Raw genomic sequence first — 72,089 nt, 5'->3', positions numbered from 1 at the left:
ATTCTCCCTTGTCATTCCTTGTGTAAACATATCTACTAAATTTTCATCTGTATGTATCTTGTACAGCTTTAATTGTCCATCATCCAAAACAAACCTAATGAAATGGTACCACAACTGAATGTGTTTTGTCTTTGAATGAAGATTAGAATTCTTCACAAGATGAATGACACTCTGGCTATCTATAAACAAATAATTATCCCTCTAAAGGTGTCCCAATTATTCCAAGAAAAACTAAAGCCATATCATCTCCTTGGCTACCTTTGTAGTAGCAACATACTCCACCCAGCTCACTGTTGCTCCACCAACAATAAATACATAGCCTATAGTACTTTGCATAGTATCAATATCCCCTTCCAAATATAATTCAACATATCCTTGTAAATTAGTAGTAGAGCTCCCAAAGTGTAAAGACGTACTAGATGTTCCTCTTAGATATCTGAGAATTCATTTTAGTGCATTCCAATGCTCAATTCCTGGATGAATCATATACTTGCTAATGACTTTCACTACATGTGCAATATCTAGCCTTGTACATAGCACAACATACATTAAGCTTCCTACAACTAAATAATAAGGTACCTTATACATCTTATCCTCCTCTTCTTATGTCTGGGGACACATCTCCTTAGTTAAGTTCAAATGACCAAGTAAATGTGTGCTAACAACTTTAGCATTCTCCATAGAGAAATGTTGCAACACCTTCGTAATATAATCAACCTGAGATATATTCAATTTCCTATTCTTCTTATCTCTACAAATATTCATACCAAGGATTTGTTTTTCTGCCTCCAAATCCTTCATAGAAAATGCATGTGCTAATAGGCTTTTAAACCCCTTAATATGATCCATGTTAGACACAGCTACAAGCATATCATCAGCATATAAATAGAAAATAATGTAGTTGTCATCATCCAACCTCTTAAAGTAAATATAATGATATGAATGACGCCTACTATATCCATGCTCATGCATAAAACTATCAAATTTTCGATACCATTGTTGAGGTGCTTTCTTCAAGCCATATAAACTTTTCTTCAATCTGCACACTAAATTCCCCTTACCTTTGTCCAAGAAAATCCTTTTTGCTGAGCTATATATATATCTTCATCTATGTCACCATGAAGGAAGGATATTTTAACATCAAGCTAGTCCAAATGCTAATCTTCAGTAGACACAATACTTAAAACAATGCGAATAGAAGTCATCTTAACAATAGGAGAGAATATCTCATCAAAATTAATAAAAAATTTTATGGCATTCCTTTTACAACTAACTAGACTTTAAATCATTTCTTACCTCCATCCTCTTCTTTCAATCTGTAAAACCACTTATTATGTAAAGCCCTTTTACCTATAAGAAACTTGCATAAATCCCAAGTCTTAATTTTCAACAAAGAGTCCATTTATCCTTTCATTACAGGCTCCCACTGAATCTTTGTATCCACTTGTATAGCTTCACCATAACATTCAAGTTCACCAACATCAATAAGAAAACGAGAATACAAAGAGGGAACTTAGCCTTGTTGACCATTTAACATTCATTGGTGTGTGTGATATTTATTGTTGTGGTTGTTGCACATCATGAGGAATTGTTGGAACATCATCTTTTGGAGTATCTTCCAACATTACATAATCATCTTCTTTCTTGTCATGTTGCTGCAATAGATCTTTGTACAATGTGTTCTTATTGAATATGATATTGTTGCTTCTTACAATTTTATGGTTTTCAAAATCTCAAAGCCTATAACCAAATTCATCAATGCCATATCCAACAAATACACATTTCTTTGACTTAGCTTCCATATTGGTTCTAGTTTTAGAATATATATAAGAAAATGCTTCACAACTGAAGGTTTTAAGAAAAGAATAACTCACCTTCATACCAATCCATGCCTCCTCTGGAATACCACAACCCAAAAGAGTAGAGGGACCACTATTAATCAAATATGCAATAGTATTAACAACCTCTACTCACATGTTTAAGGGCAACTAGACATGAAATCTCATGCTCCTTGCACACTCCATTATAGTCTTGTTCATGCATTTAGCCACTTCATTTTCTTGTGGAATCCTTGGAACAATTTTATATCTACAAGTACCATTTGTGGAGAAATAATATTCAAATTCATGACTGCAATACTCACCACCATTATTAGATGTGAGATATTTTAATTTCTTACTAGTCTCATTTTCAACCAAGCATTTCTATTTTTTAGAAGTTTGAAATAAATCAAATTTTTGTCTAAGGAAATAAACCCATACTTTTCTATTTGCATCATCAATAAATGTAGCATAATAATGAGATCCACCAAGGAAAGATATCTAAGTTGGTCCACATACATCTGTATGCACAAGCTCTAATCTCTTACTTTTCTTTTCCTTCCCAATCTTCCCAATACTCACTCTCTTTTTTTTTTCATACACACAACTTTCATAGAAACCAATATTAGCACATTTTAGACGTAGTAAAAATTTCTTTAAATGAAGTACTTTTATACCTTTCTCAATCATGTGCCCAAGTCTATGGTGCCACAACATTGTACTAGAATCTAAAACAACTATTTGTTCTCCCTGCTTAATTGCAACAACCGTTTCCGAACATTCATTTTTTTTTTAAACAATCAAAGTAGAAGGAACAATATGACCTGTACAAAGATATAAGGTGCCTACTTCACACCTTTTTCTACTATAAGGGAACCTTTTGAAACCTTCCAATTTTTATCATTAAAAATATAAAACCCTCATCACTGAGTTGCCCCACTAAAATTAAATTCCTACTCAGCCTTGGAACATGCCTTACCTCATATAGTAGCCAATGATTCCCATTATGAAACTTAATCTTAACTTTTCCCTTTCCAATAATATGACATGGTTCATTATCCCTAAAATAAACAAGTTTAAAATCCCCTTGGAAAAAATCAATGAAATAACCTCTATGAGGTGTAGCATGAAATGAAGCACTAGAATCTAAAACCTATGAATCATCAACACTCTCTAAAGATAGAAGAAAAGAATCCTCTTCAAATTTGTTACTTACCACATTTTCCTCCTTGTCTCCATCTTACCTTTCCCCTTAATTTTTCTTTTGATTCCAACAATCTTTCTTCTTATGCCCTAGTTTCCCATAGTACTAGCAGTCATTTGGTCCTCTCAATTGAGACCTCTTCCCTTTTGACTTTCCTCTTGATTTCTCATAATTTTTTGAATTACTTCCTCTCTTAGGCATTCTACCTTGACTTTATGCATTCAAAGTACTTCCAAATGTACATCTAACTTAGTTTTTTCTACAAGTTTTCTCACTCAATATAACACCGATCACATCATCACATTTTAAAATATTTGATCTAGAAATGGAATTACTCATAGCCATTACCAAGCCATTCCATCTTTCAGGAAAAGAACAAAAAATCAAGGGAGCCCTAATTTCTTTATCAAAATTAATACCCACAAAAAATAACTAACTAGTAAAAATATTAAACTCATTTAAATGATCTTCCATACACCCACCTTCTACCATCTTCATATTAAATAAATTTTCATGAGAAATACCTTGTTTGAAGTAGAGGGCTTTTCATACAATCTTGTTAGGTTTCCATCAATTCTTTTGTCATATTTCTTTTGTAATATTAAATGTAACCAATGATGCTAGGCATAATCAAATGGTTCCAAGTGCCTTTCTATCTAAAAGATCTCAGTCGTCATTTGTCATAGATCCTTGATTCTTGGTTTTTCCATCCAACGACTTCCATAAATCCTTCTGATAAATATAGTCTTCCATTTGCATCTTCTATAACTAAAATTTATGCCCATTAAACTTGTCAACCATTAGTTTACCTTCATCTACCATTGCTCTCACTTAACCATGAGACTCCCACTCAATTGTAAGACTTTCTTGCAGAGGATAACTACAAAAAACCTCTCTCTGATACCACTTGTTAGGATTCAACCATAGAGAGAAATAAAAATTGCATGTAAATAAACAATATCATAAAATAATAAATCACACTAAAGAGAACACAAAACACCAAAATTTAACATGATTCAACCAAACCTTCGGCTACGTCCACCAAACAACAAGTCCAATATTATTATGATCCCATGATTACAACCTAACTATAATCTATAATCCCTCATAGCTCAATACCACCACAAGAAGCAATTTTTGAATTACACCTAATGAAAAACCCCTAACCCTAAGCTTTTTTATACAAGTATTTTTACCACTTTAGGGTTATAATTAATAATTACACATTGACCCAAAATCTTGATAAAATAAGGGCCATTCTTTTCAAGGTGATGCCCTAAGGCCCAAAGAATTATTATGTATAGTACTTCATTGATCAGTCACCACAAACTAAAACTTTCATACTAGTCTTGACTTGTTTCTTGTTTCTTCTCCATCATCATTGAGTTTGTCCCTAAAAAATCACTTTTTCCCAATGGAATTTTTGTCTTTAGGTATTGGCAGTAAAGTCCAAGTATTGTTCTTCTCAATCTGGTCAATTTTCTCATTTATTTTTCTGAATCCAATCTTCATTGTCTAAAACATCCTTTACTATTTTTGGATCAAGCTCACAAAGTAACCATGTATCATCTTTGAGTCTTTTTCTTGTCATAACACTTGATTCAATATTACCAATGATTTTTTTTAGGTTTATGATGTCTTCTCATAATTTTTATAGCATGGGTAGTTTCCTTCTTTGTTCTTTTCTCTTTCTTGTTTAGGTTCAAGTTCATGTTTTGTATGCTCATCATTTTCTATCCAATGGTCGATATTCCCTATCTGTCACTCAAAATCTTTAGTTTGTTGCTTGACACCTACTCTACTACTTGAAAATTTGCATTTGCACTTCATCATTTCCTATCTACTATGAGATTGCAACTTGATTTGCTTGTTCATTAGGAGTATTAGGAGCATAATCATCCACATAGATGAATTTATTGTAGTCTTCAAGTTCTTCTTTGCATGTAGTATCACTTCTTTATGCAAACTCATCAACTTTCAGATTTGCACTTTCCACATCTTTGTTAGTGTTAGCATTTAAATACTTATAAGATTTTCTTTTTTTAGAATATCTAGTGCCTCTCCCATTTGATTTTTGTAAGTCAATCTAATCGATGCTACCTTGATCATCTTTCTTCTTATCTGATTATGGTTAGGACCCATGAAGTGGTCTATACCCTTGCAGTGATTTGATTATATTATTTCTTTAATTGGCTATTTATGTTTTTACCTGATTGCTAAGCTTATGGTTGAGGATCATCAATGAATATTGTTTGGTTTATTGTGATGTGATAATGCTATAGACAAGTACCTTATTCATTTTAGTAATTTATTAAAATTGGGCTATTTAAATTATTATGTAAATGAAATTAATTAGATGATTTAAGTATGTGATTTTTCATAATTGTCGCTTTAGGTATTGTTATTGTACATGTACACTTGATTGTGTTTTTTTTAATTGTATAGGACTTATATCCCTAGTAGTGGTACATGGATTTAGTGATAAGACCATTCATGTTGAGCCAATATCATCCCTATATGGGCAATGTATCATTCATTATTACTTTAATCCTCCGATAATTAGTAAATCCAAATTCATAATGTACTATGTGATTAGTTCCATGAGCATATTTGTGCATTTAATATTCTACAATGATCATGGAAAAGATTAAATTATATGTTGTTTAATGGGTTAGACGGGTTTACTTATTTGATTTAATCTTTATCTTATTTCCGGCTAATTTTCCATAGTTGAATTTCGATTCAATTGGAATTGCTTGATTTAATTTGTGTTAAGGGAGCCATTAGATTATTTAATTTAAATAATCTAATTTATATGTCACTTTGAAAAAGAGTATATATTGGCTAAAAGTCAGTTTATTCTCACTTCTCACTTTGCTATATTATGGTTTTGGGAAAAATTCCTCCAAACCCTCTTGTGAGAAATTAATGTTTTTCTCATTGTAGGAATTTGGCTCTGTAGATCATTGTGAGATTAGTCTCATTGGATTTATATCAGGATTTCTCATCTATGCTAATGGTTTCATCTGATTTAATGTCCCCATTATTTTATAGTGGTATTTCTCATTTTTCCCTCTTGGCTATGAGGTAGGGCTTTTGGGTTTTATTGGTTTTACTCCATTTTAGCTTTTGATCATGTTGCTAAATGTTAGGCAGTGGAGAAATAATGTTCCCCTCCATTTTTATGCATTTATATCACCCCGTTGGATGAGGTTAAGCATTTCTATTTTGTAGGAAATTAGAAATGAAAATTTAGGCATTGTTATGCTACCATTTTTTATGTGGCTACTTGGAAGTCAAATTTTATTTGATATTCCTTAGTTTGGGACTATTCAATTAGTGGGTTTTTTATTTTGTCAATTTCCAAGATGTTTTAGTTTTGCGTGTTTTGACATTGTCTCATTTTTCATGCCATCTGGTTTTCACCCATTTATTTGTTTGGCCTATTTAGAGATTGGATCTTATATCCCTCACCTTAATGATTAGGATCATGGAATCATAATGGTTATAGGACATTCTAGAGTATTTTATCTCTCAATCGAAACTCTTATTTCTATAGTGGATTTTGTGAACTTGTGGCATTTGCTAGATTTTTTGGATTGAAAATTCAAACCTATTTGGTGAATTTTATTGACCCTTGGTCTCATGACCCTAATCTTGAATTGAGGTTTTAGTTTCATTTTATCCAAGAACTTTGAGTTTTGAGTTTTTTAGTCTTGCCTTAGTTTGTGTGCTGCCCATATTTTGATGGGATTTTGACATTGAACCCTTAGATGGTGGAAATGGATTATATTCCATATTTCCTTTCATGTTATGTTTTTATTTCATGGATACTAGGATTCATGTAGAATCCATACTCCAAAATTGAGGTCAATTAAGTGAGTTCATGATGTATGGTTTTGTTGGATCATTGGGTTTGTGTTAAGTTTGTACTCATAAATATAGGTTGGTTGAGTGATCTTGTTATAATTGGTTTTTTTATTATGTCTCATCCATCCCTTGTTGTTTATGATCTTTGTATAGTTGGTGTGACCACACATAGGCACATGAGCATGCACTTGTCAATTTCTTTTGAGACCCAAACACCTAGTTGATATTGATAGAGTTATGTTCATTGAAGATGGGTTAGGAAAAGGCATTGCCTGCAGGAACTCATTACATGATGAGCATGGTCATATAGGGTAGACAAGTGGAGGGGCTTCTCTCATAACCCCAAGTCATGTTCTTGAAAAGATTAATGTAAAAAATGTTAGGATAAACCATGGACAGAAATAAAAACTACATGCAAATATAACCAATAATAGAAAATAATAGAACACACAAAAATGAACACAAGGCACCAAGATTTAACGTGGTTCACCCAATCCCTGGGCTATGTCCACCAAACAGCAAGTTTGATCTTATTACAATCCAGTGATTACAACCTGATTACAATCCGTAATCCCTTACAGCTCCACACTGTTGTAAGAACCAATTTCGCATCACAACATAATGAAAAATACCCAACCCTAAGCCCTTTTATACAAGTATTAAACCACTTTAGGGTTATAACATATCGATCATATGTCATCCATAATATGTTAGCTACCATGTTGGCCGCGGCCCAAAAAAAATTTTGGGCCGATGCCCCGAACCCCACTATTTATGAAGTATGTACAATACTTTCTTGATCAGTCACCACAATCTAACAATCTCCCACTTGGAGACTGATCCTGTAGCAATACAACTACCACATGGGACTCCCACTAGATTAAACCACCCTAGATTTTGCTGTTATTTTATTCATGTTCAGTCTAAAAGACCAATTGAAGCTGAAGAGGAGTTTAGCTTCTCCCTTGTTACAACCTTTGTCAACATATATGTTGGATTATCATTGGTATGTATCTTCTCTAGCTTTAATTGTCCATCCTCCAAAACTGACTGAATGAAATGGTACCGCAACTGTATGTGTTTGGTCTTAGAATGCAGAGCTGAATTCTTAGCAAGATGAATGGCACTCTGACTATCTGTAAACAAATAACTATCCTTCTAAGGATGTCCCAATTCTTCCAAGAAGAACTGAAGCCATATCATCTCCTTGGTTGCCTCTGTAGAAGCAACATACTTTGCCTCTGTAGTGGATAAAGCATTAATCTTCTGTAACCTAGAAACCCAGCTCATGGCTGCCCCACTAACAGTAAAGACATAACCTGTAGTACTCTGCCCGGTATCAATATCCCCTGCCAAATCTAAGTCAACATAGCCCTATAAATCAGTAGTGAAGCCCCCGACTCATATACCTGCTAACGACTCCCACTGCATGTGCAATATCTGGCCTAGTGCATACCATAGCATACATCAAACTTCCTACAGCTGAAGCATAGGGTACCTTGGACATCTTATCCTCCTCTTCCTATGTCTTGGGACACATCTCCTTAGTCAATTTCAAATGACCAAGTAAAGGTGTGCTGACAAATTTAGCATTCTCCATACAGAAATGTTGCAACACCTTCTCAACATAATCAGCCTGAGATAGCGTCAAGAAATCTTCATACCAAGGTTTTTTTTTGCTGCCCCCAAATCCTTCATAGCAAATGCATGTGTTAACTGGTGTTTTAGCCCCTTAATATGATCCATGTTAGACCCAGCTATAAGCATATCATCAACATATAGACATAAAATAATGTAGCTATCATCATCCAACCTCTTAAAATAAACACAATAATTTGAATGACACCTGTTATATCCATGCTCATGCATAAAACTATCAAACTTTAGATACCATTGCCGAGGTGCTTGCTTCAAGCCATATAAACTTTTCTTCAATTTGCACACTAAGTTCTCCTTATCTTTGACCTCAAAACCCTGTGGTTGAGCCATATATATTTCTTCATCCAAATCACCATGAAGAAAGGCTATTTTAACATCCATCTACTCTAAATGAAAATCTTCAGTAGCCACAAGACTTAAAACAGTATGAATAGAAGTCATTTTAACAACAAGAGAAAATATCTCATCAAAATCAATTCCCTTTTTCTGTGCAAATCCTTTTGCAACTAACCTGGCCTTAAATCTTTTCTTACCTCCTTCCTCTTCTTTCAACCTGTAAACCCACTTATTCTATAAAACCTTTTTACCTATAGGAAACTTGCACAAATCCCATGTCTTATTTTTCAGCAAAGAGTCCATTTCATCTTTCATTGAAAACTCCCACTGAATCTTACTATCCACCTGCACAGCTTCATCATAACTTTCAGGTTCACCAGCATCAATAAGTAAAATAGAATACAAAGAGGGAGAAAACCTTTGTGGAGGTCTAATTTTCCTTGTTGATCGTCTAACATTTATTGGTGTGTGTGGTATTTTTTGTTGCAGTTGTTGCACATCATGAGGAATGGCTAGAACATCAGCTTTTGGAGTATCATCCAACACTACATAATCATCTTCTTTCTTCTCATGTTGCTGCAACAGATCTTTGTACAACACTTTCTCATTGAATATGACATCCCAACTTCTAACAATTTTAATATTTTCAAAATCCCAAAGCCTATAACCAAATTCATTAATGCCATATCCAACAAAGACACATTTCTTTGATTTAGCTTCTAGCTTGGTTCTATTTTCAGAGTCTATATGAGCAAAAGCTTCACAACCGAATGTCTTGAGAAAAGAATAACTCACCTTCTTACTAGTCCATGCTTCCTCTGGAATACCATAGCCTAAAGGAGTAGAGGTACCTCTATTAATCAAATATACTATAGTATTGACAGCCTCTACCCACATGTGTAAGGGCAACCCAACATGCAACCTCATGCTCCTTGCGCACTCCATTATAGTCCTGTTCATGCATTTAGCCACTCCATTTTCCTGTGGAGTCCTTGGAATAGTTTTTTGTCTACAAATACCATTAGTGGAGCAATAATCTTCAAATTCATGACTGCAATACTCACCACCATTATCATATCTGAGACATTTTAATTTCTTACCAGTCTCATTTTCAACCAAGCATTTCCATTTCTTAAAAGTTTGAAATACATCAAATTTTTGTCTAAGGAAATAAACCCATACTTTTCTAGTTGCATCATCAATAAATGTAACATAATAATGAGAGCCACCAAGGGAAGATACCTGAGCCGGTCCCCATACATCTATATGAACAAGCTCTAATTTCTCCTTTTTGTTTTCCTTCCCTGTCTTTACAAAACTCACTCTCTTTTGTTTTCCATACACACAACTTTCATAGAAATCCATATTCACACATTTCAAACCTGGTAAAACTTTCTTTGAATGAAGTACTTTCATACCTTTCTCACTCATGTGCCCAAGTCTATTATGCCACAGTGTTGTATCATAATCTACAACAGCTATTTGTTCTCCCTGCTCAACTGCAGCAATCGTTCTTGAACATTCATTTTTCTCTGAAACAATCAAAGTAGAAGGAACAATATGACCTATACAAAGATATAAGGTGCCTACTTTCACACCTTTTGCTACTACAAGGGAACCTTTTGAAACCTTCCAATTTTTATCATTAAAAGTAACTACACAACCCTCATCATCGAGTTTCCCTGCTGAAATTAAATTCCTACTTAGTTTCTGAACATGTCTTACCTCATGTAGTAGCCAATGATTCCCATTCTGCAACTTAATCTTAATTTTTCCCTTTCCAACAATCTGACAGGGTTCATTATCCCTGAAATAAACAAGCCCAAAATCCCCTTGGACATAATCAATGAAATAACCTCTATGAGGTGTAGCATGAAATGAAGCACCAGAATATAAAACCCATGAATCATCAACACTCTCTAAAGATAGAAGCAAAGCATCCTCTTCAGATTTGTTAATTACCACATTTACCTCCTTGTCTCCATCTGATTTATCTCCTCCATTTTTCTTTTGATTCCAGCAATCTTTCTTTTTGTGCCCTGGTTTCCCACAGTACTAGCAATCATTTGGTCCTCTTGATTGAGACCTCTTCCCCTTTGAATTTCCTCTTGATTTTCCATGATTTCCAGAGTTACTTCCTCTTTCAGTCATTCTGCCCTTTCTTTGTGCATTTAAAGCACTTCCTGATGTAGATCCACTTGAGGATTTCCTATGAGTTTCCTCACTTAAAATAACACCAATCACATCATCATATTTTAGGGTACTAGATCTAGGAACATAATTGCTCACAGCCATTACCAAGCCATTCCATCTTTCAAGTAAAGAACACAAAATCAAGAGAGCCCTAATTTCTTCATCAAAATTGATACCCACAAAAGATAATTCACTTATAATAGTATTAAACTCATTTAAATGATCTGCAACAGATCCACCTTCTACCATTTTCATATTAAATAAATGCTTCATGAGAAATACCATGTTTGAAGCAGAGGGCTTTTCATACAGTGTCGTTAGGGTTTTCATCAAATCTTCTGTCATCTTTGCTTTTGTAATATTAAATGCCACTGATGGTGCCAAGCATAATCGAATGCTTTCGAGTGCCTTTCTGTCCAAGAGATCCCATTTAGCCTCTGACATAGTTCCCTGATTCTTGGCTTTGCCTTCCAACGGCTTCCATAAATCCTTCTAATATAGATAGTCTTCCATTTGCATCTTCCATAATTGGAAGTTCTGCCCATTAAACTTGTCAACCCTCAGCTTACCCTCATCTGCCATTGCTCCCACTCAATTGTGAGACTCCCACTTAACCATGAGACTTTCCTGCAGAGAATAACTAAAAGACAACCTCACTCTGATACCACTTGTTAGGATAAACCACGGACAAAAATAAAAACTACATGCAAATATAACCAATAATAGAACACATAGAAATGAACACATGGCACCAAGATTTAACATGGTTCACCCAATCCCTGAGCTACATCCACCAAACAGAAAGTCTGATCTTATTACAATCTAGTGATTACAACCTGATTACAATCTGTAATCCCTTACAGCTCCAAACCGTCGCAAGAACCAATTTCGCATCACAACATAATGAAAAATACCCAACCCTAAGCCCTTTTATACAAGTATTAAACCACTTTAGGGTTATAACATGTCGGCCATATGTCGGCCATAATATGTCGGCTACAATGTCGACCATGGCCCAAATTTTTTTTTTTGTGAAGCCCACTATTTATGAAGTATGTACAGTACTTTCCTGATCAGTCACCACAATCTAACAAAAAAAAATTTAATAAGTGATAACTAAATTTCATAAGATTATTGGAGCTATTTATTAGTTGATCTCGACAACTTCTATTGCTGTCCTAGTCAATGGTTGTTCTTCTAATTTTTTGAGTCCCTCTAGAGGTTTGAGATAGGGAGATCCTTTATCCCCTATTCTCTTTGTTATTATGGCTGATTTTTTGGGGAGATATATTGGGAAATTGGTTCAACAAGGGGTTATTAAAGGTATGCAACCTTCTTCTCAACCTCTTACTTGTTCTCATGGTCAGTTTGTTGATGATACTATTTTCATGGGTAAATTTGAAGTTAAGGAAGCTAGAAACCTCAAGCAAGCTCTTAATTTGTATCCTCTAGCTCTGGTCAGTTGGTAAATTGGAACAAGAGTGCTTTGTTTTTTATTAACACCCCTATCCCAAGATAGAAAAAAATTGCTAAAATTCTTGGGTGCTCAATAGGTCTTTTCCCTATATTTATTTGGGTCTTCCTTTGGGTCCAAAAGTTCTTGATTCCTTTTGGGAAGATCTTATAAAAAAATTTAATAAGAAATTGGTGGGTTGGAAGGGTAATCTTTTGAGTCAAGCTAGTAAAATTATTGTCCTTAAAGCATGTTTCAAAGTATTCCTACTTATGCTTTGATTCTTTTTAGAATACCAGTGAAATTTTTAGATACTATTGATAAAATTTAGAGGATTTTTTTATGAACTAGAACTGAGGAAAAGAAGAGAATGGCTCTGATTGCATGGCATCAAATTTGTAAGCTTATTAGGGATGGTGGATTGGGAATCAAGTTTATAAGAAGTATGAATAGAGCTCTTTTGGTGAAACAAGTTTGGAGAACCTATCATGATGGTAAGGAATGGAGTACAATATGGAAACATAAGGATCTTTTTAATGCTAACTCTTTATCTAATTTCTTGTCATCTCCTGGTGTTCTTTCTCCATCTACTATTTGGGAAGCTATTTAGGGAACTAAGAAGACTTTAGCCAAAGGTTGTTTGTGGAAAATTGGAAATGGGAAAAAGGTTAGATTTTGTGAAGATTCTTGGTTGATGGATCATCCTCTGATTGAGGACATTGAGGATACTACTCAAGTTGATAGATGTAGGCAAGTGTATGGGACTCTACTAGGACATTATTGGTATAACAACATTTGGGTTAACCTGCTTGATGTTGACCAAGGTTTCTATAATATCTAGATAATGTTGAATGCCTTTTCCTTGTATTCCCAACTAGGAGGATAAGATGATATGGAATGCTGACCCTAGTGTTCAGTTCAAAGTTTCTTTTATTTTTAAATCTAAGGAGAAAGGTAATCAACCTTTATGGTCTCAAGCTTGGATAAAGGGTCCATACAAAAAATAAATATCTTTTATTGGATTTTTCTTCAAAATAAAATTCTTACCCAGGATAATTTTCCAAAAAGAGGCATTAATGTAGTAAATAAATTTACTTTATGTAAAGGAGGTTTTGAAGATAGAGATCTTTTTTTTTGAACTGTTCTTATAGTCAACAAGTTTGGACTGCTATTCTCATTTATTGGAACATAACTTGGGTTCATCAAAATAATGTTGAACTTTGTTTTAAAAGTTGGAGATATGCTTCTAAGGATTTTGATGTCAATTTTATATGGAAAATTACTCTTTCACATCTCTAGTGGGGCATCTGGAAAGAAAGAAATAATAGAATTTTTAGAAATAAAGAAATGTCAGGATGGGTTCTTGGAGAAAATATTTTTAGAGCAATAAAGGAAAATTTTATATCTCAGACAAGATGTGATCAAGATTTTCAAATTGACTCTTTGATGCTACCCAAAGGTTCTAATTTTAAAAAAGATGACCCAAGATTGATGACTAGATGGAAGGATCCTCCTATCAGATGGCTTAAAGGGAACTTCGATGGTGTTGCTAAGGGAAATCTAGGTAGAGCAGGTTGTGGAGGTACTTTGAGAGATCATACAAGTAATATAATTGATGCCATTGCAATACCCATAGGTAACTCTAATAGTCACAAAGTAGAGGCAATTGTTGCTCTTTATACTATGAGACTAGCAGTTAAAACTAGTTTTCCAAACTTTTGGATGGAAGGAGATTCTTTAAACATTTTAAATATGCTTAATCATAAAAATTATATTACTTGGTTGATTGAGGTGAGTGTTATGGAAATTAAAACTTTAATGAATAAATTTGAAAAAATGATTATATCCCACACATTCTGTGGAGGTAATGTGGTGGTAGATTGGATTTCCAACTATACTGTCCAAATGGGATATAAGATGATGTGGAATGGTGATTTAAGAAGAAATGTGGATCTCAAATCCCTTATTAATTATGATACAACTCATGTGATGGAGGGAAAAATTTGCTAAGATTAGCAATTTAATGATATTTGGGAGTGGGGTTACAGATATCAGTGTTCTTTCCCCAAGGAAGTACATTTATGTGATTTTAATCCTATCCATCCACATATCAATTTTAAGAAATGCATTATTTTTTTCAATGAATGCATGGTATTTGATCAATTCTTCTATTCTTAGTCTCCATTTGATACTGGTTTATTACAGCAATTTGAAATCTTTAGAAATGGGTGGAGAGCCACAAAATCACAAGGCTTGGAAGGCAAAAGATTATGTATGGAAGATTCTATAAAAGGGTAATGTGAACAATTATTTGGAGTGTCTTCATGGGTTTAAACCTCATGTTACTATGATGTTCTTCAAAAATTGGATTGAAGATAGGGTTTCTCTGCATGGTGTGACTGTGCATTTGATTGAGGAATTTATAGTTGAGGTGATGAGTTTGCCAACATAAGGTATTAAGTTTAGCAAAGAAACAAGTATTTCAAATGTAGTGTTCAAGAAATTTTCCAAAATGGAAGCAAAGGAGAAAAACCTAGAGAAGAATGGCAATTTTTATGAACTTGGTCAGATAAAGGTCATCTAGCAAGATGTGCTCTTGTGTATTCATGAGTATTTTATCTTAGATGGTAGAGCTAAACATGTGCATAAATTTCACTTTGTGTTCCTCAACCACTTTAGGCACAAAGATAGGCTCTCATTTCCTTTTTATTTGAGATTTTCTTTACTCCAAAGTTTGCAAGCTCATAGGAAAAAAGAGTCACACCCTATTCTACATGAGAGGTTAATTTTACTTATTGAGGGTTATTGTAAAAACATGGCCATTGTGTCTTCTCCTCCTTCTGATAAAAAGAAGGGCTCTATTAGTGAAACTTACTCTAGGAAGAGTAAGGGTGAGGAGACTATCAAGGGTAAAAGGAGGGGTCTAAAATAAGAAACCCAACAAAATCCTCAACACAATGTGGAAGAGATTACTGAGTTTGATGACTTGGAAAATAAGAAGAGAAAAATTTGGAGGAGGAGGAGAACATGGATGTGGGAGATTCTACCTCCAATTTGGAAGGTTACCTGAATAGTAAGGGTGAGAGTGGTAAGAAAGATGAGGAAGAGAGTAGTGAGAAAAATTCAGGGTCACGTAGTGTTGTGAAGAGGGAAATCAGAGTGAGCATTCCAAGGGAGTGAGGGATCAAAAAGAGGAAATGGATAAGGAAAAGGAGGACCCTTCTAATGTTAATGTAAGGGAAGAGGAAAGGATAGATAAGGATGAGTCTTCTGGCAGAGAAGAAATGAGGAAGGAGAAAAATAAGTATCTTCAAAGGGAAACTATGCTTTCTTTTCTACATACTGCAAAACTTAAGGCTAATAGCTCATTGCAAGCTAACTCATGGATGTATAATGAATTAATGAGCCTCAAAAGGAAAATGGAAAAGGTGCAATAGAACCAAGTTATGGACCGTGCTGAGATTAGTCAGATGGAAGTACAAGTGGGTAATATATCAAACAAACTAAAGGACTATGAACACAATCTTCATCTACTAATCAAGGAAAGTGGAAATAATATGGAGTAGGTAACTTCTAGTATTTGTGCTACTGTTGCAAGTTTAGGGAAGCATACCAATGAAGAAATTATGTCTTCAGGGGGACCAAGTAAAAGAACTAGGTAGAGCTCTAGGAAAAGGATAGTAGAGGGTACTGGTGGTTTGGCTATTGATACCATTCAAGGTCCTACAAAGATCAGTAAAGAGGTGGTCAAAATGATAAAAGAGCTGCAATAGCAACCTCTAATGTCTCTAGTTTTTTGTCTCTATTTTTAGTACTGGTTCTGGTTATTAATATTGATCCTAGTTATTGGTCACTAGTTTTGGTTTTTTTATTTGGTATTTGTCTATTGTTAAAACTAGTTTCCAGATCCTTGTAAAACTTGGGTTTGATTTATGGTCCTTTTTTGTGGTTTCAAGTCCCTATAAAACCTTATTTTGCTACTATTTAAACTGTAGGTTTCAAGTCATTGTAAAACCTAGTAGTGCTTCATGGTTTATCTTTTTCTTTACTGTTAAAGGGTTTCGAGGTCCCTTCAAAACCTTTTTTTACCTTAATCTAAAACTAAATGAATCAATGAATAATAAAACTAAGATGATAAAATGTGAAATACTTGTATGGTTCATCTAAGAGTATGTACTTGTATGGTCCATCTAAGGGAAGGTGTCTATATGGTTCATCTGAGGGCATAGTGTGATGGCCTCCTAAGGTAGTCCCAAGGGAGAATTTTTGCACAATGTTTAGCTTGGGATCCACAATGCCAAATGATCCACTCTCCACTAGAGTCCCTACATAGTAGACCTATAGAGCATCTGACTAGGATATGTTGTATTGCACTGTCTCACAATCTCGATTTTAGTCCTCTATACTATTTGGCATGAGTATTAGCCATGTGTGATTGTGTTGTGTTTTTTTGGTCAAATTATTATTTCCATAAACATGATGAGAGTGGGCCTATGGGAACCACATGGTTGGGAGGTGTAGCTACCTATACCATTATTAGGGACTAGTGTACAAAGAGGGTCTATTTCTAGTTTAAGGTCGACACTAGATATTCACTTGCTACTTTTGTGTATCAGGAGCATGTTCTTTAGTGATTTGTGATTTACTTTGGATGTATTTGATATCATGTTTAGATGATGATTAGTATGTTACTTGATGCATTCCTTTATCATTATGTTGTATAATGTTGCTAGATGATGTTTCTTACCATTGCTTTGAATTACTGATGCTATTGGTAGATTAGTATGTTGGATGTACTTATTCTTATGATCCTTAGTTGATGGTTATTGGTAAGAATAATTTCATGAGAGAATTCTAACTATCTTTTTGTCAATTTGAGATTCTAACTATGATACTGGTAAAGTATAGCATGAGCATAGTAGATTGTATCACATGGTTATATTAAGATGTATCACATGACTATAGTAAGAATCACGCATGGGTATAAAGCATCGCATGACTATAGAACTACTATAAATTTGGAAAATAAATGATTATGTGACTAAAAATTTTAGTTGCAAGACTAAAAAGTTTAGTCACATGACTAGAAGTGACTATGAGTTACTAAATAAATGACTAATTTTTTCAATGGGTAAAATCACCATGTTAGAGAAAGATAAATGACTAAATAAATGACAAAACAATTGATCACCAAAAATGATTTACTAAATAATCAAATTATTTTTTATCAGATTAATACATTATTTAACTTTTATAACTTTTATTACTCATTGATGAAGCTTTTGTCCTATCAATACACTATTATCAGTTAACTTCCTCAAATTTTCTCTTTTAAATATGTCTTTTACCATTTAAATTTATCTTTTTATTTTTTATTTAAATTTTATTTCTTTGACACATTTATAAAAAAAATTAGAATGAAAAGGTAATTTCATTTAGTTTCTATGAAATGATTAAAAACAAAAAAAAATGGTTTTTTCTTTTGAGAAAAGTCCAAACATGATAATTTGGTATGCTTGCACATTCCCCATATTAGATAGTTGAGTTTCAACAAAGTGCCAAAGTTGTATAGAAATGCAGATGATGTGAGACAAGCTTTAACATTTTGGGAGAAATTTATCTTGTTGCCAAAAACCCTTTTAGAGAATGCAAGGATCTTAAAGGTTGGAGGCTTCTCCAATTTCCTCCTTTTTCAATTAAGGTAAAAGAAAAGACAAATTTAATGATATAGGGGGGAAATATCTCTTATACTAGTAGTGGGTTTTTATCACATTCTTATTACAAATAGAATTCTAATATTACTAAATAAGAAAATAATACTAAAGAATAATGATTATAAAAATTAAAATATTAAAATGAATAATATTATAATAATAAATAATAATTCAAAAGGAATCATCAATTTATTAATAATGTGATATATAATATATGATTATTTAATATAAGAATATAATATATACAATATCTAAAACATCAAAATCTCAAATATAATAATAATAATAAATTTGATAATAGAATATTATCAAATTTATTTAAAAAAATAATATTATGATATAAAATTATATATGGTAATAATAAAATGCCATAGCAAGCATTCCAATGGAAATCGATTTTTATGAACATGTAGTTTCGGATGTTAGGGAAGTTTTCACTAAGGGAAATTGATCTAAGAAACAAGTCATTCATCTAGTGCGATGAAAGCTCTTCAATTTCTACTTCAAATGAGAGGCCTAAGGTTTTAGTTGTGCAAATGGAAAAAGATAAACCTTAATTATAAACATGTTATTGCTCCTAGGAATATGCACAAGATAGGGATGAGGAGACTTTAGGTAGGGGGCAAAGATAGTCCACACTCACCACCTCTACTCATGACCAAAACTTGCTTCTAATTATGGAAGATTGCCTATGCTACATTCTAGAGGTAAATATCTGACAGTATAGCATCTAATTCCATAGAAAACCTAAGCTATTATTATATGTTTACCCTAATAAATATACTATGCAAGTGCAAGGTGTGTGCTCTACTGAGCACAAATGGAGGTGATGCTACTTAGAGATGTAGGAGAAGCCTTACAGATTATAGGCCCTTCTACCCCCAATCGAAATAATAATGATTAAACATGATTCATAATGAAGAACCTATGTTGCACAAGGCATAATGTTACTACCTACAATTCACAATGGAAGAAAAATAAATGGATACCCATAGGTTAAATTTGGTTAGTTTGTAGGTTTTGAAGTCTCAAATCTAGCCTATTTGGTGATTTTCTTAACAAATATTTCATCTTTGTAGGTGATTATGAATTCATTGACATGGTTAATTTTTGGGTAAATAACATTAATTAGGTGTTGGTGGATATCAATGTCATGGCATAATTTGAGATTACTTGACCCATAATAGAATATGCATTTTTGGTGGAGGTGCTTCCTAATTTGGTGGTGGGGAGCACAGATAATGTATAGGGATTCTCAAACATCATGCACTTCATCAGTAATCTTCTTTGGATGACACACAATTCCCCTACTAGACCAAAATAGTAGCTTTAATCTCATCTCAACAAAGTTTTTTTTTGAACTATAATACATGATATTCTATCTCTCTTATCATTTATTGTTTAAATAATAACTTTTGTTTGAATGCAATAATATTTACTTATGGTTCCTAGTTATATTTTCTATACAAATGGTAATTTATTTCTATCAATAGTAATAACCATAATCACCTTGGTGGAAATATTTTTCAATCTTCATCTTCATCCTATTTATGTGTCAAAAACTAAGAACAATGGGCATTATTTAGCCATATCCATTGAGACAACAATGTCCTAGAGTATATGATATGTAGGGTTAGGAGGAGAAAGGAGTAGCATGAGGAGGTAGTGACTACATCAAGGCTTGATAACATTTCTTATTTGGACAAGATATAGGATATCTGTGTCCACTTAGCTTATGCATTTGCATTTGATTCTTTCACTTCTACCAAAACCATCATTTAGTTTTAGCACAAAATATTAGAAATTAATATATATATAATACCCATTACCCTAACTTTTTAAAAACCATTTCATGAACTTCAAAATACTACCCATAAAAATCCTAAATTTTCACATACATGATTTTGGGTCCACCAAGATGTTGCCTACTACTCATGAAATTAATGAAGAAAAATTCTTCAACCCTGATATTTTAAATCTACCTACTTGAAATGTTAATGTTTATGTCTATTCCCTACCTTTAATTACATCTCTATATAGGCTTTTAGGTATTAAAAAATATAGTGTTGTCCTCAACTTAAGAGGATCTCTATAAGATGTGTTCTAATGAGCTTCCTTGTTTGATCTTCTTGTACATTTTAGTAAGAACATCTTAAATGAGAAAATTAGGGGTTCACCTATTAAAATTGAAAAGTAATTATCACACTTTGTCTCATATAGGATGGATTTGGGAATATTTTGTAGTGCACCAATATTACAATCAAAGGAACCAGCAAATACAAATATATTTTTCTTTTTCAATGAAAGCATTTTTATTTTATTTTATTTGTTTATATTTATTTTCCTTGATCTACAATATTGATGTACATTACTACAATACATTTAACTAACTTCACTAACCACTTTAGTTCCTTCCAACCAGAACATTATTTGAAATTCTAACAAAATTTATTTATAACCAAATGTATCAATTTCAAATGGAGACACACATTTTCTCTTAGAATCATTTTAGAAACAAAAACATAACAACTTTACTCATTTTTGTATACTATAGAATAGTGCATGATATATAAATTTCTTTAATCACTGAATGTAACATCATATCAACAAGTACAATCCACTTATACAATTTTCCAGCTTACAAGCTGTCATAAAACACAATATTGGGAGTTACCCAAGGGTGACTCTCCCTAATACAATAAGAATTCACTTGGAAGTATGTTTTTGCTGCACATGAAAATAAGACAACATCCTTCTTCTCTTCAATTCTTCAATCCATAGATCACAACCTATTGTACAACACAAACCAACAAGCCCATGGTACTCTCCTCCCAACCTTAGGCCTTTTAAAGGCCACCCCCGAGCAGGGAGAACCTTGACTAGGTGGACATACATTACTAACAACCATTTACAACACAATGCTCACATTACAAAACTGTTCACACATTTTACAGTTGACAAATAAAACCACAAAAATTCCCAACCAAGGTAGACCACTTAGGATCACATGTAGATCCATCTCAAGGGGTAAGGGTGGAAAATGAATGTTGAGGAGACTCCACCTACAACTATGCCTTCATTAGGCTATACATTTTATACACATGCCTTCACAAGGCAACCCAACACTACATACATGCCCTCACATGGCATCTTTACAATACTTATAACTCCAGCAAGGTGGCATATGGGACCCATAACACCCATATGGCATCCCTCTCCTACACTAGGAGAGACTCTTACCCAACACATTCCCTATGCACCCCTTACCCTCACAAGGCTCTCTTTCCCTCCCAAGATATGAGACTCACCTTGTCACACCCAAAATAGAAAATTGCAACAAGAACATATGAATTCACAACACAAAGTAAATCACAATACACACATACACCAAAATTGAAACATGATCCCTCAACCTTACACAACACAACATTACAACACACCATATTACAACTACATTACAGAAAACTCACATGCATAACATAATAAAAATAATCTACTTAACAAAAAACTTTCATAGCAAGGGTACATAAGGTTACCAACCTAGTTTCCAAGCAAATTTGAGCTCCCTCTCTTTTTACCAGCAATCCTCCTCCTAAGCTATCTTCTTCTCCTTGTTTTTTCCTTTCCAAAATTTTACCCCACTTAGATTCTTTTTCCAGATCCATCCAAAAATTCTCCCCTCAAGAACTCTCCCACCCACTCTCTCTAAAGAATGTTTTCTTTTGATGCTTAAGTTTCCAAATTCGGCCAACTTGGGAATCCACAATTTTGGGTGCTCTTTTCAATGCCTAGGGAAGCTTATAATACTAAAAAATGCCCCTACCCCCTAGGTATATCATATGGGCTTTAAAATAAGACCTCAAACTACCCCTAGGGATGGTGTAAACCTCCTAGAAATTCACAAAAGGTGTGCATTCGACCTAGCATGGAAAGAATCCCTCTTGAACCCATAAATACACCTAGGGAAAAGAAATCCTACCAAACCACTCCTTGGTTCACTCAACCACCTACCATACCACTAAGCATGCTACAAAGGAGAACATGTGTCAAGTGACACCACAATACACATAACACACTTGGCAAGCCATCAAGAAAAAAAAAATTACTTTTATAGAATCACAATAATACACACAAATTGGTTTTACAAATAAAATACAAGGGTAAAAAGGTTATACCCTCCTTAGGTTTAACCTTGGTTTTTCCAAACACCTAGCAAGGTTCTCCATAAATCCATGGGCTTCTTTCCTGCAGACTTATTGCAAATATCAGTAGTCCAAGAATAAGGTGATAAAATGATATCATAAATATAAATAACATAGATTCTATCATCAATGAATAACATAACTAATATGAAATATGTATTTCCATTCATATCACATTACACACTTCACATTTGTAGCAATTCTCTAATCTAGATAGTAAAACATTATGATCATTTATTCTTACAGAAAATTATGGAATTAATCTACCTTAAGCAATGCATCAAATATAATATAAGTATACAATTCTAGTTTATTCAAATGATACATGAAATCTTAATGTTACTCTAAATATGCTAAGACATGATAATCTAGCACCATATGGAGACCACAACTCAAAAATCAAACATTCACTTGAGTATAACATAAGCTTTAATCATGACATATGGATCATCAAGAAGGTAAGTAAGCATATCTGAACAACATCATAAAAACTACTTAGAATATTAGTGTCCTAGTAACATCATAAGGAATCATCATATAGCCTAATGATACAGGTATCAATGTCCCAATAACATAACATGAAATCAAATAGTCTAAGGATCAAAATATCAATGTCCATAGGGGGTAATAATGTGTCATCTAGAGTCTAACTATCAAAGTCCAAAAGAAACAAAATGTCAATAGTGCTATGATGGTCGAGGTGAGACATGACATCCTCCCCCTCTGGGCATGAACTTCCTCCTGGAGTTCATCAAATAGATAGGGGTAGTCACGTCTTATCTGCATCATGTCCTCCCATGTGGCTATGACCTCATCATAGCAATCCCATTGGACCTTAACCTGGTCCACTTCTCTACCTCGAAGTTGAAGGGTCCTGCGGGAAAATATGCGAATGGGCTCTAGGGACAGCTGGCCATCTAGTGCTACCTGCATAAAACCCCAATCTATAACATGAGATGCATCATAAATATACTTTCTCAAGGAAGAGACATGAAAAATATCGTGGATGCGTGATAGGCTAGGTGGCAAGGCTAAGCGATAAGCAATTGGTCCTATCCTCTCCAAAATCTCAAATGGCCCAACAAATCGAGGAGCAAGCTTAGAGCCCTTTCCAAAATGGATTGGACTCTTGTGCGGATGCACTCTCAGAAATACTCTATCTCCCACCATAAAGGCTCGATCTGTCCTATGGGCATTAGGATACTTCTTCTGTTGGTCTTGAGCTTTTTTGAGATGTTGCCTAATCAAAAAGATTTGCTGCTCCATTACCCTATCCTCAATCCTATCCCAACTTAATGGTGTCCTACAAGGTCTGCCATATAGGGCCTGATAAGGTGGCATGCCCAAAGAAGGATGGTGCCCATTATTATAGGAAAACTCTACTAGATGCAAATACTCTTCCCATTTAACTTGATTATCCATCACATACATGCGCAACATGTCCTCTAATACCTGGTTAACTCTCTCAGTCTGCCCATCTGTCTGAGGGTGGTATGTTGTGCTCAAGTTAAGCTTAGTCCCTAGGGCTCCTTGTAACTCTCTCCAAAAGGAGGAGGTAAATATAGAGTCTCTATCAGAATTAATCTTGCGAGGAATGCCATGGAGTCTCACAATGTCTCGCATGAATACTTGTGCTACTATAGGAGCAGTGAAAGTGGTACATATAGGTGAGAAGTGGGCCACCTTGGTTAATGTGTCAACTGTTACCATGATGGCATCGTGATGATGAGAAGACATAGGAAGAACCACAACAAAATCTATAGAAATAACATCCCACTTCCACTGTGGAATCTCATGAGAATAAAGTAACCCACCAGGATTTCCATGTTTTGCCTTAACTCTCTGGCACTCTAGGTATCTAGAAACTATCCCTACAATATGCATCCTCATGCCGGGCCAATGAAAGAGTTGTCTCAAGTCTGCATGCAACTTCCTAACCCCTAGATGTGCTGCATAAGGTGCCCTATGAGCCTCAAGAACATTAAAATCACACAATCCTCCAGTAGAAGGTACATAAATGCACCCTCGGTGACGTAGAAGTCCATTAGACTCTAACACATAGTTGGAGAACCTCCCCTGAAGAGGCCTCTGAGATCTAATCATCTAACACACATCCCTATAAAAATCATCCTCTGGTAAGTGCTATATTATTCTCCCCCTCAAATCTATGCTGGTGACCATGGATGACAACTCATGGCATCTCTGACGTAAGGCATCTACAACCACATTCTCCTTCCCCTTGATGTAGTGTACATCAAATTCATACTCACATAAAAACTCCATCCATCTCCTTTTTCGAGCATTAAGGTTCGGTTGAGAGAAAATATACTGAAGGTTGTGATGATCTGAGTGGAGTTCAAAATGGTGTCCCAAAAGGAAGTGGTGCCATCTAACCAAGGCATGTACTACTACTACGAGCTCAAGATCATGGGTAGGATAATTGAGTTCATGAGTCTTAAGTTTCCTAGACTCATAGGCTATAACTCACCCATTCTGCATGAGTATTGCCCCTAACCCATCCAATGATGCATTAGTACGCACTACAAAGTCTGCAGAGGGATTAGGTACTACAAGAATAGGAGCACTAGTGAGGGCCTTCTTTAGCTCTTGAAAAGCTCTCTCACATTTTTCTGTCCACTCAAATTTCTTCCCTTTTCTCTGGAGAGAAGTAATAGGATGTGCTATCTTTGAGAAACCCTCCACAAAATGCCTGTAGTAACCAGCCAACCCCATAAAGCTCCTGACTTCTGTAACTGTCATCATTGCTGGCCAGTCTATAATGGCTCTAATTTTTGATGGGTCAATTGAGATCCCATCACCTGATATCACATGACCTAGGTAGCTAATCTCTGTGCAGAAGAAAGAACACTTTATAAAATTGGTGTATAATTGATTATCTCTCAAGCACTGAAGGACTTGTCTCAAATGTTCTTCATGCTCTTGTTCATTTTATGAATAGACCAATATATCATCCAGGAATATCACCAAAAATCTATCCAAGAATGTACGAAATACTCCATTCATAAGGCTCATGAATACAGATGGGGCATTAGTGAGATCGAAAGGAACCATTGTAAACTCATAATGCCCATATCTTGTGCGAAAAGCAGTCTTATGGATGTCACTCTCCACAATCCTCAACTGGTGATATCCTAACTTTAGATCAATCTTTGAAAATAGTCGGGCACCTTGAAGCTAGTCAAATAAGTCATCAATTCTAGGAAGTGGATAATGGTTCTTAATGGTTAGCTTATTAAGCTGGCAGTAGTCTATGCACAACCTCAAGGATCCATCCTTCTTCTTGACAAAAACAACTGGTGCTCCCCATGGTGAGACACTAGGATGAATGTGCCCCTTCTCCAAGAGTTCTTCTAGTTGAATCTTGAGCTCATTGAGCTCATTAGTAGTCATCCTATATGGAGCTCTAGATACTGGTTGGGCCCCTGGAACCAAATCAATATGAAAATCCACTATCTTGAGTGGAGGCATACCCAATAATTTAGAAGGAAATACATCTCTAAACTCTTGTAACATTGGGTAATCCTCGAGACATGGCTCATTCTCCTCTCCCTCAAGATCATTAATGGTAATAGCATACAACTGACACCCTTTTCTCATACATCACTTAAGCTGCATAGCAGAGATCATGCGAAGGGACACAGGTCTCTAAATGCCTGAAATCACTCTAGGTGTATCATGATCATCATTACACTCCACCTCCTTCTTCCTACAATCCACGTTGGCATGGCGAGCACATAGCCAATCCATACCAAGGACTACATCATATGATCCTAAGGGGGTAATACGTAGATCTGCACAAGTAGTGATATCCCCAATCTGAATAGGATAATTCCTGACCATGGATCTAACCAATACCTTAGCACCTGAGGCTAACTCTACATCCCAGCTAACATCCTTCTTAACTGGCACCAGCCTACAATGCTCCACAACTAAGGGTGATACAAAAGAATCAGTAGCTCCTAGATCAAACAATATAGATATACTACCACCACCAATAATACTTGTAGCCTCTATCATGGTAGCTTGATGCTCAACCTATCTGTCATCTATTGCTGCAAATACCCTATGAGAACGTCCCATGTCACCCACTGTTGGTTTGAATGCAGCTACCCTCTGTCTATGTGGACAATCCCTAGCAATATGACCCATGCCACCACAAGAATAACAAGGTCCGCGGCTCTAAGTCTATAATCCTGTAGATCGGGGTTGTTGGTGTCCCCCTGTCTGAGTAGATCCACTAAAACCACCTCTAGTGGGCTACTGAGTCTGTGCTGGAGGTGTATGAGAAGCTTGTGTTCTATGATCCTGATGAGAACCCTGTGCTTGCCTCTGCTTGGGCTTAGTGCCCTGGTATCCCTGTGGAGGCTTCTACCTCTGATCTTGCTGTGACTGGGGGCCTCTAAAAGATCCTGAAGAGTGTCACTAATTTCCCTTCCACTGTGACCTAGGTGGAAAGGGGGTAGTACCCCGACGCTGAGATCTATCATGAGTATCCTGAGCCTTATTGCATATATCCTCTGCAATAAGAGCCCTCTCCACTGTAGCTCTGAAGCCTACTGGTGCTGCCATGCGAACCTGTCCTGCAATTGAGGGATTAAGACCTCTAATGAAATGGTTAATCTAGAGCTTCTCATCTCTCATATAGTCAACATAAGGGAGGAGCTATAAAAACTTATTCTCATACTATGTTACTGTCAATCCCCTCTGTTGTAAGTCATGGAACTCATCAATCTTTTGTTGCCTATAATGCTCTGATAAATATCTCTCTCTGAACCTTTGTAGGAAGGTATCCCAAGTGAGAGTGTCCATATCAATATCCCCCATAGCCTTCTCCTCATCCCACCATTTGGAGGCTGGTCCTCGCAAAAGGTGTATAGCAAAATGGGCCCTTACATTGCTCCCAAAAGGACGCAACCCATAACATCTCTCCAAACATAACAAGAAGGATTCTGCCTCTAAACCATCTATGGACCCATGAAAAGGGGGTGGCTAAAGATGAAGCAATTCTTTAATCTCATCTCCTATATCCCAGGATGCTCTCGATACAAGTCGAAGTTCTACCCCTGCTGGAGACTCAGGTCTGTGGACAGACTCCCCCTCAAGCTCAGCATGACTCCCAATACGACTAGGTGGAGGACTCCTTGTCCTCTCTCTGACATTTGTTGACTAGGGTGAGCTACTGCTGTAGGCAACCTCTGTTGTACTACACCAATAAGATTCTGGATAGCATCTAGAATATCCTGGTTGGGTTTTCTGGGCTATTCCCCCTGTCCAATCTCTATCTCTGACCCAACCCTAGCTTCTTGTGCCATACTAGCACCATGCTCTAAACTGGCATCTTGCTCTACCTGTGCATCTCATGCACATCTACCACCTCGTCCATGTCTGTGGGCGTTACGAGTGACCACTGGCATCCTACAAAAAAAAGAGTTTAAGAGTCAGGGTCAAGAAGCTTTAAAGTTCATTATTGGAGTCTCAAACAACTAAGACAAAGTAATTCCTCTTTTTTTTTTCTTTTTTTTGTTTTTGGTGAGGAATCGTGGCCAAAGTCAACTTAAGGTGGGTGTCCTGCCATGATAGTTGCTTAGCCAACATCCCACATTGGTTAGATATATGAAAGTGTTATCTTCCATTGCATATGCATATATGTATATTTATTTATTTATTCATTTTTTTAAATAAAAAAAAAATTAAAATAATTTATTATTATTATTTTAATATTTTTAAATTTATTTATTTATTTATTATTATTATTTTATTAAATTGTCATTAATAGGTAACTTCATGGACATCAAATTATAATAGCACTTATTCATGATTACTAACACATTACCACTTAGTTGCTTCATTATCACAAACTTATTTAAATAATTATCTCTTAAGTAGTTTCAATAAAAAATAAAACTCATGTGGGCAAATAAAATAAGTGCATTTTAAATTTGTGTAAAAGAGGAAGATGGCATGGTGGGAGTGGGATTTGAACACATGACCTCTTGAATTCCACCTTTTTCACCCACCCCACTAACCAACTTTCCCTCTTTTACTTCATGTTTTGAAATAGAAAACATTTTAATAAGGGGGGTCCCATTTGAATTTGGGTCAAAGATTCAACTTATTATCAATTTGAAATTCATTTCTTTATCTTTCTCTTCCAACCCTAACCCTAATTCAAAATTAGGGCTCTGACAAAGTATAAAATTTATTTTTCCCTCTTTCTTATGTTATTTTTCATGTTTCTTCCATAGGGTTTCAAACCCTTATGCATTTCTTTATTTTTTTTTTCCTCTTGTTATTGTGTGTATGTTTCTATTTTTTTTTGTTTTTGTTTTTGTTTTGTACAGGTACTTGAATGCTATTGAAGATGGAAGCAAGCTTCCATGGAGGATAAATGATGTGTATATGTTTATCTTTGATATACACACACATATCCTTATGTGGATATATGTTTGAGATGGATAGAGCTCAATATTTGTAGAGGGATCCATGTTCAGCCATGCATGAGTTCTCTGATATATCCTATGGCATTATTATGCCCATAATTTGTTGCAGGTTTTTTTGTTTTGTTTCATGGATATAAAGATGAGCATTTTATTATTAATTTCTTGTGTGAGAGGGGGTTGTCGCTGGCCTTGCATGTACTTAGTGATGAGCACACAAGAGAAAAACAAATTCTGTCATTTAAGAGTCAGTCATATTGCATTAGCGTTTTTAGAGAAATGAAATTGAATATTTTCAAACACTTTCTGGGTTTTCTCCAGAAGGGGTCTATTCAGGTCTCAGGCGAGCAAAATCCAAAAAAGTTGAACGCACACAAAGTTACAAGTCTTTAATAAAAGCATCATTTTCTTTAGTTTATAGCATATTATCTTTATTCATTTCAAAACTGGGTTTTGAAGGCAAGATCAAGGGCTATGCACAGCCATGCATTTATCCCTTGATACAATGGTCTGTATCAACATGCATATATGCACAACTTTCTTATTGTATTATAACATGTAATTTTTCGGATTCCTGGTTATATATATATATATATATATATATATATATATATATATATATATATATATATATATTTTTTTTTTTTTTTTTTGGTTTTTTTTTTTTTGTTTTTTTGTTTTTTTTGTGTTATCACAGATTCATATTTTTAATGTCTAGTATTTGAATACAGTTGAAAAGAGTTTCAGATCTACTACTTAAATTTCCTTTTCAAACCAACAAAATACTCAAAACTAAAAAACATATTAAGTTTTCTTTTTCAACAAACAAAATACTTAAAATTGGAAAAATAATTTAAAACTAGAAACATAATGAGCCTAGGTCCTAGTTTTGGAAACCTGGGCTCTGATATCAAGTGTAGTGCACCAATATTATAGTCAAAGGAACCAGAAAATATAAATATATTTTTCTTTTTCAATGAAAGCATTTTTATTTTATTTTATTTGTTTATATTTATTTTTCTTGATCTACAATATTGATGTACATTACTACAATACATTTAACTAACTTCACTAACCACTTTAGTTCCTTCCAACCAGAACATTATTTGAAATTCTAACAAAATGTCTTTATAACCAAATGTATCAATTTCAAATGGAGACACACATTTTCTCTTAGAATCATTTTAGAAACAAAAACATAACAACTTTACTCATTTCTATATACTATAGAATAGTACATGATATATAAATTTCTTTAATCACTGAATGTAGCAGCATATCAACAAGTATAGTCCACTTATACAAATTTCCAGCTTACAAGCTGTCATAAAACACAATATTGGGAGTTACCCAAGGGTGACTCTCCCTAATACAATAAGAATTCACTTGGAAGTATGTTTTTGCTGCACATGAAAATAAGACAACATCCTTCTTCTCTTCAAGTCTTCAATCCATAGATCACAGCCTATAGTACAACACACACCAACAAGCCCATGTTACTCTCCTCCCAACCTTAGGCCTTTTAAAGGCCACCCCCGAGCAGGGAGAACCTTGACTAGGTGGACATACATTACTAACAACCATTTACAACACAATGCTCACATTACAAAACTGTTCACACATTTTACAGTTGACAAATAAAACCACAAAAATTCCCAACCAAGGTAGACCACTTAGGATTACATGTAGATCCATCTCAAGGGGTAAGGGTGGAAAATGAATGTTGAGGAGACTCCACCTGCAACTATGCCTTCATTAGGCTATACATTTTATACACATGCCTTCACAAGGCAACCCAACACCACATACATGCCCTCACATGGCATCTTTACAATACTTATAACTCCAGCAAGGTGGCGTATAGGGCCCATAACACCCATATGGCATCCCTCTCCTACACTAGGAGAGACTCTCACCCAACACATTCCCTATGCACCCCTTACCCTCACAAGGCTCTCTTTCCCTCCCAAGAGATGAGACTCACCTTGTCACACCCAAAACAAAAAACTGCAACAAGAACATATGAATTCACAACACAAAGTAAATCACAATATAGACATACACCAAAACTAAAACATGATCCCTCAACCTTACACAACACAACATTACAACACACCATATTACAACTACATTACAGAAAACTCACATGCATAACACAATAAAAATAATCTACTTAACAAAAAACTTTCATAGCAAGGGTACATAAGGTTACCAACCTAGTTTCCAAGCAAATTTGAGCTCCCTCTCTTTTTACCAGCAATCCTCCTCCTAAGCTATCTTCTTCTCCTTGTTTTTTCCTTTCCCAAAATTTTACCCCACTTAGATTCTTTTTCCAGATCCATCCAAAAATTCTTCCCTCAAGAACTCTCCCACCCACTCTCTCTAAAGAATGTTTTCTTTTGATGCTTAAGTTTTCAAATTCGGCCAACTTGGGAATCCACAATTTTGGGTGCTCTTTTCAATGCCTAGGGAAGCTTATAATACTAAAAATTGCCCCTACCCCCTAGGTATATCATATGGGCTTTAAAATAAGACCTCAAACTACCCCTAGGGATGGTGTAAACCTCCTAGAAATTCACAAAAGGTGTGCATTCGACCTAGCATGGAAAGAATCCCTCTTGGACCCATAAATACACCTAGGGAAAAGAAATCCTACCAAACCACTCCTTGGTTCACTCAACCACCTACCATCCCACTAAGCATGCTACAAAGGAGAACATGTGTCAAGTGACACCATAATAGACACAAGACACTTGGCAAGCCATCAAGAAAAACAAATTTACTTTTATAGAATCACAATAATACACACAAATTGGTTTTACAAATAAAATACAAGGGTAAAAAGGTTATACCCTCCTTAGGGTTAACCTTGGTTTTTCCAAACACCTAGCAAGGTTCTCCATAAATCCATGGGCTTCTTTCCTGCACACTTATTGCAAATATCAGTAGTCCAAGAATAAGGTGATAAAATGATAACGTAAATATAAATCACATAGATTCTATCATCAATGAATAACATAACTAATATGAAATATGTATTTCCATTCATATCACATTACACACTTCACATTTGTAGCAATTCTCTAATCTAGATAGTAAAACATTATGATCATTTATTCTTACAGAAAATTATGGAATTAATCTACCTTAAGCAATGCATCAAATATAATATAAGTATACAATTCTAGTTTATTCAAATGATACATGAATTCTTAATAATACTCTAAATATGCTAAGACATGATAATGTAGCACCATATGTAGACCACAACTCAAAAATCAAACATTCACTTGAGTATAACATAAGCTTTAATCATGACATATGGATCATCAAGAAGGTAAGTAAGCATATTTGAACAACATCATAAAAATTGCTTAGAATATTAGTGTCCTAGTAACATCATAAGGAATCATCATATAGCCTAATGATATAGGTATCAATGTCCCAATAACATAACATGAAATCAAATAGTCTAAGGATCAAAATATCAATGTCCATAGGGGGTAATAATGTGTCATCTAGAGTCTAACTATCAAAGTCCAAAAGAAACAAAATGTCAATAGTGCTATGATGGTTGGGGCGAGACATGACATATTTGTACTTTTGGGTTTATAGTAAAAATCAAACTATCCATGATCTAGATTTGAATAATAAAATTAGGTTTCCTGAAGCTTAATGTGATAGATAATAAGCAATAAACATATAATAAGGACCTTCTATTGGAAATACAATATGGGAAGTAAAAAAATTTGAGAGAGGGGGGTGGGGGGTGAATTATTCCTTTAAAATTTTAACCATAAACTCATTCACCACACATCCATCTCATAATGCACATGTGAAATACCAAATTAAGCATATACATCCATAATATGAAAGAAAATAAACATTCACACATATGACACAAGATATGGTTACCCAAACACCCTCCAACGAGAAGGTAAAACTAGGGGTGGCGATGACACCCACAAATTTTCACTACTGTAGTTGTACAGTGTATCTAACAAAGGTTACAATATTTGATCATCAGACATGATCTACCTTGTGAAAGGTCTACCCTATTAAAGTCTTGCAAGATTCTTAGATCTTACCCTATTAAATAATTTCAACACCCTATTAGAAGTTTACCTGATTAAAGGGATTCAACTTAAAATGAAGTAAAAACCCTGTTAAAGGATTTACAACAACATGTTAAGACTACTCTAATAAGAGATTTAATTGATTCACATGTTAGAATGTCTCAGTGATAATCCTATAGTTAGCATTCTGCTACTAGATAATAGATCACCTCTATGCATGAATCCTTGATTCTTCTTTGATCAAATGTATCACTTTTGTCCTATAACTCCTTTCCTTTGTTCTCCTCTAATTGATTTTGTAATGTATGTCAATTCACAACTCCTCAACCACCATGAATGCTCTATTTGTGCATGCAAATTTCTCTCTTCACTCATACCATGTTTCAAGGTTTTCCTCCTTAAGAAGACCTAGGTGACTTAGGGTTAGGTATAAATCAATGATTATAATTTATCCATCTAGCTACTCAAATCATCCCTTTAATTGATTGGCTACATGTACTACATAGGGATTCACAATTAAGATTCATTCTTATAATCTAGGATAGCAAAAAAATCCTTATGTCAGCTCCAAAAATGGTTTACATAGTAGTTTGGGCCATTAGAAAAAATGATTTCAAAACCTTTTTACTCAGCATTTTAAGTCCCTAATTCTTGACATCAACTACAACTTCAATGTTGTCACTTGACACATATTGACTTCTCAACACTTGAGTGACTCAGCACTAACTATTTATTTGGCACTTATTGAGTAACTAACTCAACATGTACTATTTGACATGTTATGCTCAACATGCAGCACTTGTTCAACATGAACTAAGTTCTAACTTAGAAATTACTTAAGTGTATAGAAATTCATATGTCAAAACCAATCTGAGATCAACAATCCCCCCCTTTCACGAGTAGAAAAAATACTTGGTCATGTGTGAATGATCTTAACTTATGAGCATAACTCAAATACTTGCTATCTCTATTTGGCATATGTTCAAAATTCCAAAATTCCAAAAATTTTGCATACCTCAAAATCTTATAACTCCCCCTAAGTTGATTGTGCTATTATGAATATGAACCAATACTCCTGCTATGTAAATATGCATATGTTGAACTATTTTGTACTCTATTTATGTCTTTGACTCCTCCTTTTCCTTCTTTTTATTACTTCTCCCCAAAACTTATGTCTCTCCCTTATTTATGTCTCCCCCTTTATGATACTTATGTAAAAGGCTATACACATATAGTGTATTTGTCCAAGAAATTTGTATAGACCTCAAGTATTATCTTCAAAGATGCATCCCACTTATCACATGCTACTTCCAATGATTTTATTTGGATAGGTAACTTGACACCAAGGTGAACTAAACCTTCATGTGTAGAAAGATGGGGATCATTCTTCATCACTATTTTTATAAAGGCTAGTCCTTTGTATAGTATCTCCATGTGTAGAGTCAACATGGACTAGATATTGATCAGTGTAGCCAAAATTTTTGCATCTTGAGCATGTAGGGCTACCAACCAACCTTAGGAGTTCATCAAATTCCTAAAGTTATTTTGACTCTAAGATGGAGAATTGGGTAGAGTAGTACTTGTTATCTTCATATCTACCTCCAAATTTTCAATATGGTGCTGCACTTCTTTTGTGAATAGAGTTGTATCACACAACTTGGTGCAAAGAGAGAAAATATTCTCTAACACTTTCTTTACACTGTCAATCTTGGTTACTAGTTCAACCCAACAAAAATGCAATGACACTTGATGTCTTTTCATTGACTTTTCCTTGAAACTTCCCATTCAAGTAGTTTAACATTTGAATCTAGGTCTATATCATTTATCTTCTCCACTCTATTTACCAACTACTCCATGATAGGCTTGTCTTCTTCAAGTGCAGGCAAGTTGAATGCATCAAGAAAAATGTCCTTGATATCTTGTAATGCCTGGTTCTACAAATGCTCCCTTCTGAGTAGTTCTTGGTGCTTTTTCCTTGCAAGAGCATCCTAAAGTATGCCCATCAGTTCAATAGTGATTGTTGCAAGATCAAACTTTGGCTTTTTCACTTCTTGAACCTTTTTAGTAGTAGCTCTTGTGTTGGCCCTGGAAGAAAGAACTACATGATAAGATTGTGTAGTTTTTACAACCTTCTTAGGTTTGTTAACTATTGGAGCTTTAACTTCTCTTTTCTTCTTTTCTTTGGTTATGGGTGCTTCATTGGATTCTTCTTCCTTGACACCTTCTTCAATTTATGCTTCTTCTCCACCTTAATCTTCTCATTTACCTTGAGTAATGGTGAGTGGTGTTTGGGCTAGTACATTTTCACCTTCTTCATCATCATCATCTTCATTGTCATCTTCTTCTTCATCTTCTTTTGTCCCTTTACCAATTTTTTCTTGGAGCTTCATAACAATTTTGTTCTTCTTCCTTATTACAGAGGTTGTCATCAAGTCCATACTTATCTTTGACTTGGCTACATCATAGTTACTAGAGGCTATAGCCTTCTTATCTACTTCTTCTACCAAAAAAATAGTGACTACTGTAGATGCCTAGTCCACATTTATCTCATAACCTCGAGGCTTTAGCCACCTCACCCTTGGAACTGTAGCCTAAACATATGTGAAGTTAATATCAACTAGAAAGAAAACATCATTGAAATGATTCTCAACTAGTGACACTGGAATCCTCATTCTTTGTTTCATTAACTTCTTAAATCTTCAAATTGTATGCCTAAAATGTGGCCACACTTCTATGAGTCATTATATTCAAGATTTCTCAAAAATGAGGTCTTGAATGGTGACTCATAGCTCTTTATTCATGGAGTGTAGGGATTTGTAATGGAGGTCTTCAGTTTGACCTAGTTTATGCCCGTGCAAGTACACCATGAAACAAGAGACTCAAAGATCCAATATGCATGCAAATGGAGATGAAAACTAATCTAAATGATAACAATGCAAAACAATGCAAGAAGGGAAATGTAATAACAATGCAATAAGAGAATAAATATAGATCTAAATTAATATGCAAATGCAAGGATGAAAACTCATGATGGAAGCCATGCATGCAAGAGAGAATAAGACAAGAACATAGAAGTTCTCCACAAAAAGCTTTAGTATTCAAACTCCTTCAAAAATCACTCTCCAAACTTATAGCACAACAATAGCATAATAATGGATCTCCAAAATGAGCAGAGGGCTCTCCCTTATAAAGAAGATATGAAGGTGAGAGGCTTCTCACAACCAATATGGGATAATAGAGTTTGATCCATGTGAGACAAAATTCCACCAATGAGAAAAGAGGAGTGTTGGAGAAGAAAGTGGAAAGAGGAAAAAAATAACTCCCACATTAAGTGTAGAGAAAACAAAAAAATAGATTCATTTAATTTTTTTATTTATTTTATTTCCTTTTTCATGTGGGAGAAAAGAGGAGAAAAATTAAATGGAATCCCACTTAGAAAATAAAAATATATATACTTAAGTTTTTATTTGTTTTATTTCCTTTTTCATCAAAAAGAGATATTTAAGTGGGATTTTTATTTAATTAAAAGGGAGAAAGTTCTTTTAATTAAATAAAAAATATTTAATTAAATTAAAATAGGGGTTTTTTTCTCAATTTAATTAAATGTGGATGAATTATTTAATTAAAAGAGAGTTTTTCTTTTAACTAAATGGAGACTTATTTTAATTAATTAAAAGGGAGATTTTATTTTAATTAAATAAGACTAAGGATAAAATGATCAACCTTAAAAATAAATAAAAAATAAAAATTTGATTAAGGAAATTGATTTAAATTGATTTAATAAAATATTACAAATCATTGATTCAGGAAATTTGATAAATTGAATAATGGGGGCTCATAGTCTAGGTGACCATTTTAGGGTGCATACATTTCCCCTCTTTGACTGAGGTGTGATTGATTTGGGAACACATTATGACAAAGAATACAAATAAATTTTAACTTAAACAAGTCAAGGATAAAATTGATAAACTGAATCAAGGATTGAAGTTGATAAGTATTGCCCCCTCATGATCGAAATCGAAATGAAATAGAGGAGAAACAACAAATTGATAAATTTGATCAAATCGAACAAAAGATAAAGTTTTTGATGTAAGATAAAAGATATTAGAATCACATAACCAAGGTAGATCATCAAGCATGAAATATTATGCCCCAAAGGTGATTAGAGGAAAGAAGTGGGGAAAAAGAAAATGGAAGGTAGAAATTTGGAAGATATGGAAAGAAACAAAAAGAAGAAAAGAAATTGCCCCAAAGTAAATCAACTAAAATTTTGATTGAGATCATGAAAGAAGATAAGGAAATAAAGATAAAAGCATGACCACATTTGATTAAAATTCCACAGTAAAGATGAAGGGAAAACCCTCTCAAACTCATAATGTAGCCTAAAAATGAAAACTAACATGAAGTCTAATAATGCAAACTACATGAAAATGCAAAGATGTACTTGCAAAAGAGAAACTGTAACACAAGATTTTTTGTTCATCATTCATTAGAGAATGTAAAAGAACTTATTTTTATCATTAGGCCATTATTAACGAACACCAAAAAATCACACAATCATCACTAGTTACAAGTACAACAATCAAGATATGAATGTGATTTATATTAGATTGGAATGTGGAAATATTCTAATATAAGAATCAAAGACATAAAGATCAAGATGACTTTGATGTTAGCTTACCCAATTTAATGTAGCAAAACCCTACTCACATCAAGGCATAGATGCTAGGATGACCATAAGAATGATTGTACAAAAATAGTCAAGGATGATGCCTCAAATCTCCTAAGTGTTTCAAGGGGACAACAAGAGACACTCTAGAGTTCAAGACCACACCCACAAGTAGAAAATAAATAAAAAGATGCCCCATGCCCCAAGTCCTCTAGCTATGCACCCCGAAGAGACTTATCAGACAAGGACACTCAACAAAAATCAATAATAGTCAACACATAAAGAAAAGAGCATGACATAAGTCAAGCATTAAGTGTTGCATTTAAAATTTAAGTGTGTTAACTATACTAAGTTTTGAGGATAAGGATCAAATGTTTACAAGAAGGGAAGATCACATGACAAAACTAGGTAATACCAAACCAATAAGTGTTGAAAAGCACTTGATGTCAATGGTTGTATTGAAAAAAAAATACAGTTGGGGTAGTGTTGAAAAACACTATTTGTGAGGTGTCCTAAAGACTAATATAGCCAAGAGACCAAAGCAAACACAGTTATGCCCCTTGGACAAAGACCAATTCCAAACCAAGGCAAAAAAGACAAGTCATGATGGAGAAAGGCTAAGTGTTGAGGATACGCACTAAAAAATAGGGGTGCAAAAGGCTTTTAGTAGCACCTGTTTCCAAGTTTTCACCACTTGGTTTTTTTTTTTTTTTTTCAAGACTTTTATAATTTTTCTGTATTTTTGCTACCAAGGTGCTTGTTTTCAGGTTTTCACCAAGGCACTTTTCTTTTTTTTTGTATTTTTGGAATATACAATTTTTTTGGAGATACATCAAAGCACCTATTGCTAGCTTGTCACTAAGATGATCATTTTTTTCAGGACATTTTTCAATTTTTAGAATTTTAACAATATATCATTTTAAAAAATTTTTTAGGTTCAATAAATACGTTCAAAGATGCCTCTAGATAGAAACAAGGACCAAACTCTCAAACAAGATCACATCATGCAGTCCCAATGTCTAACAAGGTAGAGGACATGATGGGGTAACAATCTAGTGGATATGATGGATAAGCAAGGAGTGTATGAAGCAAGTGAAAGTGATCTTCAAGGATTGACTCCTCAAGAGTACCCAAGCTAGGGAAAGATTTTCATGTAAAGGAATGAAAACAAAATCATCATAAGATATCTCACAAGATATCCAAATTTTGGTGTATAGGTCAACTTTGTCAAGATCAAAGAGAGAAGACGAAATGAATGAGAGATTTAGAAGAACTACGCATGATGCCTAATTGTCAGGTTTTCATCATGGTACTTATCCAAGGTGCCACAAGGGAGTGGTTATCACCATAGGATGAATTTATTTCTCTTTACTTTTGCCACCAAGGTGCCTAATTACTAAGTTTTCACCAAGGAACATTTTCAAAAAAATTATTTTTTTCATTTGTTTTTTGAAATTTTTTCAATTTTTTTTTTTTTTGTATAATTCTTTTGGAAGAAGTCAAGGTTTTAAGATAATACTCCTTGAAATTTTAAACCATGACATACAAAGGAGTTGAAATGATATGCTCAAAGACGTTGATAGGGAAAGGAAGATGAAAGACAAAAATGGAGGATATGGCTTCATGCAAAGCGAGTGAAAGGCAAGATCAATGTCAACACACACCTTGAACGATGGTGAGATGATAAAGAAAATGTGAATGAAGGAATATGATGAGTAGAAAGAAGAAGTTGCAGTTTAGGCACATTGAATGGAAAAATTCTTTTGGAAGAAGATGAAGTGGAATTCTTTGTGTAATGTCTCCTTTTGGGACATTAGGGTTTATATCCTTACTGTAAATATATTTTCTCCTTTGTGCTCTAGATTGCAAATCATTCCTCTTTTTCCCTTTATATTTTTCCTTACTTATGATATGTCCCTCCATATTATATTCCTCTATGTATAAATAGTTTTTATTTCTAAGAGTCACGTCTTTTTATAATATTAATTATATTATATTAGTAATAATAAGATATTGTAACATTAATTATTATTATATTAGTAATTAATATAATTATTAATAATAATAATTATATTGTAATGTATATCATTTTATTAATATATCAACTATATAAATTATATTATTATATTATAATATTTGATATTAATAGTGTTTCTATATTAAATCATATTTTAATTATAATATAATTATTTATTTATAATTATATTAGATTATTATTTAATTAATTTCATAATTCCATATTGCTGTTATAATGCAAAGATATTATTATATAATATTACATATAAAATATTATTACTTTAATATTTGTATTAATATCACTTTATATATAATACTTATTTATTATTTAATTTATATATTAGAGTGGGGACATTACAGTCCTCCCCTCTTGAATTTTCTTGTCCTCAAGCAATAAACATTTTCATATTTGTTTCACCTTATATAATGAAGTTGACTACTAGATCGCATTCAAATTTTTACTTGTAATACTACTTCATTCTATTCTATAAAAGAGCCACACATGTAGTATGCATTTGAATGTAAGTATACATATGAATGTATGAAGACACAAAGAAAACATGAAGCATACACATTGATGCATGAAGACATGAAGTAGACACAATGTAGACACATCATATATAACCTTGATTAGATCCTAAAATTAATAATGCACAATGACTATACTTCTTCGTTAGGCTTATAAACCTTGCAACCACAAAATAAGCATCAGTACATGCATATATATAAACTTCAAAAAAATTTGAATGATAATAAGTTAATCCAAGCCAAATCCATGCTAAGCCCAAGAGTGGAACTTTGGCCCCCTTGGCCTCAGTGGTAGGTGTTAGGCATCTGCACGAAGTGGTCTACTTAGTGGATTGCTTGTTTGGCTAGAGAGGTTCTTGTGAAAAGGAGTCATTACTAACTTTCCCTTAACTAGCACTACAATAGGGTGTCCTAACCACTCTCCCTTGATTGCAAACTCCATAGAAAAGTTGATAGGGTGCCCTTACTATCTTCCCCTTGACTAGTACTACAATAGGGTGTTCTCCCCTGATTGCAGACTCCATAGGAAAGTGGTAGGATTCCCTTACTATCTTCCCCTTAACTAGTACTGCAATAGGGTATCATAGCAGCTCTTCCCTGATGGTAGACTCCATAGGAAGGATAGATGCCCTTATAGTCTTTCCCTTAACTAGTACTACAATAAGATGTCTTAACAAACCTTCCTTAATTGTTGACTCCATAGGAAAGTTAAATATGGCCTTTTGCTTAACTGATACTACAATAAGGTGTCTTAACAGACCTCCCTTAATTACAGACCCCATAGGAAAGTTAAATATGGCCTTTCCCTTAACTGATACTACAATAAGGTGTCTTAATAGACCTCCCTTAATTGCATACCCCATATGAAAGTTAAATATTGTCATGCCTAAACTACGAGGCAAAAACACACAATTTTTTTTTTTTAAATTATTAATTAGAATGCTCTAAGTTGATAAGTTTGTGACCAAAGTTAAAGAAGAGGTTCTCTACATTTCATCTTAAGTTACATATCTTGAGGGGGAAAGCTTTTTGTTAAATTAATATGCTCGTTATTAAATTGACATCGACAATAGTTATTAGATTAAGATTATCACAATATATAGAGATTAATTGACTAACAATGCAACCTGCACTTCGATTTTAACTAAACAAAACTAACTAACATTATCTAAATAAATTGATAAAAAGATTCTTCTAAAATAGAACTAATCTCTAACTTGATCTTAAAATCTAAGCACTAATAACAAAATTTAATTAACATTTCCATACTTTATCTAATTTAGGACAAACTAAAACAATTATAATAATTAAAATAAAACACTAATACCAATATTGAAATTAAATGTTATTAATGTGAATCTTAAACTAGTCATAAATTTAATTAAATAACAACTAACTAATTTAATTTAAAACTAAACTAACTAAATCTAAATTTGATCTAACCACATACAAAATAAGTGACTAAACTTTAAATAAAACTTAACTTTAATACATACTAATCTTATCCTAAACTAACATAACTTTAAAACTTAATTAAAATTAAAACTAACTAACTAAAACATGCTAATAAACTAATACTACTAAATATTTATTAACATTTAAAACAAATAACAATTTAAACAACATAATTAATAAATAACTAAATGATACACTAACTATACTAACCTAACCTACGCTAACTCCCATACTAACACCTAACACGACCCCCTACCTAAACTCCCCTTACACCTTACTTTGGATACATTTCCCAAGGTCCAACTCGCTGTCCCACCAACTGACCCTACATCATTCTTGTCCCCCCCCTCTACCTATCTTGTCATGGTTGAGGGCCAAGTTGACGCCCAAGGAGAAGAAGCAAGGTTTACTTTAAAAAATATAACATCTTTGATTTAAGCCTTCCCTTAATAAATGAGATGAGCGTGCCAATAGAGATGATGGGGATGAGCTGATGTCACCCCATCATCATTACATTAACTTTTTTTTTATTTAAATTTTTTTTTTTCAAGCCCATGAAGCACTGCGCCCAGAAAGAAAAAGGGAGCAGTAATAAAGACATAAAGTTATATAGGTAGATATAGGATATTGAGGATATTAGATTTTAAGTATTTTATATTATGATTATATTATATATATTTTTTGAATGGTATTAATTCTCTTATGATATTCAATATATATATATATAAGAATCTTAAAAGATTCTCTGTCTCCAAAGGAAGAATAAATTGGTTCCCATACAAAAACTAGAGAGTTTTTACTCTCTTGAGACACTTTTTTTTTTTTGCCTTTATTTTTCTAAGTATACATTTTCAAGCCACTATATATTTTTTTGACAAAGGGGTATTTTATTGAATGGATTTAAAACATGGATTTAATAGTTTGTGTCTCAATAATACAAGATTTATTTGATCTCCTAATAAGAACAAATTGAATTGAAATATTGCTCATATCCATTCTTTTTTCCTTAACATAATTTTCATTTTTAACATATAAGGAAACTTGAAAATTTTGCTTAATTAAACCATTGTCATATCATCTTATTTTTTATGTGCATCCATCTAACTAAAAATTACAATTAAATCACATGATAAGCAATTATACTCAATCACCATTTTATTGGCAAACCTGATTCAAAGGCTCAACTGGGAAAGAACCAGGAAGAAAACCTGGCATTGTTGCCATTACAACAAAGTTTGAAATACAAATTAAATAGGATTTCAATCCCCAATTTTCAACAATCAAATAAATTTCCTTCAAGTCCCTTATCAAGGGATCAATATCATTTTCTGCAACACATTGCTAAGATCGTGGAGAGAACAAAATCTGATCAGGTGCCAAACAAGCATAACCAAGAGACAAAATCAAACTTGCATATTCATACTAGGTTTTCACAACAGGTTTCACAATGAATCAAAACTACAAAAAGGTGGATTTTTCCAATAGGAGATGTCAGACACAACACCAAACCAGGTGCCCAATTGGGGCTATAAATCAAGAACTTTCGTTCTTCCATTCTTACATGCCAAAACTCATATATGGCTTGTGTTGACAGGTAGGGGCCCATAACACCTTACCCTCTCTCCCTTTTCTCATCCTGAGAAGAGACTCTACACTTTTGGAGTCCAATTAAAAGGACCTTTCCCAAAATTGGTCACTTCTACCCTCTCCAAGGGTGAGTAATACCAAAAGACCCATACAAGAAAAAATCAAAATTCAAACATAAACATGAAAAAATATTCAAAAAACATGGTTGCAATCCTTCCCAACATACCCAACATACATACAAGCATCCAAACAACAACAAGTAGCATAAGCATGAAATAAGCATGAAAATCTGAACAAGAGAGATGAATAACTCCTACCTTCACAAAGAGGTAATGGTAAATGAACAATTTGAGTAGAGCTTTTCCCTTCCTTGCCTTCAATCTTCCAAGACTCATCTCTAAAAGTACAGATTGGGTAACAACCAAAACTTCTCCAAGAAGGACCTCTAAATAAGATTCAAACTCAACCACCCAAAAAGGAAATTACTTCACACACCCACCTAAAAATATAGAAGTTTCTAACTCAACCCATACTTAGGTTAACCACTAAGTGGAGTTGAGGTAATGCAACTCATGGTAACCACTTGTAATTTTCGCACAAAGGCAAAAATAGACTTTTTAAGTGACCTCAAAAGTCAATAAAAGGGGCTTAGGGGTTGGAAAATGCCCCCAACCCATACCCATACTCTTTGGGTATAAATATTTCATGTTTAAAAGCCTTAGGAAAAGGTTTGGAACCAAACAAAAGCTAGGAAATAATTAGGACCATCTAACAACTCTAAAAAAAATAGATTAAGCACTAATCCAAATTGAGGGTGACTAAACTCGATTAAGAACCAAATTAGCAAATAGACACTAACTTAATCTAACTTAGGTCCAAAGGTTACACAACTAAACCTAACTAGCATGCTGAAGAACATAACCAATTCATGAGTGTCAAGCGACACTAATTAACATAGTTACGAACATTAACATTTACTGATCATAGAAAGACACATTCATGCATCTCACAATAAAATACTTGAATTACGAACAATAAGGTTTCCACAATTAGCACATAGGGATTAGTTCTATTCCTCCGTCGGGTTTTTTGGCTAAAATATCCTGCACACTCATTGCACACATCAGTAGTCCCATAAAATCACATGCACATATGTATATATGTATTAGGGAATCACATAAATTAAAACATACATCTATAAATCAATCAAGGTTTCTCTCATCCTACTCATATTCTTAACCATTAAAATCTCTTAATCATAGTGTTAATCCTAAATTTACTTATTTCATCAACATACAAATTTATAAAGCATTAATGATGAACTCAAATATCTGAAAGTAAACATCACACAACATGAAATAATATAATATGTTCAAGTACTCGATAATGTCTCGACGTATAGAGTCCTAAGTATCAAAATAATAAGGTAACAACTATGCTATGAAGGGTCAGGGCGAGGCCTCACAAATATGGCCTTTCCCTTAACTGATACTACAATAAGGTGTCTTAACAGACCTCCTTAATTGTAGACCCCATAGGAAAGTTAAATATGGCCTTTCACTTAACTGATACTACAATAAGGTGTCTTAACAGACCTCCCTTAATTGCATACCCCATAGGAAAGTTAAATATGGCCTTTCCCTTAACTGATACTACAATAAGGTGTCTTAATAGACCTCCCTTAATTGCAGACCCCATAGGAAAGTTATATATAGTAGGGTTTCTATATAGTCTTTCCCTTAACTAGTACTACAATAAGGCGTCTTATAGACCTTCCTTGATTGTAGACTCCATAGGAAAGCTACTTGAAATCCCTAAATGATTCTTAAATAATCAATTTTATGCCTTTATGATTACGTTAATTGAGAAAACTTACAATTTCATATTTTTAACTATGGTTGAACTTCCTCGAAGCTCCATCTGTTCCCTTGATCATATCTCATCTTCTTCGATGTTGTCCCTCCATTACCGTTGTATCTTTCTAAAATGGCATAGCACTTTGAAAGCATGTAATAATCATCACCTAAGTTCCATACCTTATTTCTTTTGAGGATTTTATTGCTTGAAATGTGTTGGATGTCTCACCATATTTAACATCAAAATATTGGTATCTTTCTTCTCTGAAAATATTAGATGTTGGCTACCTTTGATGACTCTGAATCATGCATTACATCAAATCATAGTTTGAATTGTATTGGATATCTCTAATTTAGATAGTGATGTTGACTATGTTATAATATTGGATTTAACTCATTTTGGTGGGATGCTCAATACATTATTGTCTAATCAATTCCAATCTTTTTGAATATGATACTTCTCCCAAATTTAATATGTTGTCTCTGAAGCGTTGACATCATTGTAAACCATTGTCAGCTCCTCCATATTATTAATATTGATGTCCAATCATTACTTTCTAAGTTGGTAATATTCGAGACATTGTTAATTGGCTTCACATTCAATTTACCATCATAATTGCTATCTATTGTAATGGATGTTCACCACACCCTTTTAATCATAGATTTGTTTCCTAAATATTGAATGCTTTCATATTTATGAAGCAGGCACTTTCCTTTTAGGTATTGTAATTAGACTCAATAATTGTGGCACCTACATTGAACTTCATTTGGTTCCTGGAATCTATTTTCGTTGACATCTATAATTTAATTCCTCTATATCAAGTGCTATGCAAAATAGTCTAAATGAACCATATATGCCTCCACACTATGAAACAAAGTTCCTGGGTGCTTTATCTAAACCTATCATGGATGTACGACACACACTATGTATGGGTCCCACTTCTATCATGCCCAGTCAATCTAGTTGGCATATTTTTTCTCTTTAAAAACATTTTTCCTCAAATAATGAGATAAAATATGCAAAAATATGGTAGAATGAACTATAGATATGAGTCATTTGAGCATAACCTATCACTGTTGCACACAATCTCATTGACATAGCAACTGTTGTCATTTCACGCCAGTAATATATACTATTCACTATGGATGCAATGTTCTTCCTTCAAGGCTAGCACGTAGATTGTTGTATAGTAGATGGCACCTCTAGATATCTTTGAAACATCCATCTATCACCCAATGCCAAGGAAATATCTTCTAGATTAACAAAAGAGAGTTCTCCCAACATCATATTCTGAATGCAATCAATTCATGTCTCTGCTCAAACAATTCACTATCAATACCAATATTCCCATGCTTGCCAAAAATCAATGCCTCAAACTATATTCTCATGGTAGAGGACTTCACAGTAATGAGGGTATTTATTCAATCTCCCATAGGTTTGATATTTCAATGTTCGCCAAAAATATTTATTTCATCAAACTTAGAAGAAGCTCAAGTATTAATAGGGCAATTGTTTCCAAAAAAAACCTCAATGAGCTTGACAATAACCATGGCAACATACAGATACCCAAAGTTTTATCTTTCATTAATGTTTATCAAACATTATAAAAATTGGATTCCCACTTAATTTTGCTTCTAAATAGATGACGAGAAGTCCCCTGATAATTTATAAACCATTGCAAATTCTTGATGTAAATCTTTGTCCTGATGTTTTTGGTAATAAATAATTTCAAAAATTTTATGTCACAAATTTATGCAAATTTTAGAATAGCAAGGTGTTATGGATAGATATAATATAATTTTCATTGAATTACTTTGGCCACTATTGAAGACAGGTCCACTGTACTTTGGGATACTTTTACTCGGTGCACCTTCATTCTGAAGGAAAAAAAATTTGATGCCCAATCCTTATATCACTTGGTTGATTTTTTTTTCTAAGCATATTTATTGAATGGGGCTTATTAGAATATCATTGCTACCATGTTTTCTCTTTCAAATTGATTGTTAAAATAAATTTCATAGCCCAAAACATTTATGTTACCCTTTCTATTTCTTAAAAACCAAATACTTCCAGATATAATAAACTTGGCATCAATTAAAATACTAACTTCAGAATATATGAGAACAACCCAATTATTTGTTCAATGATTCTACACCATAAATTAATACTTATTTCATCCAAACCAACAAATAATAAAAGTTCTGAATATCAAGTTTTGCAAATTGATTTCTGCCTAGAGTCTAACAAATAAGTTATTCAATGATCTGATAAAACTTCTGTAATTTTTAAATTTTTTTTTGCACAAAATTTACAGGATGGCAAGATCGATGCTCTGATACCATTTGTAATGTCCCCTTTTTGGACATTAGGGTTTATATCCTTACTGTAAATATATTTTCTCCTTTTTTCTCTAGATTGCAGATCATTCCTCTTTTTCCCTTTATAGTTTTCCTTACTTATGATATGTCCCTCCATATTATATTCCTCTATGTATAAATAGTTTTTATTTCTAAGAGTCACGTCTTTTTATAATATTAATTATATTATATTAGTAATAATAATATATTGTAACATTAATTATTATTAATATATTAGTAATTAATATAATTATTAATAATAATTATTATATTGTAACATATATCATTTTATTAATATATCAACTATATAAATTATATTATTATATTATAATATTTGATATTAATAGTGTTTCTATACTAAATCATATTTTAATTATAATATAATTATTTATTTATAATTATATTAGATTATTATTTAATTAATTTCATAATTCCATATTGTTGTTATAATGCAAAGATATTATTATATAATATTACATATAGAATATTATTACTTTAATATTTGTATTAATATCACTTTATATATAATACTTATTTATTATTTAATTTATATATTAGAGTTGGGACATCACACTTTGGAAGCTTGAATGTCAGTTCTTCAATTGTTGTTCAACATTAGACTCTCTCAAGAGAGGCTTTGAAATCCATATATTCGTAGGCCTCTTTTCATTTCCTTTTGATGATTTAGAGATAATATCTTCAATGATGGATTTTGGAACCCATACTTGTCTTATAATTTTTTTCTTAGATATCCCTTTTGACTTTATGCCCCTATGTCAATTAGAGGAGACATGGTGGTTTTCTTTTTTATATGGATTCTTGAATTGCTTCTTTTTCTTGTATTGAACATTCAAGTTACTTCCAAAATACTTGGGACTTGTGGAAGAAGAAGGATGATATGACTGGTTTAGGTGAGTGGGTGGATGAAAAGGATTCAAGGATATGCATCTACATTGATCTTGAGGAAAGATAGGACAAGGAGGGATGTAAGGACCCAAGATGGATGGAGAATTAGGAGAGTTGAGAGAGGAAAGTGAAGGGACATAAGGACCCAAGATGGAAGGAAGATGTGAAGCATTAAGTAATGGTGGGGAAGGTCCAAGGATGGATGTGGAAGATGAAAAAGGGTAATCAATAAGTTCATCAACATCTATATGACAATCAAGGACATCAACATCTTTAGAGTGATCATTAGAATTTTTGATAGGAACATGAACATCTTTAATAGGGGAAACTTCTTTGATAGGAGTACTTGAAGCTTGAGAAGACTTAGGAAGAGTAGAAAGGGGAAGGGAATATGAAGTGGTATAATAAGAATATGGAAGACTTTGATCTTAACAAGGATCTTTGGATAACATAAGCATAGAATTGTTCTCTTGATTTTCAATAGGCTCAACATAGGAAGTAAAAACATCATTTTTAATAACCTTGATGGAAGTATCATCTTTGGAAGGAGAAAGTGTACTAAGGTCTTTTTTATTGTCAATAAGCTCAGCAGTGCAAGTAGTATCTTGATCTTGCTTAGGAGAAGACTTAAGACATGGTGGAATGAATGAGAAAGGGCACAAAAGATCAAAAGGACCATGAAATGGATTAGAGACATTGTGAAAATAATTGGATGACATGGAGGGTTCTTGATCTTGATCTTTCTTTATATTCTTTTCTTTATCATTTTTAGATTTGTCTTGACATGAAGCCACTCCTAAGGAAAAGGAAGCATGTTGGAATTATATGGAAGACTTTGGAATAGATGATGCAGGACTCATTGAAGTAGGCATTATAGCACATGAAGGCTTAGGCTCCTTAGGTTTAGTATTATTAAAAGTATTTGCAGCCAAGTGAAGGTTAGCTTGAGTTTCTTTAAGAGGTAGCCTTTGAGGATAACTATAGAGAACCGCATGAAAAGCATTAGGATCTTTGTTGGATGAAGGATTGGCAGAAGATTTGAGAGACTTAGATTCTTTAGGGGATGTATGGATAGTGGAGGAAGTAGAATATGGAAGGGGAGCATTAGAAGATGAAGGTTTAACATTAACATGATCTTGCTCAAGAGTGTAATCTTTATTTTCAGCATGAGGGTTTTGAGAAGAGAAACTCTTATGGCATTGGTGTTTTATTTTAGTGGAAAAAAATAACTTTCTCTTCCTCAAAAAATGTAGATTTATCATTTAGGTATTGCTCACAAAATTTATCAATGTTGTTTTCAAGATTCGAGTCATATGGGTTACCATCAATATCTATTAGTGACTCATCCCCTTTAAGCACAAGCATGGGACTAGGAGGACTTTTATGATGTGTAGGAATATAATAGTCATTGTCATAATAATCATTGTCACTATAGGCATTATAGATAGACATATCACAAGACTTTTCATGTTGTTCATTATGGTATGTGTCAATAAGGGGAATAAGACTCTTGGTAGAAGTAGAAGAAGAATGATATTGTGAAGAAGAGATAGGTGAAGACCTACATGAATGATATTTAGAAGAATCATGGTAAGACTTGGAATATGAAGAACATGAATAATATTTAGAAGAATTGTGATAAGACTTGGAAGATGAGGAATTCAAATGAAATCTAGAAGAATCAAAGTAAGACTTCAAAGATGAAGAATGCTTGGAAGAAGGATATCGTAAGGTGATCTTGTGTATGATCCTAGCAAAGGTGTTTGATTTATCCATTTTTTTTATCATTTTTGTTGCAATGTTAGCATCCATGTATCTATTGGAGTGACAAAAATTTTCAAATTTAGAAAGAAGGTCAAGATCATTTTCTCTCAAGTGAGGGTCCATAGCAAGACAGTCGAGATTCATGATTCTAGAAGAGGAAGAATCAAGCATGGAAGAAGAGAAAGGATGAATAGAAGAAGGTAGACTATATGATAATAGGAGGAAAAGAATCAAGAAGACATGAAGAAGAGGAAGAATGGAAATGGGAGATTAGAAAGACATAGAAGATGAAGAAGAAAGAAGACCAAGAGTCATTTTGAGAATTTTGATACCATTTGAGTTCATTTTAATGTTGAGCAACATATAATAGCACTTGTAACCAACATGAAAGAAAAAGTACTAGTTGATAGGATAACCCTAAGAAATGTTGGTACCAAACTAGATGCAAGTACACCATGAAACAAGAGATTCAAGGATCCAATATGCATGCACATGGAGATGAAAACTAATCTAAATGATAACAATGCAAAACAATGCTAGAAGGAAAATGTAATAACAATGCAATACAAAAAAAAGTATAGATCTAAGTTAATATGCAAATGCAAGGATGAAAACTCATGATGGAAGTCATGCATGCAAGATATAATAAGACAAGAGGATAGAAGTTCTCCACAAAGAGCTTTAGTATTCAAACTCCTTCTTCAAAAATTGCTCTCCAAACCTACAACACAACAACAACATAATAATGGATCTCCAAAATGAGCAGAGGGCTCTCCCTTATAAAGAAGATATGAAGATGAGAGGCTTTTCACAACCAATATGGGATAATAGAGTTTGATCCATGTGAGACAAAATTCCACCAATGAGAAAAGAGGATTGTTGGAGAGGAAAGTGGAAAGAGGAAAAAGATAACTCCCACATTAAGTGTAGAGAAAACAAAACAAAAAGATTTATTTAATTTTTTTATTTGTTTTAATTCCTTTTTCATGTGGGAGAAAAGAAGAGGAAAACTAAATGGAATCCTACTTAGAAAATAAAAATATATTTATTTAAATTTTTATTTGTTTTATTTCCTTTTTCATCAACAAGAGATATTTAAGTGGGATTTTTATTTAATTAAAAGGGAGAAAGTTCTTTTAATTAAATAAAAAATATTTAATTAAATTAAAATAGGAGTTTTTCTCTCAATTTAATTAAATGTGGATGAATTATTTAATTAAAAGAGAGGTTTTCTTTTAATTAAATGGGGACTTATTTTATTTAATTAAAAAGGAGATTTTCTTTTAATTAAATAAGACTTAGAATAAAATGATCAACCTTAAAAATATATAAAAAATAAAATTTGATCAAGGAAATTGATTTAAATTGATTTAATAAAATATTACAAACCATTGATTCAGGAAATTTGATAAATTGAATAATGGGGGCCCATAGTCTAGGTGACCATTTTAGGGTGCATACACAAAGTAGCTAGTCATTATAGACTTAAAGTTTTCTCCAAGTTGCTTAATGTATTCACCTATTTGAACTATAATAGATCTATTTGTCTTCCATGCAACTTTATGAAAGGAAGGAAATTTGTTATGCACATAGAAAAATATACAAAGAAGTATTGAACCAAACTTGCACTATGCACTCTTGGTTTTCCTTATGGCTCCCAAGTTTTCAGATAACTGTTGTAACTATAACTCAACAAGGTCATAAGAATGATCCTCCTTGACTATCTTGTAGCATACATCAAGAAAAATACAAGGTAAATTGTTCAACTTGTTGGATTAAAAGAGTTTATGTGCAATTATCCTTAATTCAAAAGCAATTAGGGGATTTGTTATGGTATAAATTGTCATTTCTCTCTTATTCCACACCACCCCTATGTTTTTCTCAATAACCTCTTTTGCATCTCTTCTTATGGTCTTAGGTCTATCTAGGGTTGGATACCCTATTACCTTCTACATAATCCTCTTGGTAATATTGATAGGTTCATCCTCTAACCACACAAAGTTGTCATGAATCCTCCTAAGAACAATTTTTATCCACTTTGTCTTGAAAATGTTGGAGAAATCTAGGGCACGAGTTAACCGTTTTCTTTCTACAATTTTATATTCCTCCTTTAATATTCTATTTTCAAATAGTTTTCCATATAGGTATTTGATCTCCATGTCATCTATGCTACCCACCTTACATGTGTAACAACATCTTACATCTTGAATCATTAAAAGTTGTGGTGGTATCATCAATAGTGCACTAGATGGTTCTTCCTTGAATGAAATGTCAAGAATTTCTCTAAAGTTTGGTTGTCTTATCTCATTATTGATTAATTGAACATTTAAACCTTCTTTTCCCTCTTTAACCTTAGTAGCAAAAGAACTAGATGCCATATTGATTACCTAGGGTTTGCAAGAATTTAAAAAACATAGCTTGACATATGGTAAATACCTTCACAAATCTACCAAATAGTGTTGAACAGTGGTTGAATCTAGTTTTCAAACATTTGGAGAAATCTCTTGAATTTTCCTTAAGTTCTTTGTGCTCTCTCCAAATTTAAATGATGTCAAATGAACAAAATATTGACCATATAGCCCTTAAAAATTTGCATTTAATGCTCAGTGCTTACAAAGTTGTAAGCTCGACCTCAATAGTAATCCCAACTCACTTGAATTCCATTTAATTTCCTTCATGCTTGGCAACCACTATAAACTCGGCCAATACTATCACCTTTGATAGCTTAACATCAACTAGATTTCACTTGGCATCTTAAGTGAAACTTTTCATGCTCGACAAAAACATGAAAACTAAGAAAAATCAAATATTTTTTCCAAGTTCTAAACAACACTTTGTATCTTTCTTCATGCACATATACTCTTTTCAGAACTAAATCCTTGGAATTGATGTATGGTTTATCATTTAAATATCAGTCACACACAGATCTCTTGATTTCTCAATTAGGGATGGTGTGATCACTTGACCCATTGGGTCAAGTGATCCCTTCTGAGATTGATGTACTAGAATCTTCCTTCCTCTTCCATGTTTTTTTCATCTACACTTTGAATTCTTCAACATGTGCCTTTACTTTGTTTTTTTTGAGCTCACTACTTGGTGGCTTTGACTTTTTTGGACAATGTTTGCTCATGTGACCAATCTTTAAATAACTAAAACAAGTAGTCTGACTTAACCATATATTGTAATCACTTCTAAAATGTGTTCTTATGTAGTTCTTAGGAACATGCCCATATTCTTGAAAATAGTGACAACTATACCTAGTATTCTAATCCCAAATATAAGAGTTTCCATTGTGCTTTACCTTTGTTTGCTTATTTGATGACTACTTGGATTTGAATCAGCACTCATATGCTTTATGTCCATACTTTTCACAGTTATAGAAACATCCTTCAAATATTTGTGTGCTTATGGTCTTGGTTATAAATTCATGTGCTTGTTTTCCTTTCTTGTTGCACTTGTGGTAGTGACCCATGAACTTCTACTTAGGATTCTATTTTACATTCTTGCTCTTGCAAACATTAGTAGTATGTCCTAGTTTTCCACAATTATGAAAAGTACATTTGGATTTTTTACCATTGTTTCTCCTTTGTTCACCACTTTTGGATGATTCTCCCTCTTTAGTACTGGTGTAACCCAATCCAATAGTTTCACCATTGGATATAGGAGATCTCATCAATTACTCAAAATACTTGATGGCTTCACTTGGTTTGTTGAAAATTTCAAACTCCTTTTCCCTTCTTAGATCATTTCTCAGTTGTTCATTCTATAACTTCAATGTTGTGATTTCAATATCTTTACCATTCAATTTATGATTGGAAATCATCATTTGATTCAATGTTTCTAGTTGCATGTGAGCAATTATATTCACCTCTAATGTCTTCTCTTCTAGTCTATTGGTTAGTATCCTTTTGTCATATTCAATCATGACTTTGGCCTCTTCAAAATTATTTTTCTTCTCAGTTAGCTCACATTGAAATACTGACTAGACTTCTTATTCTTTTTTAAGATTTTTGACCTCTTTAGTTAAGGCTCCATTCTTTTCCATCAGATCTACAACTACTGCATTAAATTCACTTGTGTTTCCCTTTATAAACAATACAATAGTGTTAATATTGTGTCATTCTCTTCAATAGCTATCTCTTTCCTTCTCTTAAATGATCAGTTCAAATCATCTCCTACTTCATTCAACTGATGTAGGGCAAGATGTATTTGAATATTTTGGTTCTCTATAGTCTTATCCAACTTGTAGACTTCCATCTTCAAGATCTTTCCTCAAAGTTGCAAATCTTTGCCTTCTAGAGAACTCTGCTTTGATACCAATTGTTAGAAATACAATATGGGAAGAAAACTCAAGGAGGAGGGGGGGCAGGGGTGAATCTATCCTTCAAAACTTTAACCATAAATCATTCACCACATATTCATCTCATAATTTGCATGCAAAATGAAATACCAAATTAAGCATATACATCCATAGCATGAAAGAAAAAAAATATTCACACCTATGACACAAGATATGATTACCTAGAAAACCTTTAATGAGAAGGTAAAACTAGGGTGGGGATGACACCAAAAATATTCACTACTATAGTTGTAAAGTGTATCTAATGAAGGTTATAATGTTTTCTTATGAGACATGATCTACTCTATGAAAGGTTTTCCCTATTAAAGGCTTACAAGATTATTAGATCTTACCATGTTAAAGGATTTCAAAACCCTATTAAAAGTGTTCCTAATTAAAGGACTTCAACTTAAAATGAAGTAAGCACCCTATTAAAGGATTTACAATAGCCTATTAAGACTACTCTATTAAGAGATTTAATTAATTCACCTATTAGAATCTCTCAATAATGATCTTGTATTTAGAACTCTACTACTAGATAACAAATCACCTCTTTGCATGTATCCTTTACCCTTCTTTGATAATATGTATCACTTCTATCTTCTAACTCCCTCTATTCTCCTCTAACTAATTCTACAATGTATGTCAATTTACAACTCTTTAGCCACCATGAATGCTCTATTTGCACATGAAAACTTCTCTCTTTTCTCATACCATGTTTTAGGGTTTTTCCTCCTTAAGAAGCCCTAAGTGACTTAGGTTTAGGAATAAATCAATGATTATGATTTATCCATCTAGCCAATTAAATCATCCCTTTAATTGATTGGTTGCATGTACTACATGGGGATTCACAATTAAGATTCATTCTTATCATCTAGGCTTGCAAAGAAATCCTTAAATTGGCTCCAAAAATGGCTTACATAGTATTTTGTGTCATTAAAAACAACTATGTCAAAACTATTTTACTCAACACCTAAAGTCCATGATGCTTGGCATCAACAAAAACTTTAATGTTGTCACTTGGCTTCTAAATTACTTGACACATACTGACTACTTGACACTTGAGTGATCAACACTAACTATTTACTTGAAACTTACTGAGTAACTCAATCAACATGTACTATCTAACATGTTGTGCTCGACATCCATTACTTGTTTAGTATGAACTAAGTTATAACTCATAAATTACTTAAGTGTATAGACACTCATATGTCAAAACTGATCTGAGATCAACAATCTCCACCTTTGACATGAGTGGCAAAAACACTTTGTTATGCATGAATGATCTTAACTTATGAGCATAACTTAGATACTCACTATCTCTATTTGGAATATGTTCAAAATTCCAAAATTCCAAAATTTTTGTATACCTCAAAATCTTATAGCTTCCCTTGAGTTGATTATGCTATTCTGAATCTAAACCAATACTCTTGCTAAGTAAATATGCATATGTTGAGTTGTGTTGTACTCTTTTTGTGTATTTGAAGCCTTCTTTTTCTTTTTTATATTATTTCTTCCCAAAACTTATGTCTTCCCCTTACTTATTTCTCCCCCTTTTTGACACTTATGCCAAAGGGCTATACACATATAGTGTCTTTGCCTAAGAAATTTTTATGGACCTCAAGTATTTATCACATGCTACTTCAAATGATTTGATTTAGATAGATAACTTAGAAACAAGGTAAACTAAATCTTCATGTGCAAAAAGATGGTGATCTTTCTTCATCATTGTTTCTGCAAAGGCTAGTTCTTTGTGTAGTATCTCCATGTGTGGAGTCAACATGGATTGGATACTGATCAGTGTAGCCCAAAATTTTTCACCTTGTGTATGTAGGGCTGCCAACTGACCTTGAGAGTTCATCAAATTCCTAAAGTTCTTTTGACTTTGAGTTGGAGAATTGGGTAGAGTAGCACCTATTATCTTCATATCTCTCTCCAAATTTTCAATATGGCACTACACTTCTTGGGTGAATAAAGTTATATCACATAACTTGGTGTAAAAAGAGAAAATATTCTCTAATACTTTCTTTACACCATTAGTCTTGTTTTCTAATTCAACTTGACTAAGTATAAAGGCACTTGATATCTTTCCATTGACTTTGCCTTGAAATTTCCTCTCAAACCATTCAAGTAGTTTAACATTTGAATCTAGGTCTATATCATTTATCTTCTCCACTACATTTTACAAATTCTCCATGATAGGCTTGTCTTCTTCAAGTGTAGGTAAGCTAAATGCATCAAGAAAAGTGTCCTTGATAGATCTTTCAATGCTTGGTTCTACCTTTTCTCCCTTCTGAGTAGTTCTTCATTCTTTTTCCTTGCAAGAGCATCTTGAAGTATGGTCACCAGTTTAATAGTGATTATTGCAAGATCAAAATTTGGCAACACAATCACCGTATCCAAGTTTACCTCACCAAATGATGTAACATCATCTACCTTGGATGTGCTAGGAATAGGACTTGATGACCACAGTGGTGTACCTTCTATACTCAGCCTATGAAGAGCTTGACTTGGAGGAGTAGTAGTTTCAAGAAAAGTAACCAATGCTTATATTTCTAATTACTCCTCAAGCTTGGTAGTCAATAATAACTCTCCTATCTTATCCTTTACTTTCTTATCACTCTCAATTACACCTTGATCTTGTGCTATAGGTATATAAGTATCTTCCTAACCTATTTGAATTGGTTTCTCATCTTTATCTTATGTAGCAACTTCCTATAATAACACATTTTTCACCATCATTCTCATATTATCCATTGTTGTCTCTTTCTTTTGGTACACTACAATGGGAATTGTAGGTTGTACCATAGTAAATTAAGGCATCTTAAATATGTCTAATGTTTCCTACTTTGTAGATGTCTTTTCTAGCTTCTCATTTTCATATACTCTTACCAATATAGGATGACTATATAGTTGTGCCTTAGTGGTGGTGTCTAGCAAGATCTTTTTCATGTCCTCCTCTATCAAGGTATTAATGTCCTGAGCTATAGTATCATCTAAACATCCTTGATCTTTATTCTATCTATGTATACATCTATCACATGTTGTGGAGTGACACTCAACATCTATATATCAATTATACTCTATTCTATTTGTTGCTCAACTTTAGTTGTTGCCTGTGTATCTATATTATTTTTAGTGCCTTCCACATGTGCATCTTTTTTAGTGTCAACATTAGTAACCTAAGTTACTTTTTTCTCACCTATTTCTTCACCTACCTCAATAGGTGTCTACTCAATTTCCTTAGGTGTTGTTAGTTCATATATTACTTTCCATATCTGAGTGGACTTATAAACAACATACTCAAGTTCATTTCACAAAATACTAAATGCCCCATATTTAGGAGAAAATCTCCGTCTATACTTCTTAATGGCTTTTAACATTGTGGCCTTATCCAATTCTAGCATCACACTTTCTAGTGTAGTCTCTCTAATTTGTCTTTATGTATTGAGACTAAACTACTGTTCAAATCTATCATATAGAAACTTGGGTATAGAGTTCACAAGGTCATTTAGAGCCTTCTTGAATGTTTCCATCATGGCATATATTGACTCTTCCACTTGGTTCATCTCATTCTTTCCAAGTTTATAAAACTCAACATGTGTGAATCCAAATAAGTCAGCATTATTTTTTATATTCTCACACAAGTTTTCCAAATTAGAAGAAGTACAATGACTTACCACTTTTAATTGGTTGTTGTCATTAGATTATGTCCTTTCCTCATCTGATTTGGCTAAAGCAATGTATTTTCTCCTTTTTTTGGTTTTACTAGTTTGTAATTTTTTCTCCAATTTTGGGATGACCTAGTTTGGCCATACAACATATTTTAGGGGTGGCCTAGTCCTGGAATGCACCCCCTAGCCCTCATACTTTAGATGCATTACATCCTAATTTATTAGAGTAGAGGCTTATAATTCAACATAGTGAGATGCAAAGGCTTGCAATATAAAATTAGTGGTTAGCTACAACTCATGTAGCTCTAATATGAGATCTTTCTATTTCACAACAAGAGTTTTGAGAATACATGCCCACATAGGACGTTCTCAAAATGACAAAGAGAAGTTTGATGGAAAAAATTTAAAAGATAGAAGCTAACCTTCAATCTATGAAATCCATTAAGTTTTATTTGCAACAAGATCCTATTGCAAAATTCTTGATAAAAATGATACAAGATTTAATGGATCAATTTAAAAACTTACCCTAGAGTTACAAATATACCATAAAGAAGTACAATAGATCCCTTGTATGCATGCTTAGTTGGAAATTTTAAGGCAAGAGTTTCAATATGAAAGGTATTTAATATCATACTTATAATGTTGCATTATAAAATGGATTATTTTTATTATGAATTCCTTAAAGTGAGTTTTTTTCTTGCACTAAATAATCAAAATTGTAACATTGTTTATGTGTGTCTATAATAGAGGAATACATATGGTTATGAAAAGTTAATGAATATCGAGCAGGTACAATAGATAGACTCAACGAAAAATAATTTTATATCTATGGCAAGAGAAGTGGAGAGATTACATGTTGAGATGGTTAGTGCTAACAAGAGAAGGAGTGGTAATATTTTTAGCATGTAAATTTATACATTGAAATTGTATCTAATAAATGAAGAAGAAATTTAGACTTCATATATCTATAGGAAATCATTCAAATTAATTCACTAATTGATATTCTATCATGCTAACTAAATTTGTGATTAATTTGTATATCGTGTTCAGTTGCAGATTATGATACTAGTTTTAAGGATCTTGATTCTTATGAATCTCGTGGGTCTAGCATGTATGGGGATGGATTTGGAATTCCTTAGGTTTTCATTTTTATAATTTAAATGTTTATGTTAATTTTTTTATTTTATATATTTATTCTTTCATGTTCATGCTTGTAAATTTTGTTTGATTCAGATGGTTGGTGCATCAACTTGAAGTGGTGCTTCCTATGGCCCTAGGCCTACTTTGGGTAGGGAGATATGATATAACTTATGGATGTGGTTCAAAGGTGTAGTAAAGTACATTAAAATATTTTAATTATTTTCATGTATTTTAAGTTTTTTTATTCAAATGTGTTTCAAGAATTCAAAGCTTGTGGGCCTATATATTAGAAAATCATCATGAATTATGCTATTATTATAAATTAATGTGGTCTACATTCATATTTTTCTTGGTTTAGAAATTATGGAAGGTCACTGCTCATCTCAAAAATTATACAATTACTCTGTTACTGATAACTAGCTTTGACATTTTCTTATTGATAACACTTACAAACATGACACAAATATAGTACTATCAACTACATCATTGCACCTTAGTCAATGCAAATTCTAGTCTTATCCTCCTACAATTATAATAAAATCATAATTGGTTAACTTCTAAAATTCTCATGGACTTCTAGCTTTATATCTAGATAAATTCTTTTAAATATGAAAGTTTTCCTCTTTAGGTAATGTTGGCAATATGACCAATTAGTCAAATAAGATGAGATATGTGGTTGTCATTTATGGAAACATATGTTTTATAGTATAGCTAGGATTGTTTGTGATGGAAAAGTTTATAAATATTCGACAATGTTATAGCAACACAATGAGATCTATTGATAGTGGAATATATGTTAAGAATATTCTCTTGTGTAGTTGATTAAAGATGCATGACATCACCTTGATGATGTGTACTAGTGTGCATGTTCATACAGTCAACCAAGTTCAAGTTATTGAAGAAATACCAATACAGATACTTCACTATACAAAGTAGAGCAAGTCAGAAAATTGAGTTATACTAATTAAAGAATTATTTTGATTATTAATTCTTGATGAGCTGGCTCTAAGGATGATATGTGAGCTGACTAAGGAAGGATTTATTAATATGATTGATATAAGTAAAGAAATTCATTTGCGAAGTTAGATGTGAATGTGAGGTCATGTTATGAGATATGAGGCAAATTGATATATGGGCAGTTACTCTTTTTTGATGACATTGAGAAAACAAGAAGAAATATTGTCTATAGTCTACCAAAGGCTTGTATGAAGAGTTGAAAATTAGAAGAATTTTAAAATACAACAAGTGATCTAGTATTGTATGTATATCTATTCTCTTAAAGAACTTAATTATATAGTTGCATGTTAGGGAAGTGGGATCCTCTTGCACACATTTGTATATGATCCACCAACTCCTAATAGGGTTAAAGTTCCTAAGAGGGTTGAGGCTTCTAACAAGGCCTAGTCTCCTAACAAGGATTTGAGACACTATAAATTCTTCATAGACTCCTAATAGGGTCAACATCCTTAACTAGATTCTTTATATAGTGAATCATCTTGTGGGTTTCATCCCCACCGGGGTTTTCTCTAGGCCATGGTTTCCCTATTTAACAAAATATGGTGTTATGAGCTTTCTTTTTGTATGGTTGTTATACTATTCAACATTATTTCTTTTACTTTCTTATGCATGTGGAAAAGTAATTAATAATATCCAGTTGTGGGCAAAAAGATTGAAAATACTAATTCACCCCCCCACCTAGTATTATCTATTTCTAACAATCGGTATCAAACCTTAGTTATTCAAAAGAGGCTTAACTGCTTGAATAAAATCCCTATGGATATGGAATAGTTGAAGAAGAATCTTGAAGAAGGTCTTGAGCAAATTGATCTCCTTACTCATGAAAGATATGGTCTACAAGATAGATATGAATATGCAAAAGATTATATTGCTAAACTAAAGGACAAGATAGATAACCTGAAGCAAAAAAGACCTAGTGAGTGAACTAGTAATGATGATATTAAAGATCTAAAGAAAGAAAATGAGATCTTGAAACATGAGTTAAAAATAGTAGAACTCAAGCTAAGTCTTATAAAAAATTGGGGAAAGAATGATTCTGAAATAAAAGCTGAAAATGTAGATCTAAAATCCTAGTTAAGAAAAGTAACATCTAAGTTAGAATCTATCAAGATGGAACATGTAGAATTAGAGAACAATATTATTGTGAAAGGTGAACCAGTGCAAGTCATATAAAAACTTGAGAAATTGTACACCAGCAATGATAAGATTGAAGAACAAATATCTATATAAAAACCTAGTTATGATAAGACTAGGCTTGGATTCTTTCTTGGACAATCCAACAAGAAATTTATTGAGAGAAAAGAATGTAATTCTCTTGAAGTCAAGAAAGATCTAAACATGAGAAAATCTAATGATACATCTAAAGACAAAGAGAATGTTACTCACTTTGAGAAATCTCATGTCAGATGTGATGAACCTAAACATATTGGAGATAACTACAAAGGTAAGTCTTTTAAATCTATTTCAAATTTTTATTGGCATAATTGTCATGGTTATGCACATTATGAAATAGATTGTAAGAAGCCTAAAATCGATAATGATAATGCAAATAGTAGAATTTTTAGGAACACTAACCATGTAGGTAATAGAAGAAGATCTCATAGCAATGAAAGTGGAGAAAGATGACAAATTATTTGCTATAGATGTAATAATCTTGGACACATTGCAAGGAATTGTAGAGCACTTGATAACCTGTATGTCAATTATGTAATAACTTTGGACACATGTCAAAGTTCTATAGAATAGATAGAAGAACCCTAAATAAGAATCAAAACTATAGAAGAAAAAATAGAAGAAATGATGATAGTCTGAAGGAAGAAATGAAAGAGCTAATAGATGAACTAAAGGAAACATTTTTGAAGGCAAAAGAATCTAGAAGTTCTCATATAGTTTTGGTGTTCCAACAAAATCATGCTTTCATGACAACTCATAAATCTAAGATATTGATTTGGGACACATAGATTTGAGAGAATTTTTAAAGATATGCAAAAAACCCACTAAGAGGTCTCAGATTATTTCTACATTGATCCGATCAGGGATCATCAATGCAACATGAAACCTAGTGTTAGTATAGCCTTCAAAACTGATCATGACACTTGCAGAACATTTTGTTCCTAAAAAGAGGGTTGTCAAGAGCATAATGGGAGAGATCATTCTAGATCTTTGATCTAAGAACATTGAAAAGGTTTTCCATCTCCCACAAGAAGACCAAATCATTTGACTAACCTATGAGCAAGTAGAGAGATGGTATTACGAACATGTTGATGAGGCTTCTGACCTTACACCTTATAGAGAAGACTCCTCTGAGAAAGAAAACCAAAGAATTAGACATGAAAAGAGGATATATGAAAGAAAATATTGGATGCTCAATTATACTCTTGAGTAGGGTTATGGGTTTGCCACCAGTTGAACACTAGAACATTTTCATGGTGCACTTTATTGAAACAATAAAGAAAGTGGAGATGCCACTAGATTGGGCTTCTACTCTTAGCTAGAATTTATGTGAGTAGTTGGTGGTGGCAAAGAATAATAGGAAATTCTACATGACATCACACTTGGTGTACTTGTTAGCTACAAAAGCCACATATTATCCAGGGATTATAAGAGGGTCAACATGCAAGATGAAAATGCATGGCCATATATTATATACCCTCAATTGGTGAAGAAGAGGCTTTTAGAGCAAAGCAAAGAATATAGAATTGTTAACAATGCTTGCATATTTGCAATAATCTAGTTCATAGAAGGGGATTACATGAAGAGAATATCAGAAGAGGTAGCTACACAAATATCATTGGTCAAAGCTTATTACATCCAATTTTGTACATTCATATATTTGAAGGTAGTAGGTATAACTATTAACCCTAAGAAGCTCCCTAAATATCTTAGTGATAGACTCATCCTCCTAGAGATTTCCTAACAACTTTTTCTACCTATGATAGAGTTAGAAAGCAACATAAAATATGTTGGACCTAGCCTATGACTATAGGCCATTTTTAGGTAGATTAAAGGCAAGATATCCCATCTTTTGAATGTGAATGGGATCAGTATCCATTGGACAAGTATAATTCTCCTTAGCCATATTTTGAAAATATTAGGAGAGTACAATACTTGGCAGGCAAAACATTTCAACATGAGGAAGCCATTAAAAATAATTGGATGAATGAGACAAATGAATACGATGTCATATTAGGGATTATTGTAGGATCACTTTGTATTTGGAAAAGAAGGCCTTGAAAATAAAGATTCTATTGAAGACATTGCAATAGGACATGGAGGAGTTGCTTGATCCTTTATTCAACAGGGACATAATTGGTGAATAGCCTATAATAAATGCTAAGGCTGACAAGGAAGAGAATTCAGACATCAATCACAAGGCAAGGGACATCATGAAATTGACATAGGATTGGATCAAGAAACCCTTCAAACTTGATCCAATTCTAGAGACAATGATCTTTCATGCACAAGCCTATCAAACCAAAGGTAGAGGGAAAAAGGTAATCATCCCTACATTTATAGCTTAATCACCAGTAAGGTCAAAGATGGTGCACCAACTTGATAGGCTAGTTGGTTATTTTCAAGATCAAAAGGGGAAATGAAATGGTAAGAGGAAGAGGAATTCTCCTTAATGAGTTGAAATAGAAGAGGGAGAAATTCGAGCACCTCCACAACAAAGAGAGGAAAACATATAAGGGCCAGAAGATATAGAAGGCACACAAGCCCAAGGTGATCTCCAAATTTTTCTAGTTGGCCAAGTACCACTAGAAATAGAAATAGAAATTGAGGTACAAGAGGTTGCCCCCTTTGATAGGTAGAGAAAGCCTGCCCCTTAGAGCCTAAAGAAGGAAAATTAAGACTCCAATGAAGAGGAGACAAGGTGATCAAGAAAGTGATCCCTTTTCCATCAATCCTTGAACCTATCCTAGAGGAGGCTAAAGAGGATGATCTACCTTTGAGTCAGAGGACTTAGCTAGCTAGAGAAACAAAGAAGGAATAGAGGAGAATTTCTATGGTTACCCCATCATCTATCCCTAAAGAACCCATGCAAACCACTACATTGAAAGACCAAATGTAGTACTAGATAAATGAGAAGGATGTCAAGGGTACTGATATCTTTGAGATGTTAGATTTTGACTTTATTCCCTTGGGTACTCAGTTGGTTGGGGAAAATATTAGAGGCATGCCAACAAATCAACCTCAATATGAGGATTGAAATCAAATGCCCCTTGCATCACAAGGACCTAAGATAGTTAAAAAATCTTGGCTACAAGTCATATTTTTTTTAGACAAGGGATAGGTGACCCCTCTTCCTCTAGGTACAAAGATTGAATAGATCTAGGTAGAATATGAAGAAGAGCCATGTCAACTATCCACTGATGAAGTGTTAGAAGAGGGGAAAATAGGTGAACAAACTCAAAAAACTTCCCAAGATATATAGGTGAGAATTGTGGGCTCCATAGATATAGAGACTACTAGTGTAGACCCCTCACAAAGGGAGAAGACTCCAAAAATGAGTGATAATGAGAAAGGTATAGTTGAGCAAACACCTTCATCCTCTAAAGGTAAATCCTTGATGTAGAATATTCCAAGATGGATTAGAAAAGAAGTGATAAGAAACAAGAAGCAACAATTCACTACCAAGGAGGAGGATAGGATGGAATTGATAAAAAGTGCTAAGAAAGCTTAATTCATCTCCAAAGGATGTAAGAGCATTAGCCTTCATCATGAGTCATCAAATATAGGATTTGTTTACTCACATATATCTCCCCCCTCAAAAATATAATGTTAAAGAATTGACTCCAAGGGATTATCAGATCTAGGATGTGATGCTTAGCAAGCCAACCTTGGAAACTACAAAGTTAATGGTTACAATAGGTATGAAGGAGGTTTTCAGGAGCCTAGAACAGGATGGGGAAAAATTGATAACAATTTGGTGATAGAATGAGATCCTTAGGGATATTTGAGAAAAAAAATTGGCCCCTTGGATCCCACTAACCTTGAAGAAACTCTAAATGCAGCAATTCAAAGACATGATAGGGGAGCAGTTCATTTGGACCCTTTTTTGAATGCCTACCAACAATGGCGAGAAAGTTTTGAGGAGAAAGGCATTTTGATTATCCAAGGGAATCTTAAATTATTGCATGTTATGTAGGAGAATGAAAATAAGTTACTAGCAATTTTGAATCAATATTTTGGTTTAATGGATGAACTACATACTTGGGGAAAAGATTTACAAGCATTACATGCAATAAAAGGCTAGAGGTATCGAATGCTCATGGATGTATACAGAAGATGAACTACCTTTAATAGATTATTGGATTGAGAAGATTGAAAATGGAAATAAAGTAATGGAGTCATTACACATGGAGATTCATAGGCTCAAGGACCAAGACCAAGAGAAAATTTTGGAAGCTAAGAAATATTATAGTCATGCATGTCTAGACATTTTTGAGGATGATGCATGGGAAAAACTAATACCAATAGAGGTAGTAGTTTAGAGATTTTAGAAAAAATTTGATGAAATTTCTAATGATGAAGATATTTGGTAGGCTTTCAAAATAGAAGAAGCTTTGTTAGAGCTTGATACAAAATTTGGGGATTCTGCATAAACCTATATAGAAGTGGATAACTAGAGGCAGAAAGTAAAGGATAAATATAATACCTTAGATCTATTGAATATAGCTAAATTCATTGAGATAATTGAGAAATTCAAGGGGAAATACCCAAACATAGCTCTAGTATAAAGGGGAACAAAATCAAGAAGCTAGAATTTCAATTTTCACACTTGGTAAAATTTTGTAATTTTTGGCCTCTAAGGTGTGCTACTACACTATTGCACTAGGTGTGCCAAGTGTGATGGTGCACTAGGTTCAATGGTGTGCTTTTTGAAAAGTGTTTTGGAAGGTTTTGAAGAAGTCAGAGGTTTGCTAACAGTTAATTACCAATTCCAAAATTAGAGCTTTCCATGCATTAGAAACGTAGTTTGACAATAGTTTAACTCTAACAGACACCTAGTAAAGATGGAGCTTCTATTTTTGACACTTCCAAACACTCCTACATCAACTAATGGCTCTCTTCTTCTTATTTTCTCATGATTTATTTTTTTTATGACATGTAAAGGCTCATGTATCCAATTAATGATATAAAAATGGATGGAGTCCTTTTAAGCACCAATTAGAGAGTTAGTTTGTACATAATTACTTTGTTTTATTAATTTAGAAGTGCATGATTGAATAAAGATATCTCTCACTCTCAACACAAATTGAGGAGATGATTTATTATAAATATAGGATTATAATATGTAATCAAGATTGCCATTTTTTTGTAATAATATATGATTTTAGTGCTTGCATTTGGAGTGTAGTGATTCTTGCCTAATTATGTTATATTTTGTGGATGAATGTTCATGGAATGTAATTGAGCCAAAAGTTTATTACATTATTTCAAGTTGTATGATATTTTAATTCTTGTGTTTGCTATGGTTTCATGAATTCTATTGATGTATCTAGTTCAAGAAGAGATCACCCATTTTGTTCCTACATATCTTTTTGCCTCACATGAGTGCACTTTCCATGGCCTTGCAATTTGGTGAAAAGTGAAACATCTTATGGTTACTAAATTCCCCATCAACAATTGCATCAGTAGAATTAAAGAAGCACTGCTCCCACTTTCATTGGTTATCCACCAACCTTTTTGAAAGCTTAACTCATAGATGTGTTGTTTCTGAAGATTATGTCCATTAGGACTTACTTTTCATGTTATTTACTTAAACTTCTTTTCACTTTATCTTCATTATTTTCTTTACTAACCCCTTGGTTAAATTAGGAATTAATATAGTTGCATTATTATATTGCATTCATCATAAAATAGAAAAATACAAAAAAACATAGTCCTTTTTGTGTGTTTTATTCTTTTGAAGCAGCGATCAAATTTTACGTCTTATCTAAAGTTATCAGAACCAGCAAAGGCCTCCTCATAAACATTCAAATTTATCTTCAAGTAAGCAGACTTCAATAGGTCACAAGATTGCCCAGAACCTTGGAGTTGATCCTCGGATTAGATTTTCAAGAGAGTTCAAAAGGATTCCTATCATTAAGCATCGTGCAAAATGATAGCTCAACAGTACTTGATAAGATAGTAAAGTCACTTATTGTTTATGACTCATCCTACCTGAATTAAGAATTCTCAGTAAAATAGCATGTTAGTTAATAAAAATTGATGTTAGAGAGAATGCCACAAGTTGCATAGTTAGTAGTATATACTAGACACTAAGAGAATTCTATAGTAAAGTGCACATTGCTTGATATGATTAATATAAGGTTATGTAGAAAAATAATCTCTCTATTACAAACACATTTAATGCAAAGTACAAATTGTAAAACATTTAAAGGATGTAAATTGATTTACAAACATCATTTTCTTGTGTCAAATCTTAATTGCAATATTGAAGAGTGATTTGATAGCTATTTGAAGTGTTGGAGAAGCTTGTAGATACGTGCAATTGTTGAAAGCCCTAACACATGAAATTGAGGAATTTTTTGAAATTGTTGAGCATATTTTTAGTAATGGCAATGCAAGAAGTGTTTGATATCAGAAATAGACCTAGATATACTTTCAAGAAATACCCATTTATTTCTCTGCTTGATGACCCCATTGGAGCATTTTTGCAAGTACCAAAAAATGTTCTTCATGTCAAGGACAAAAGAATTTATATTTACTATAAGATAGAAAGCATAGGAGATATTGAGATCGATAAATAATTGGAGAGAATTTGAGACATCATTGAAACTAGAATATGCATACCTAGGACAACTTAACCTATTTAAGCACATGTTCTATACTGACTTTGAAAACCACAAATGGAAAATAATCATTTTGAGTAGAATTCATGATGACCTTCTATGGTTAGGAGATTCACTTATATGCATTGATAATGACCTAATTCATAAGGTCACTAGTTTGAGCAATGAAGGATGCAATCCTATGAACATAAATAATAAGCATAGAATAGTTGAAACAAATCTCAAGACAAGTTTTGATGGAAAAAACATGAATATCAATATCATTAAAGATGACAGACTAAGACTCCTAGGTAAAATTTTGGGTTATAAGTTCAACCATGGATCTAGGATAGATTCAATCCTAGCCAAATTTCTTCACATAGCTTATGTGATGGCAATAAAGGGTGGTAAGGTTAATCTATGTGATATTATCTAAATTGAATTGTTGGATAACATATCAAAAATCAAGAAGTCTAAGAGCACAATCTTTAGGTTTGAATCCCTATTGACTAATATATTCTTCTACGTAGCAAAGAAGTTTCTTCATATTTCAAATTGGGATGGAAGCAAGTGTGTAATGACAATTATCACTCATGTTTACAGATCTGAATTGGAAACAATAAGGGACAATGATATTGATATAATGATGAAATCATTTCAAGCTAAAATATAGCAAAGGTGTAGGATACCACCTACACTGATAGAGAAATATAAGGATGAATAGTGTTTCATGGTAGAAACAAATTTCACATGTATGGAGGTAGTAGTTCCTCGAGTAAAGTTCATTGAACCTATGGGTTATGAAATGAGCATTGAACTAAATGAAGGTTATGTGTAAATAATTCTACACTCTAAAGTAGACTCTAGATGCCCTAAATCAGGTACATATACTGAAAACATGAAAGAGGTCCAAAAAAATCTACTAGAAAAGGAAATCAAGAAGAAAGTGGACAAAGTAGTTGATTCTATCTTAAAAGAATCAAGGATGTCAAGAAAAGAATTTGAAGAGGTGAAAGGGATAACCTTGGAGATGAAGGCTAGCAGTCAAATTGAACTATTAACTCCTACACCTATTGTAATGGCTAGACCTACTATAGAGGTCACAATTGTACAATCAAGTGTGCAAGCACCTTTAGTGCCATATGTAGTAGTTGCACAATAGCAACCCTTGAGGAACCAAAAGAAGAAAAAGGAAGCATCAGAGCCAAGAAAGTCTAAAAGGTTTGAGAAAAAAAAAACTTGTGCAGATTCCCTCTCCTAAGAAGAGAATTAAGCAAACATAAAGTGGACCAAGTAAGAGGAGGAAAACCTTGCAGATTAGTTCCTCAAAATCTAAGGAAGAGACTGGTGATAGACTAGTAGAGCCTGTAGATCAAGAAGTAAAGATTTTAGTAGGAAGGAAAGCATGGAAGCCAAAGTAGAAAATCTTAATATGAAAATTATTAATGACAAAAAATTTTGTGCAATTGAATAAGTATTATGAATTGTACAATAATATGGATAGGAGAAAACTAGAGAATGATATAGTTAGAAACATGATTCTAAAAGATAAAAGGTCAAATCCCTAAAGATTTGTATAATAGATTGAGAAGAAAAAAGAGTAGAGTAATTGAGGAAGATAAACAAATAAGGATGAATATGGTGAAAAATCTATGTATAGTAAACAATGAGGAAGAGTTAAAGGAAATTTTGAAAGGTATAACACCCTTGCTAAGGAATAAGAAGAGATCCATTCTTCTTATGGGAGGAAATTATGAAGAGGTAAATATGGAAACTCAAAAGGCAATAGTCACATACATGTCTACTATGCCTAAGGAGACTGAGAGGAGTGTGCAATCAAGGGAGACAAGCCCTACTATATCCTTCTCATATTTCTAAGAAACCAACTAAAGCTTCAATTCCAAGTGATTCACTACACATTTCCATTGATAGTGAATCCATGCAAGTAGATAACACTAATGTAACAGTGGATAGAACTAAAGATCCATTCAAATATTTTGGATCTATCATTGTTGGCAATATCATTGACTACAATAGATATTCTGATGAAGAAAAAGAGCAAGAGCTAAAGAACGAAGATGTGTCTTCTAAGAAGATATTTGAAACTATGCCAACTAGCATTGAGGTAGCTACTACAAGTGCTCCCATAGCCACAATAATAGTAAATCCCTCTACACCACCTACACAAGTAGCAATGTTCACCACATCAGTATAGTCAGATGATGAAGATGAAGAACAAAACCTTATATCTTCTTTGAGTAAATTCCTTGAAAAGAAGAAATCAATTAAGTAAATTGAGAAGACTTTAACTTTAGTTTTGGATAGATTAGAGAAGATATTAAGTTTTTTTGATACATCTACAGACATTCAACAGATAGTAGCAATTGTGTGAAAAACTTTGACAATGAGTTTACAACACTTAGCAATGTTGCAACAATGCAAGCATAGACTGATCATGATACTAATCTTCTTAATACTATGTGTAAAAATATAAGGAATGATATAGAAACATTAAACATATGCATTAAGGTATTGAAGTAGAGTATAGAGGAAGGGAAGTAGATATGTGCTAAGTGTAACTTGGCATACCTTCACCTTCACAATTTTGATGAATAGATCAAAGGAATGATAACTAAGTTACAAATGCTTACTAATAACCTTTTGAAACAAGATTAGAAGTTAGAAAACTTTGAGCATTCAATGGAAGCAATTCATGATAGCATCTAGGATATACAAGTAGAAAAAGAGAAAGACCTAAAAAAATTACTCTTTTGAGAGATCATTTATCTCCACAGATTACATTATTACATAATCAATTGGAGGAATGTTTGGTAGCTAAAACTTCATATGAAATTTTTTTGGCTACAAACTTTAATGTAGTAGAGTTAGCTACATATGCCCTATGTGCACTAATAAGTGTGTCAGATGCACTAAAAGATAGTTGGAAGAAACACCTTGAATAGTTGAAGACTAATTTCAGTGATTATTTATCCAAATTTTAATGTAGCTTTTAGACATTGATAGGATTTTTTTTCCTTCATTGACACCTTTTTCATTGATGTCAAAGGGGGAGAAATAAGGAAAATTGTAATTGTAAATTATATAATTGTATTTTGAAGTATAGTAGTAAGCTTTGCTTCAAGAAAGCTTTATAATTGGTGTTATAAGAGATGTAATATTTTTCTCAAAACATGAATATAGTGTTTTAACTATGTTATGTATGTTTGTTTACTTTGATTTTAATGACAACATTTTTGGGACTTAGACAATTTTTCCAAAATGTTTCCATCAATGCCAAAGGGGGAGATTGTTGGCAATATGATCAATCAATCAAATAAGATGAGATATGTGGTTGTCATTTATGGAAACCTATATTTTAAAATATAGTTATGATTGTTTGTGATGGAAAATTATCTAAGTATTGAACAATGGTACAACAACATGATGAGATTTACTGATAGTGGAATATTCCTAAAGAATATTCTCTTGTGTAGTTCACTATAGATGCATGACATCACCTTGATGATATATACTACTAGTGTACATGTCTATACAATCAACCAATTTTAAATTATGAAGGAAATACTGATGCAAATACTTCATTGTACAGAATAGAGCAAGTCAGAAAATTGAGTTGTATGACTTGAAGAATTATTTTGATTATTAATTCTTGATGAGCCAACTCTAAGGATGATAATTGAGCTTACTAAGGAAGGATTTATTAATATGATTTATATAAGTAAAGAACTTTATTTTTGAAGTTAGATGTGAATGCAAGGTCATGTTATGAGATATGATAATGTGAGATATGATGCAAACTGATATATGCGCAGTTACGCTTTATTTATGGCATTGAGTGAATAGGAAGGAAGATTGTCTATAGTCTACCAAAGGCTTGTATGAAGAGCTAACAATCAAAAGAATTGTGAAATACAACAATTGATCTAGTATTGTATGTATATCTATTCTCTAGAAGAGCTTAATTGTATAGTTGCATGTTAGGGCAGTGGGCTCTTC

The 72,089-nt window shown here is 33.3% G+C and overlaps 1 pseudogene; it reads left to right on the top strand.

The window, feature by feature from the left end:
- The first annotated feature begins 27,467 nt into the window (after positions 1 to 27,467).
- LOC149542636 (protein FLX-like 2) lies at positions 27,468 to 59,276 on the top strand (annotated as a pseudogene).
- The last annotated feature ends 12,813 nt before the right edge of the window (positions 59,277 to 72,089 follow it).

Source organism: Cupressus sempervirens, chromosome 8, assembly GCF_028749045.1.
Source record: "Cupressus sempervirens isolate cs-2001-9-10 chromosome 8, ASM2874904v1, whole genome shotgun sequence".
Taxonomy (NCBI): Eukaryota; Viridiplantae; Streptophyta; class Pinopsida; order Cupressales; family Cupressaceae; genus Cupressus; species Cupressus sempervirens.
The sequence above is the reverse complement of the archived record's forward strand: the minus strand, read 5'-3'. Positions and strand labels throughout refer to the sequence as shown.